Source organism: Hippopotamus amphibius, chromosome 15, assembly GCF_030028045.1.
Source record: "Hippopotamus amphibius kiboko isolate mHipAmp2 chromosome 15, mHipAmp2.hap2, whole genome shotgun sequence".
In the NCBI taxonomy this organism is placed as follows: domain Eukaryota; kingdom Metazoa; phylum Chordata; class Mammalia; order Artiodactyla; family Hippopotamidae; genus Hippopotamus; species Hippopotamus amphibius.
Window position 1 is genome coordinate 8,845,576 of NC_080200.1, and position 68,235 is coordinate 8,913,810.

General features: G+C 40.2%; 3 protein-coding genes across 3 annotated transcripts; 2 read left to right on the top strand and 1 right to left on the bottom strand.

The window, feature by feature from the left end:
* Positions 1 to 14,025: 14,025 nt before the first annotated feature.
* LOC130837433 (olfactory receptor 7D4-like) lies at positions 14,026 to 14,964 on the bottom strand. The gene has a single exon (XM_057710377.1). It carries the CDS (start codon positions 14,962 to 14,964, stop codon positions 14,026 to 14,028), a length of 939 nt encoding a protein of 312 aa, XP_057566360.1.
* A 6,820-nt stretch (positions 14,965 to 21,784) lies between these two features.
* On the top strand, positions 21,785 to 42,296 carry LOC130836185 (zinc finger protein 266-like). The gene is made up of 6 exons (XM_057708263.1): positions 21,785 to 21,889; positions 21,983 to 22,099; positions 36,649 to 36,775; positions 37,382 to 37,462; positions 37,971 to 38,053; positions 38,557 to 42,296. Exons 1-6 carry the CDS (start codon positions 21,785 to 21,787, stop codon positions 40,567 to 40,569), a joined length of 2,526 nt encoding a protein of 841 aa, XP_057564246.1. The 3' UTR covers positions 40,570 to 42,296.
* A 6,166-nt stretch (positions 42,297 to 48,462) lies between these two features.
* On the top strand, positions 48,463 to 59,615 carry LOC130837204 (olfactory receptor 7D4-like). The gene is made up of 2 exons (XM_057710021.1): positions 48,463 to 48,604; positions 58,356 to 59,615. Exon 2 carries the CDS (start codon positions 58,372 to 58,374, stop codon positions 59,017 to 59,019), a length of 648 nt encoding a protein of 215 aa, XP_057566004.1. The 5' UTR covers positions 48,463 to 48,604; positions 58,356 to 58,371; the 3' UTR covers positions 59,020 to 59,615.
* The last annotated feature ends 8,620 nt before the right edge of the window (positions 59,616 to 68,235 follow it).

Sequence of the window (68,235 nt, forward strand, 5' to 3'; positions counted from 1 at the left end):
CAATGCATAAGACAAATGCCAGCAACTATGAAAGAGGAAATGCAAGGCAGAAATAGAGACACAGATGTAGAGAACAAACATGTGGACACCAAGTGGGGAAAGTGAGGAGGGTTGGGGGCGAATGAATTGGGAGATTGGGATACCAAATTGTACACTCTAAATATATGCTGTTTAGTGTTAAAGAAAAAAAAATTATAGTTTTCTCTGGATATTTACCCAGAAGTGGGATTGCTGGATCATATGGCAACTTTATTTTTTTTTAAGCTCTTTATTGGAATATAATTGTTTTACACTCTTGTACCAGCTTATGAGGTCACCAAAGTGAATCAGCTGTATTTATACACATATCCCCTTATCCCCTCCCCCTGTGACTGTCCCCCACCCTCCCCATCCTGGCCCTCTAAGGCATCACCCATCATCGAGTTGATCTTCCTTTGTTATACAGCAACTTCCCACTGGCTATCTATTTTACAGTTGGTAGTATATATATGTCTATGCTACTCTCTCACTTCATCCCAGCTTCCCCTTCGCCCCCCGCCCTCCTCAGCCCCATATCTTCCAGTCCATTCTCTGCATCTGCATCCTTATTCTTGCCCTGTCACTGGGTTCATCAGTATCTTTGTTTTTTTTTTTTTTTAGATTCCGTATATATGAGTTAGCATAAAATATTTGTTTCTCTCTTTCTGGCTTACTTTACTCTGTATGATAGACTCTGGGTGTATCCACCTCATTACATATAGCTCCATTTCATTCCTTTTTATAGCTGAATAATATTCCATTGTATATATGTGCCACATTTTCTTTATCCATTCATCTGTTGATGGGCATTTAGGTTGCTTCCATGTCCTGGCTATTGCAAATAGTGCTACAATGAACATTATGGTACATGTTTCTTTTGGGATTATGGTTTTCTCTGGGTATATGCCCAGTAGTGGGATTGCTGGATCATATGGTAGTTCCATTTTTAGTTTTTTAAGGAACCTCCAAACTGTTTTCCATAGTGGCTGTACCAACTTACATTCCCAGCAACAGTGCAGGAGAGTTCCCTTTTCTCCACACCCTCTCCAACGCTTGTTGTTTCTAAATTTTTTGATAATGGCCATTCTGACTGGTGTGAGGTGATACCTCATTTTGGCTTTGACTTGCATTTCTCTGATGATCAGTGATGTTGAGCATCTTTTTATGTGTTTGTATGTCTTCTTTGGAGAAATGTCTATTTAGGTCTTCTGCCCATTTGTGGTTTGGGTTATGTGCTTTTTTGGTATTAAGCTGCATGAGCTGCTTGTATATTTTGTAGATTAATCCTTTGTCTGTTGCTTCTTTGGCAAGTATTTTCTCCCAGTCTGAGGGTTGTCTTCTTGTCTTGTTTATGGTTTCTTTCTCTGTGCAAAGGCTTTTAAGTTTCATGAGGTCCCATTTGTTTATTCTTGATTTTATTTCCATGATTCTAGAAGGTGGATCAAAAAGGATCTTGTTTTGATGTATGTCATAGAGTGTTCTGCCTATGTTTTCCTCTAGGAGTTTTATAATGTTTGGCCTTACATTTAGGTCTTCAATCCATTTTGAGTTTATTTTTGTGTATGGTGTTAGGAAGTGTTCTAATTTCATTCTTTTACATGTTGCTGTCCAATTTTCCCAGCACCACTTATTGAAGAGGCTGTCTTTTTTCCATTGTATATTCTTGGCAACTCTATTTTCAGTTTTTGAGGAACCTTGATACTATTTTCCATAATAGCTACACCAATTTACATTCCCACCAACAGTGTAAGAGGGTTACATTTTCTCCACACTGTCTCCAACATTCATTATTTATAGACTTTATAATGGTGGCCAGTGTGTGGTGGTTCCTCATGTTGCTTTGATTTGCATTTCTCTAATAATTGGTGATGATGAGCATCTTTTCATATGCCTATTGGCCATCTGTATGTCTGCTTTGGAGAAATGTCTATTTAGGTCTTCTGCCCATTTTTCAATTGGGTTGTTTGTTTTTTTGTTATTGAGTTGTATAAACTGTTTGTGTATTTTGGAAATTAAGCCTTTGTTGGTTGCATGATTTGCAAATTATATCTCCCAGTTCATATGTTGTCTTTTCATTTTGTTTATGGTTTCCTTTACTCTGCAAAAGCTTGTAAGTTTGATTATTTCCCATTTGTTTACTTTTGCTTTTATTTCTATTGCTTTGGGAGACTGACCTAAGAAAACATTGGTACGATTTATGTCAGAGAATGTTTTGCCTATGTTCTCTTTTAGAAGTTTTATGGTGTCATGTCTTATAGTTAAGTCCTCAAGCCATTTTGGGGTTACTTTTGTGTATAGTGTGAGGGTGTGTTCTAACTTCATTGATTTTATATGCAGCTGTCCAATCTTTCCAACACCACTTGCTGAGTAGATGGTCTTTTCTTCATTGTATATTCTTGCCTCCATGTCAAAGGTATGTACAGGTTTATTTCTTGGTCCTCTTTTCTGTTCCACTGATCTGTATGTCTATTTTGTGCCAGTACCATGGTGTTTTGATTACTGTAGCTTTTCAGTATTATCTGAAGTCTGGGAGGGTTATGCCTTATGCTTTGTTCGTTTTTCTCAAGTTTGCTTTGGCAATTCTGCGTCTTTTATGGTTCCAATTAAGTTTTAGGATTATTATTTTAATTTTATGAAAAATGTTATGGGTAATTTGATACGGAACACATTAAATCTGTAGATTGCTTTGGGTAGTATGGCCATTTAACAACATTAATTCTTCCAATCCAGGAGCATGGGATATCTTTCCATTTCTTTGAAGCATCTTCAGTTTCCTTTATTATTGTTTTGTAGTCTCAGCATTTAAGTTTTTCACCTCCTTGGTGAGGTTTATTCCTAAGTATTTTTTTTTTTGGTTGTGATTTTAGAAGGGATTGTTTGCTTACATTCCCTTTCTGATATTTCATTGTTACGGTTAGGGTTAGCATAAAGAAATGCTACCGATTTCCGTATGTTCAGTTTGTATCCTGCTACCTTGCTGAATTCGTTTATCAGTTCTTTCAGTTTTTGTGTGGAGTCTTTAGGGTTTTCTATATATAGTATCATGTCATCTGCATGTAATGGCAATTTTACCTCTTCCCTACCAATTTGAATATCTTTTATTCTTTTTTGTGTCTGATTGCTGTGGCTAGGACTTTCAATACTATGTTGAAGAGAAGTGGTGAGAATGGGTATCCTTGTCTTGTTTCACATTTTACTGGGAAGGCTTTCAACTTTTTATTATCCTGGCTGTGAGTTTGTCATAAAAAGGTTTTTATTATGGTGAAGATATGTTCCCTTTATACCCACTTTAGTGAGAGTTTTTGTCATGATTGGATGTTGAATTTTATCGAATGTTTTTTCTTCATCTATTGAGATGATCTTGTGGTTTCTGTCCTTTCTTTTGTTGATGTGATGTATCACATTGATTGATTTGTGTATGTCAAACCATCCTTGTGACCTTGGGATGAATCTGACTTAGTAGAGGTATATGATTGTTTTTTTGCATTGTTGGATTCAGTTTGCTAATATTTTATTGAGAATTTTCACATCTATATTTATAAAAGGTACTGGCCTGTAATTTTCTTTTCTGGTATGATTTTTGTCTGGTTTTGGTATCAGAGTGATAGAGGCTTCATAATATGTCTTTGGGAGTGTTCCTCCCTCTTCAATCTTTTGGAAGAGTTTGAGAAGGATCTGTATAAGTTCTTCCTTGTATGTTTGGTAGAATTTGCCTGCGAAGCCATTTGGCCCTGGGCTTTTGATTGTAGGGAGGGTTTTTTGTTTTTGTTTTAATTACAGATTCTGTTTCACTTCTAGTGATTGGTCTGTTCAAATTATATATTTCTTCTTGATTCAGTTATGGTGGACTGTTTGTTTCTAGAAAGTTGTTCATTTCTTCTAGGTTGTTGAATTTGGTGTCATATAATTGTTCACAGTATTCTCGTATGTATTTTTTTTTTCTTTCTGTGATATCAGTTGGGATTTCTCTATCATTTTCATTTTGTTTATTTGGGCCTTCTCTCTTTTCTTCTTGGTGAGCCTGGCCATAGGTTTGTCAATTTTGTTTACTCTTTCAAAGAACAAGTTCTGAGTTTTATTGATTTTTCCCATTGTTTTTAATCTGTTTTTGATGCATTTATTTCCTCTCTGATCTTTATTATTTCTTCCCTTCTGCTGATTTTAGGTTTTGTTTTTTCTTCTTTTTCTAATTCTTTAAGGTGGTGGATTAGGTTGTATTATATAAATACATAAATGCTTTCTTTCTCTTTCTTTCTTTCTTTCTTTCTTTCTTTCTTTCTTTCTTTCTTTCTTTCTTTCTGGCTGCATTGGGTCTTCATTGCTGTCACAGGCTTTCTCTAGTTGTGGTGAGTGGGGGCTTGTCTTGTTGCAGAGCATGGGCTCTAGATACACAGGCTTCAGTAGTTGTGGTGCATGGGCTCTGTAGCTGTGGCTCTCGGGCTCTAGAGTGCAGGCTCAGTAGTTGCAGCACATGGGCTTAATTGCTCCATGGCATGTGGGATCTTCCCGGAGCAGGGATCGAACTAGTGGCCTCTGCATTGGCAGGTGGATTCTTAACCACTGTGCCACCAGGGAAGTCCCTAAAGTTGTTTATTTGAGATTTTTCTTGTTTCTTAAAGAAGGCCTGTAGCACTATGAATTTACCTCTAAGAAGTGCTTTTCTGCATCCTATAGACATTGTATGGTGTTTGTTTTCATTGTCATTTACCTCAAGGTATTTTTAAATTTCTTCCTCGATTTCATCATTGACCCATTGGTTTTCAGTAGCCTGTTGTTTAGTTTCCATGTAGTTGGTTTTTTTTTTTCTTGCTTCTCTTTCTGTGGTTGTTTTCTAGGTTTATGCCTATGTCGTCAGAAAAGATTCTTGAAATAATTTCTATACTCTTAAACTTGTTGAGGCTCGTTTTCTGCCCTAGTATGTGGTAATGCTAGATAATGTTCCCCTGTGCAGTTGAAAAGAATGTGTATTCTGCCTTTTTTTGGATGTAATGTCCTGAAAATATCATTTAAATCTAACTGTTCTGTTGTCTCATTTGGCATCTCTGTTGCCTTACTGATCTTCCATCTTCAAGATCTGTCCATTGATGTGAGTGGGATGATAAGTCTCCTATTATTATTATACTTCCATCAGTTTCTCCCTTTATGTCTGTATTTGTTTTATGTATTTGGGTGCTCCTGTATTGGGTGGATATATGTTGATGAGTGTAATATCCTCTCCTTGTATTGATCCTTTTATCATTGTATAGTGTTCTTCTTTATCTTTTATTGTAGCCTTTGTTTTAAAGTATATTTTGTCTGATATGACTATTGTGACCCTCAGTTTCTTGTCATTTCCGTTTGCATGAAATATCTTTTTCCATCCCCTCACTTTTTTTTCTTTAAGAACTTTTATTGAGATACAATTGACATACAATAAACTGCATATATTTAAAGTGTACAGTTTGATATATATTTTTGTTATTAGTAATGTATATACGCCAATCCCAATCTCCCAATTCATCTCACCCCCCCCCCCCACTTTCCCCACTTGGTGTCCATATGTTTGTTCTCTACATCTGTATCTCTATTTCTGCCTTGAAAACTGGTTGATTTATACCATTTTTCTATATTCTGCATATATGTGTTAATATATGGCATTTGTTATTCTCTTTCTGACTAACTTCACTCTGTATGACAGTCTCTGGGTCCATCCATGGCTCTACACATGTCCCAATTTCATTCCTTTTTATGGCTAATATTCCATTGTATATATGTACCGCATATTCTTTATCCATTCATCTGTTGATGGACATTTAGGTTGCTTCCGTGTCCTGGCTATTGTAAATAGTGCTGCAGTGAACATTGGGTGCATGTGTCTTTTTGAATTATCATTTTCTCTGGATATATGCCCAGTAGTGGGATTGCTGGGTCATATGGTGACTCTATTTTTAGTTTTCAAGGAAACCTGCATACTGTTTTCCATAGTGGCTGTATCAATTTATATTCCCACCAACAGTGCAAGAGCATTCCCTTTTCTCCACACACTCTCCAGCATTTACTGTTTGTTGATTTTCTGATGATGCCCATTCTAACTGGTGTGAGGTGATACCTCCTTGTAGTTTTGATTTGTATTTCTCTAATAATTAGTGATGTTGAGCAGCTTTTCATGTGCCTCTTGGCCATCCATATGTATTCTTTGGAGACATGCCTATTTAGATCTTCTGTCCAATTTTTGATTGGTTTGTTTGTTTTTTTGATATTGAGCTGCCTGAACTGTTTGTATATTTTGGAGATTAATCCTTTGTCTATTGATTTGTTTGTAAATATTTTCTCCCATTTTAAGGGTTGTCTTTTCATCTTGCTTATAGTTTCCTTTACTGTGCAAAAGCTTTTAAGTTTCGCTAGGTCCCACTTATTTTTTTTTTTAATTAGTTAATTAAAAAAAAGCTGCACACAGGCTTTCTCTAGTTGCGGTGAGTGAGGGTTACTCTTCATTTTAGTGTGTCGGCTTCCCATTGTGGTGGCTTCTCTTGTTGCAGAGCACAGGCTCTAGGCACGTGGGCTTCAGTAATTGTGGCACAAGAGCTCAACAGTTCTGGCTCACAGGCTTTGTTGCTCTGTGGCATGTGGAATCTTCCCAGCCCAGGAATCAAACCCACGTCCCCTGCATTGGCAGATGGATTTGTAACCACTGCGCCACCAGGGAAGTCTGGTTCCACTTATTTATTTTTGGTTTTATTTCCATTACTTTAGGAGGTGGGTCAAAAAAGAACTTGTTGTGATTTATGTCAAAGAGTGTTCTTCCTATGTTTTCCTCTAGGAGTTTTATAGTGTCTGGTCTTACGTTTAGGTCTTTAATCCATTTTGAGTTTATTTTTGTATGTGGTGTTAGGGACTGTTCTAATTTCATTCTTTTACATGTAGCTGTCCAGTTTCCCCAGCACCACTTATTGAAGAGGCTGTCTTTTTTCCATTGTATATCCTTGCCTCCTTTGTCATAGATTAGTTGACCATAGTTTATCTCTGGGTTTTCTGTCCTGTTCCATTGATCTATATTTCTGTGTTTGTGCCAGTACCATATTATCTTGATTGTTGTAGCTTTGTAGTATAGTCTGAAGTCAAGGGGTCTGATTCCTCCAGCTCCATTTTTCTTTCTCAAGATTGCTTTAGTTATTTGGGGTCTTTTGTGTCTCCATACAAATTTTACATCCCCTCACTTTCAGTCTATGTGTATCCTTTGCCCAAAGTGGGTCTCTTGTAGGCAGCATATTGTAGGCTCTTTTTTTAAATCCAATCTGCCAGTGTGTCTTTTGATTGGAGCATTTAGTTCATTGACGTTTAATGTAATTATTGATAGATGTGTATTTATTACCATTTTAAGCCTTATTTTCTCATTGATTTTATATTTCTTTGTTCCTTTTTATTTTTCCTTTTGTGGTTTGGTGATTTCCTTTTGTATTATGCTTATATTCCCTTGTTTTTCATTTTTGTAAATCTAATGTATGTTTGTGATTCATAGTTACCCCGGTTTTCAAGTATGTTAACACTTTCCTTTATCTACATGCTTTAGAAAGGTTATCATATAAGCTCCAACATTCTAGAAAAAAAATCTACATTTCTTACTCTCCTCCCCTACATTTTATGATTTTGATGTCCTTTTTTGCACCTTCATGTTTATCCTTTTGCTGTGCATTGTGGATATCATCACTTTCACAGAAATTTTTTCCTTTTTTAAAAAATCTGTATACTGGTTTATTTAAATGATTTACTTTCCAATTGTGATTTTCTCTTTCCTATAGATTCTTACTTCTTTTCCATTTAGAGAAGACTTTTCAATATTTCCTTTAGTATAGATATAGTATTGCTGTATTTGTTTAGTTTTTGCATGTCTGAGAAATTCTTTATCTCTCCTTCTATTCTAAATGATAATCTTGCTGGATGGAGTATCCTAGGTTGCAGATTTTTCCCTTTCTGGATTTTGAATATATCTTGCCACTCCTTTCTGGCCTGCAACGTTTCTGTAGAGAAATCAGCTGGTAGCCTTATGGGGTTTCTCTTGTAATTAAGTCTTTATTTTTCTCTTGCTGCCTTTAGAATCCTCTCTTTAACTTTTGCCATTGTAAAAATTATAATATACGAGGGTGTGTCAAAAATTATCTGCACTCTGGCTGTAGAATTTATAGAAGTTTTGATATAACCAGAGTGTGGATAATTTTTGATTCACCCTCATATCTTGATGCGGGTCTGTTTGGGTTTATCTTCTTTGGGACCCTTTGTGCCTCCTGTGCCTGGATATCTGTCTCCTTTAGATTCGGGAAGTTTTCAGCCATAATGTCTTCAAATACATTTTCAACCCCCTTTATTTCTTTCTTCTCCTTCTGGGATCCCTATTATGCACAGATTGGCATGCTTTATATTATGCCACAGATCTCTTATAGCGTTTTCACTTTTTTTCTTTTAACATTTAGCTTTCTGCCTGCTGTTCTAATTGGGAGATTTCCATTATTCTACCTTCCAGATCACTTATTCATTCTCCTGCATTTTAAAAATAAATTTATTTATTTATTTATGTATTTGTTTATTTTTGGCTGCATTGAGTCTTTGTTGCTGCGTGCAGGCTTTCTCTAGTTGTGGCGAGCTACTCTTTGTTGCAGTTCACGGGCTTTTCATTGCAGTGGCTTTTCTTGTTGTTGAGCACAGGCTCTAGGCATTCAGGCTTCAGTAGTTGTGGCATGAGGGCTCAGTAGTTGTGGCTCACGGGCTCTAGAGCACAGGCTCAGTAGTTGTGGCGCACAGGCTTAGTTGCTCTGCAGTGTGGGATCTTCCCAGAGCAGGGCTGGAACCCACGTTCCCTGTATTGGTAGGTGGACTCTTAACCACTGTGCCCCCAGGTAAGTCCCCTTCTGCATTGTTAATTCTGCTTATTCATTGCCTTTAGCTTAGTTTTGTCTCAGTGAATGAATTTTCCAATTTTTTTGGCTCCTCCTTATAGTTTCTAGTTCCTTTTTTACAGTAATCTGCATTTCTATCAATAGTCCTTAATTCCTTCAATATTTTTATTATCTCTTTTTTAAACTCAGTGTCTATTAGACTGAAGAGGTCTGTTGCATTGTTTGTTCTTTTAGGGAAATTCTCTTGATCTTTTAATTGGGAGTGTTTCCTTTGCTTCATTTTACTTATACTTCTCTTGATCTATGAATTTTGGAGAAACAATTATCTTCTATGGTCTTGGAGAGCTATTTTTATGTAGGAGCATCCCTGTATAGCCTGTGTAGGTTTGTTTTCTATTTTATTTTATTTTATATTATTTTTGGCTGCATTGGGTCTTTGTTGCTGCACCCGGGCTTTCTCTAGTTGTAGCGAGCAGTGGCTACTCTTCATTGTGGTGCATGGGCTTCTCAGTGTGGTGGCTTCTCTTGTTGCGAAGCATGGGCTCTAGGTGCATGGGCTTCAGTAATTGTGGTGCATGGGCTCAGCATTTGTGGGTCACAGGCTCTAGAGTGCAGGCTCAGTAGTTGTGGTGCATGGACTTAGTTGCTGCATGGCATGTGGTATCTTTCTGGACCAGGGATCAAACCCATGTCCCCTACATTGGCAGGTGGATTCTTAACCACTGCACCACCAGGGGAGTCCTGATTTAATATTTTTTTATGTGAGGGCTGTTTTTGTTGTGGATGACTGCTGCCTCTTTCCTCAGTGTATGCTGGCCATTATTCCCTTCATAGGAGAAGTGACTGGTGTTGTGATGACCAGAGCCTGCACTGGATACTGAGTGGGGCCTCCTCTTTGCTCTGTGGTTGTCACTGCCATGTCGGGGGTCAGGTCTGTTCCCTAGTTGTTGAGTAGAAACCCCTAGATCCATTTCTGAGCTGCATTTCTGATCTGCAGTGTGAAGTAGATGGGATTGGAGTGCTCCCACTGGGAGAGAAGCCACTGAATATTCCTCTGCCAGAGCTATTCACTGGTGAGTGTGCTCTTTTGTGTCACCTGTTACCTGTTGTGCGGGCTCACAAAGTACCGTGTTGCTGGCACTGCCCTTGGCCCCATCTCAACCTTGGGAATGCTGGCAATTGGCCCTGGTGTCCTTCAGGCATTGTTTTCACAAGGCCACCAGCACAGATCCACTGAAGTCAAGTCCTAGGACTTCAGTAGTCATGCACCTGGACCCACTGTGGGAGACAGCTCTGACCCTGGCCCAGCCCATTCCCCACGTGCATGCACCCACAAAGCCCACAGCTGCTAAGGCCAGTCCTGTTCGAGCTGTAGCAGCACTCATACACTTGGATGTCCTACAGATGCTGAATTTACAAAGCCGGTGATAGAGGTGTAAATCTGCAGCTCACGCTGCAGAGAGGAGAGATTTCATCTCTGCTTCCTAAGTCTCATGGCCCCTGGGGCTCAGCTGTGGTTTCAGCCTCACCTCTGCAAGTAGGCAACCCACTAGTGGATCGGGAATGGGAGACCCCGAGGCAGTGGCTAGGGCATGCTCTACCGGAGCCCATGGAGGCAGGGGCTGGGATAGGAGAAACAGGCTGTAATGGCATCCCTGCCCCTCCCTTCATGTGAAATGAACCTGTTACTCTTTTCCTGATGGGCAGCTTGGCTCACCACCCCCCTTTTCCAGCTGCAGGAGAGACAAGGCTGCTCTCGCAGTTCACAGCAGTAGTGTGTATTTATGTGAGATTTCTTGAGTGTGTAGGGATATTAGGGGATTTCAAGCTAGAGTGGAATGACTTCCAGGCAGTGACTGTGGGAATTATGATTATCTCTGGGTGCTCATGCCTTCCTTCTTTTCTCTTAGGTGTTCTTTCTAAGGACACTTTCTGCCTTTCTGAGTAAAAGAAGGAGGCAGAAAGGATAATGGCTGAATGTTTGAGAAATTGTTCTTGGTTAAGAAGACAGTGTGGTTAAGAAGAAAGTGTATCCTTCTACAAAATGACCTACTTCATTCACCAGGTGGACACATTTGGTTTTGGTAGACCTGTGTCCAGAGCTTCTTAAAGAAATAAAGTCACTGCAAGACTGAGTCCCTGATGAATTCCCTGTGAAACTGGAGGCTCTTGCTGGGGACAGATTACCCTGGATAATCTCAGTATTTCAGTAATTACCTCCTAATATTGCCTCTCATGATGGTAACTGCATATTTTTAATTTTTCTTGGTGCTCTTATATAGGTAAGGAAGATGACTTCGTTTCTCAAAGCATATGTTCATTCATCAGCTTTTAGAATTGTCTTCAGTTGGCTTAGGTCTGTGCTGCAACAGGGAAATAAAGTGCTTTTAGGCTCACTGTATTGACATAAGTTCATGTGTTACATGTTCCATTAGAGCCAAAGCTAAAGGATATCAATCATGATGAGTGTAGATAGAAGAGAAACTAGGGCCAGTGTGTCCTGGGGGAGATGATGAGAGATCTTGAATCCCTCTGTTGCCATGTGTGTCTAAACATGTTTACTGACAGACTGGAAATATCCAGATGTCCAAATGGATAAACAAAACATGGTACACCCATACATTTGAATACTATTGTACGATTATAAGGAACAAAATACTGATCTGTGTTTTTCACATGGGTAACCCTGAAAAATCATTCTACTAAGTGAAAGGAGCCAGATACAAAAGATCATATATTGTATGATTTCATTTATATAAAATAGCTAGAAAAAAGTCAGTTTATAGAGACAGAAGCAGATAAATGGTTGCCTAGGACTGAGGTGGCAGTTGATATTACCTGCAAATTGGCAGAAGGGAACTTTCTAGGGTGATAGAAATGTTCTAAAACTAGATTGTAGTGATGATTGCATAAGTATAAACTTACCAAAACTATAGCCCTTGTGCTTTTTTCTTTTTTTAAAATCTTTATTGGAGTATAATTTGCTTTACAGTATTGTGTCAGTTTCTGCTGTACAACAAAGTGAATCAGCCACATGTATCCATATATCCCCATATGCCCTCCCTCTTGAGCCTCCCTCTTACCCCTTTAGGTCTTCAAAAAAGCATCAAGCTGATCTCCCTGTGCTCTGTAGTAGCTTCCCACTAGCCATCTATTCTACATTTGATAGTGTGTATATGTCAATGCTACTCTCTCACTACGTCCCAGCTTCCCCTCCCCCCGGTGTTCTCAAGTCTGTTCTCTAGGTCTGCATCTCTAGTCCTACCCTGCCACTAGGTTCATTAGTCTCACACCAGTCAGAATGGCCATCATCAAAAAATCTGGAAACAATAAATGCTGGAGAGGCTGTGGAGGAAAGGGAAACCTCCTGCACTGTTGGTGGGAATGTAAATTGATACAGCCACTATGGAAAACAGTATGGCGGTTCCTTAAAAAACTAAAAATAGAACTACCATATGATCCAGCAATCCCACTAGTGGGCATATACCCAGAGAAGACCATAATTCAGAAAGATGTATGTACCAAAATGTTCATTGCAGCATGATTTACAATAGCCAGGACATAGAAGCAACCTAAATGTCCATCAACAGATGAATGGATAAAGAATATGCGGTACATATATGCAATGGAATATTACTCAGCCATAAAAAGGAATGAAATTGAGCTATTCTTAGTGAGGTGGATGGACCTAGAGTCTGTCTTACAAAATGAAGTCAGCCAGAAAGAAAGAAAAAAACCATATGCTAGCCCTTATGCTTTCAATGACTGAATTTCGTGATATATAAATTCTCTTAATAAATCTATTAAATACATTTTGTAAAGTTTTTTTTCTGGAATCACTCAAGGTGAGTTCAAAAGTTTTACTTTTGTTTTCAGCATGCTTTAATACACACCAGTATTGTTATGGTTATCACTCTGTGTTGCTTACCCCTTTGGTCCCTAGTTTGGTTTGTATGAAGTAGGGAATAAATGTACTATGGATTAAACTTAATGGAATCAAATTGAATTAAAGACAAACTGAATACATTTTCCTCACTGACAAATTATGATTTTCCAGTGATATGAAGATCTTAGTACATACCCAATACTTGTTTTATTTTATTTTTGTTGTTTTTGCCCCCAAAGTTCTTAGTTCCATTCCCGGTATGTTTGGATACTCTTCACGGTCTTCATCATGTGTCTCAGCTTCGGTTCACCAGAAAGAGATGTTGAGACAAAGGTTCATGTGTAAGCACATTATTGGTAGGAGCAAGGACCATGGAACTTGGCTTAGGTTCCCTGACTTAGAGAAAAGGGAAGTGATACAGGGAAGAAAACACATCCAATAAGGCTTACCTTATATCAGCTCCCATAGGAGTGAGAGAGTAGGGAAATTCTGGAAATGGCACAAAATCCAACTTCAGAATGATCCCAGCTAAGGGGTGAAGAAGACGATATACCTCATACATCTTTATCAAGAACTGTCCCTCGTGGGGCATAATTCTCCAGCAGGTTTGCTGTCATGCATTGGGAAAAGTAGGTTCCACCTAGTGCTGACAGTGGCAGTCAGGCTGCTGTGCAGTGGGGATGGTGAAGGGATCCCAAGGAATGTAGGAGAAATGCTGACAGCTTCTGCCACTCCGTACTTCACTGCAGACTCAATTTTATCAATATTCTTCTCAAAAAGAGGACTAAGTTCTGAATACCTTCCACAAGTGTGTAACTACCGCTCCTGCTGGCACCTCCAGAGAGTGCCCTGTCCCCAAATAAACCACTAGAGAAAATAAGTTGTATTCTATTGCATTCATGATTAGATGCTTTAGGATCTTGGGGTGCATCTTAAAACTGCAATGGTGGGAAACAGAGGTTCAATAAAGCAAAAGAAAGAGGAAAGGAAGGGAGGGACAATGGAGGGAAGAAGGCAGAGAATGAAGCTATATCTCAGAGTTATCTTATGCAGTATATTAGCTATGAATCATGTGGAAAAACTAACTCTCAAAGCTAGGTTCCCACTCTTGGGGTTCCCTGGTGGCACAGTGGTTAAGAATCTGCCTGCCAATGCAGGGGACACTGGTTCAAGCTCTGATCTGGGAAGATCCCACATTCTGCTGAGCAACTAAGCCCATGACATCTACTTAGTTCTGAGGCCAGTGGCCCATCATGGACAAGGGGCAACTCGGCTGAGGAGCCTTCCCAGAGCCCCCTTCATATCCTTGTTCCTTAGGCTGTAAATGAAGGGGTTCAGCATGGGGGTGAACACAGTGTACAACACTGAGGCAGTGGAGCTTCTCTGGGGAGAATGGGTCACAGCAGAAGTGAGATAGACCCCCAGGCTGGTCCCATAGAACAAGGACACCACACAGAGGTGAGACCCACAGGTGGAAAATGCTTTATATTTTCCCATGGCAGAGGAGATTCTCATTAAAGAAAAGACAATTCGAGAATAAGAGAAGATGATTCCAGTGAGGGGAAACACACCCAGCAGCGCAGTTGCCACTAACAAGAAGATGTTATTGATGAAGGTGTCAGAGGAGGCCACCTTGAGGATCTGAGCCAGTTCACAGAAGAAATGTGGAATTTCAGTGCCAAGACGGAAGGTCAGCCTCATCATCAGTAGAATATGAAGCAGGGCAACCCAGAAAATGATGAACCAACATATCAGAACCAGGAGGCAACAGAGGCGTGGGTTCATGATGACCGTGTAGTGCAGAGGGTGGCAGATGGCCACAAACCGGTCATAGGCCATTACAGTTAGAATAAAACTATCCATTACAGCAAAAATCATAAAAAAATACAACTGAGTGAGGCATCCTATATAAGAGATGTCTTTACTCTGTGTTTCAATGTTCACAAGCGTCTTCGGGACAGTGGTAGAGACGAAACAGATGTCAACAAAAGACAGGTTGGTGAGGAAGAAGTACATGGGAGTGTGGAGATGGGAGTCAGAGCTGATGACCAGAATGATGAGAAGATTCCCAAAGACAGTGACAAGGTACATGGACAGTAACACTCCAAAGAGTAGGGGCTGCAGTTCAGGATCATCTGAGAGGCCCAGGAGGAGGAATTGTGATACTCCTGTATGGTTTTCTGCTCCCATGTAGCTGGTGTGTCTGCTGGGTAAGGAGACAAAGGCAGTGTTCAGCTAATAGCCAAGTAGCACCTTAGCTAGTCATCACTTTTATGATTCCACCTTTAGGTCGATATCCTTCATTCTCTATTAGTCCTTCCAATGACAGTGATTCACTTAGCCAAATGGTAGAAAATTTTCATTTTAAATGTATTTATTTAGGTGTTTTAAAATTCAGCAGAAAAAATTTTATTATCTCCTACTCACTGGTTCTAATTTTTTTGTTGTTACTGAAATATAGTTGATATATAATGTTGTGTTAATTTCTGCTGTACGGCAAAGTGAATCAGTTGTATACACACACACACGCATTTTAAATATTCTTTTCCATTATTATTTATCTCAGGATATTGAATATAGTTCCCATGGTATACAGTAGGACCTTGTTTTTTACTCACTGGTTCTAACTCTGTATGAAGTTGTGGACATAAGCTGATTTCTTTTATGATATAGCACTTGGAAAATAAATGAAGACATTTAATATCTTTTCTTTTTGATCTCATACTTGGAAAATGAATGAAGACATTTAATATCTTTTTGATCTCCATACTTCTTTCATTCAAGTAGTTAAATAATAGTTATTAAGACAGGGATTCCCAACTCAGGCAAAATTAATCCTATGACATGATGCTCCTTGTTGTTTTGATAGTTCTCTCTCAAGGGCCTTAAGTGCTTTATTATTTTGTTTTCTAAAAATGTACTTACTAGTATAGAAAAAAAAAGTTGAATTTCTAAAGATCCCAATTAAAATGGAGAGTAAAAAAAAAATAAAAAAATAAAAATGTACTTACTGCTGTTACCTTCCTTGTGAGGATTAAAAATGCCTTCATGCACAGTAGGATCCCAGTAAGTGATAGCTATTGTTATTAGTAATCTATTACTTTTATGACAATTCTTTTTGATACATAACTCTCCCAACTATGATATAAAGATGCCAATTCAGATAATGGGATCTTGACTTAGAATTCCTAGAAGAGAATTTTGGTAAAGCAACTTAAGTTCTGTTTGACCTCGACAAAGTTACGTAATCTCTCTCAGCTGCAGATACCTCACCTATACAATGGAAGTAAGAAATAGTCCCAGCATTGTAAAGTGCATTCATATATATTTTAATAGAATAATGTATCATGCACAAGTAATTCCTACTCTAGGAATAGATACCTGCTTAGATCTAGGATGTTCGCTAACATAATGCATCTCAAAAATAGGTCAGTGAAGAGGATTCATAGTCATAATTACAGTACAAACTGCTTTGAGAAAATATAAGAGCCATTACTGTGGTTAGCACCCAGGACAGTGCCTCTCACTAAATAAGGAAGCTAAGGACAATTTCTTAACCCAATAAAGAATAGGTATATTAAAACTGTGGCCAAAAATCTATTCTACATTAAAACACTAAATATTTGCATTAAATTCATGAAGAAAACAAGGCAGTCTACTCCAAATTCAATCACTCGACATTCTCTTAATGATTTAAAGAGAATGGGAAAGTGAGCAAATGACATTAGCCTAAGTACCAAATATCAGTAATAATTACATTGTTTGTAATTGATATTGTGGACACAGCAAGGTAGATAAGGGGAAACAACAACAACATCAATTCAGAGATATCAGGCCCTGTCAGAAATTCTACTTTGTCAGCAGAAATAGTTAGGGCATCTAGTAGAAAAATACAGTCAGGTGAGGAACAAAATACACAACACCTCATGCACAAAAAAACTCCTGTGAGTAGTTAATGAATAGGTGATTGGACACAGGAAACCTAAGAAGAGCCTAGAATTTTGGGAAAGACTGGAAAAGAGGTGGAGGATCTCTGGAAAATAACTCATTGGAGAGAGGGTCTAGATTCCCCCAAAAGCAAGAAACAAGACTGGGTTTAGTAGAAACTAAAGTACCCTCAAATTATAGACTTCCTGTCTAGACTAAATAACTATGGGACCGTCCCATTCTCACTATTCTAGAGGTGAAACCCAGTACCCACCTTCTCCCCTCTTTTCCTTCTTACTCCACCAGCCTTTACTGGGACATGGTCTCTGATGGTTATCAGTGAAGCTTTCTGTTCTTGGCAGTCTGTCCAGGGGAAACCCATTTGGGTTCTCACTGAGGCTGGGATCAGAGAATTATAGAAAAGGGGGCAACAGGGACATGTTATTATCATCTCAAGGGTTGAATTCTCAGGGCTCTTCATTAAATAAATTGTTCTAGTGATTTTCCTCTCTCCCAACACCTCCAGTTCTTTGAGGCACAAAGATAAGAGAATGGAAAATTTTCAGCCAACCTTGTGTATTTGTAGGCAACACTGGGGGAAGAAGGTATATTCTCCAAGGAGAAATTCTTCTTTGGTCTGACTTACAAGTGACAAGATATCTCTTAAGGAATGTTTAATTTCCACAAGAATCAAACATGGAAGCCTTTGTTGATATTCGGGAGGGCTCCATTTATTACCTCTAATTAGAGGGGAAGGAGCAGCAATTATCCAGGTAGATTGGGTTGAAGAGTGAGTATTAACTCTTAGAAGAAAACGTAGGCAGAACACTTTATGACATAAATCATAGCAAGATCCTTTTTGACCCACCTCCTAGAATGATGGAAATAAAATAAAAAATAAACAAATGGGGACTTCCTATGTGCCACACTGGTTAAGAATCCACCTGCCAATGCAGGGGACATGGGTTCGATCCCTGCCCCAGGAAGATACCACATGCTGCGGAGCAACTAAGCCCATGTGCAACAACTATTGAGTCTGCGCTCTAGAGCCCATGAGCCACAACTGTTGAGCCCATGTGCCGCAACTACTGAAGCCCATGCGCCTAGAGCCCGTGCTCTGCAACAGGAGAAGCCACAATGAGGAGTCCGCGCACCACAATGAAGAGTAGCCCCCACTTATTGCAACTAGAGAAAGCCCATGTGCAACAAAGAAGAACGAACACAGCCAATAAATAAATAAATTTATAAAAAGAAAATAAACAAATGGGACCTAATGAAACTTAAAAGCTTTTGCACGGCAAAAGAAACCATAAACAAGACAAGAAGACAACCCTCAGTATAGGAGAAAATATTTGCTAACAAAACAACTGACAAAGGGTTAATCTCCAAAATATACAAACAGCTCATGCAGCTTAATACCAAAAAAGCAAATAACCCAATCCACAAATGGGCGGAAGACCTAAGTAGACATTTCTCCAAAGAAGACTTGCAGATGGCTAAGAAACACATGAAAAGATGCTCAACATGACTAATCATTAGAGAAATGCAAGTCAAAGCCACAGTGAGGTATCACCTTACTCCAGTTAGAATGACCATCATCAAAAGATCTAGAAACAATAAATGCTGGAGAGGGTGCAGAGAAAAGGGAACTCTCCTGCACTGTTGGTGGGAATGTAAGTTGGTACAGCCACTATGGAAAACAGTTTGGAGGTTCCTTAAAAAACTAAAAACAGAACTACCATATGATCCAGCAATCCCACTACTGGGCATATACCCTTAGAAAACCATAATCCAAAGAGAAACATGTACCACAATGTTCATTGCAGCACTATTTACAACAGCCAGAACATGGAAGCAACCTAAATGCCCATCAACAGTTGAATGGATAAAGAAGATGTGGCACATATATGCAATGGAATATTATTCAGCTATAAAAAGGGATGAAATTGAGTTATTTGTTGTGAGGTGGATGAAACTAGAGTCTGTCATACAGCGTGAAGTAAGCCAGAAAGAGAAAAACAAATACCGTATGCTAACTCATGTATAGGAAATCTAAAAATATGGTACAGATAAACCGAGTGACAGGGCAAGAATAAGGATGCAGATGAAGAGAATGGACTTGAGGACATGGGGTGGGGGGCAAAGGGGAAGCTGGGACAAAGTGAGAGTAGCATAGACACATATATACCACCAAATCTAAAATAGCTAGCGGAAAGCTGCTGCATAACACAGGGAGATCAACTCGATGGTGGGTGATGGCTTAGAGAGCTGGGATAGGGAGGGTGAAAGGGAGTTGCAGGAGGGAGGGGATATGGTGATATATGTATGAATACAGCTGATTCACTTTGTTTTACAGCAAAAACTGGCACAACAGTGTAGAGCAATTTTATTCCAATAAAGAGCTTAAAAAAAAAAGGAAATAGATTAGTGGTTGCCACGTGTTGGTGGGAAGCGGGAATTGGGAGTGACTGCAATGGACATGGGATTTCTTTGGGGGGTAATGCAAATATTCTAAACTTAGTTTAAAGTGATGGGTATCCAAGTCTTTGAATATATTCAAGCCATTAAATTGTCTGCTTTTGTGAGAGGGGAGGCTGCACCACATGAATTGCAGGATCTTAACTCCCTGACCAGGGATTGAACCTGGGCCCTTGGCAGTGAAAGCACAGAGCCCTAACCACTGGACAACCAGGGAATTCCCAAATTCTCTATTTTAAATTTTATGAGGGAGTTTTATGGTGTGCAAATTATATCTCAGTAGAGCTGTTTTTTGTCTGGTGTTTAGCTGACATGTGATATTTATTTGTGAGTTTTCATTACCAAAATGTTTTCAGTGTTACATTATTTTCTTTTAATTCAATGATCAAAAAATTTATAAAGTAAGTTAAAATAATTTTGGGGGAAAAAGTGAGTATTGAGGAAATACATGTGCCAAATATAAATCATCTGTAAATTCTGTGAAGAAAGGGGAGGAAAGAGATAACACATAGCCTAGAGGGAGTATCTAATAAGAGAGGTTAAACCTAAGATTCAATGGAAGTTATGGAAACATTTAATTTCAAATTGAATGATGTATTTAGTGCAGGCATTTGAATACACAGGAACTTCTGGGTACATAACTCTCAGGATGCACTATGTACTCTAAACCAATGACAATCATAATGTGCTATATCTCTGTATATCCAGGTTATAGGACATGGTTCCAGAAATAAAGGGCTGGAAGCAGAAGTGAACCCGTGTAACATCACTCCCAGTAGGCATGTGGGGAGTTTGTGCTCCAGGTCTCCACACTTCTGGCCTCTGCAGATTTGGAGGCCTTGATGCCTAAAAAAGACGCTTCCAGAGATCCGGCAGAAAGTCCCTTTGAACCTTAAGCTATGCTACTGCCTGATATTTCAGATTCTTTATATCAATAACAGGAGTCACCCTTTAGGCAGGGGTAATTGACCCTGGTGATCAATGTCATTGTATGAACATGGCAGTGGGCACTGGTACCCAAGTGAGCTCAGTCAGTGGCTGGAAGCAGGAGCAACCTCAGGGCAAACACAGTGGTAGGATACAGATGGTGGTCAGTTATGCTCCCACAACAAGAGATCTGAGTGGTGTGACCTTGGGTGAGGCAGCTTCCTTTAGGGAAGGCTGTTCTTAAAGAGAACTGTCATAGGGCTGTCATATGGCTGCACTCCCTGCACCTGGAAAATAAGCTTTTAATTCTGAGGGGAGAAAAGGGCAACACAACACATGATTGGCTACAGTCCATCCCATCAGCTGTTTGGATTGTGATCTGCAACAGCATGGATAGTGCCCCATGAGCGTATCTGTGATACATGGGGGTCAGGAGTTTGGAAGGCCTTTCCTTAGGAAATGAGGGCCAAACCAAGAACAGAAGCATCATGAGTAAGGCTCAGCAAAGCATAATCTTGTCTTTCTTGTCTCTATAAAATTCCAGTTCTCTCCACCACTACTGCCATGAAGAGAGAACAGCAGACCAACACATGCCACTGCCACATGAAAAGTTATTAGTGGCGTGTTTCTCAGACATATTAAACTGAAGATCAAACTAATATTATTTTCCTTCCCCAAACAAATTTTACTGGAGATGTAATACCATAGTTGATGCGAACAGATGCACGTGTGGAATTGTGCTAGATGGTTAAGTATTATTTCTATTATGTTAAAATAGTTTTCCTAATTAGTCTTTACTTTTTTGTTGGCACTTATATCAAAGTCTAGTTTTACCATTTGATTATATGTTATTTTATTTTCTTTCTCCCAACCGAATGTATACGCTGTGAAATTTGGGTCTTCGTTTTGTACAAAACATCCTACCAGTACCTATAACATAACGGTTAATAAATATTTAAAGGCACAAGTCAGTCAATCACACCACTGCTATTACTAGAATTAGAAATAAAGTAGTTACAGCTTCTGGGTGGAAAAAAAGAAAAAGAAAAAAGAAGAAATGAACTTGGGAGCACAGAAATGTTTCAATTTTTCTCTTTGCTAGTCTTGCCTGATACTAAATATCACCTATACAAATTGAACATTTGTAGCTAATGTATGTAATTTGTAGTCAGAAATTTGACTAATGTATATAATCCATCTGTTAATTTCAAAATGTCTTGACATGTAAATTTTAGGTAATTTTTCTCTTTAAGGAAATGTTCTGGATCTAATAATAGTAGAAATAATGGAATATAAAGGGAAAGAAATGTATAATCAAGGCAGCATCAGATTCCTGTTTTTCAGCTTGCTTTCCATATGATTAACAAAAGGGAATAGTTACAGAAGGGTATATTACACATATTTGGGTACTATTATGGAGTGAATTGTGTTCACTCAAAATCCCCCCCCCGCCCCAAGGCCAATGCTCCTTCTGACCCCTAATCCCCGCGCTGGGCCTCCTGTGGCCTCCAGCACCGCTTCCGGTTATGGACCCGCTCTCTGCCCATAGCCACGCCCACAGGCCCGGTTCCATCCTCGACTTCTTCCGCTGGGCCTGTTTCTGCTCCCAACTCCCAGAGGGAAGCGACCCCATGACCCCTCAGTCGCCAAGTGGGGATAAAATATGTTTCCTCCTGCAATGGTTCAACTTGGGGGACAGCTCCGACCTCGGGCCCCGCCCCCCTCGGCCGAGGTAGGAAGCGGAAGTGGCGTCACTGGTCCCCGGAGGTCTTTGGTCTCGCCGGTCTGTGCCTGGAGGAGGGGCTCGCTTTGATCGTAGTGCGTTGCATAGTGTCTTTGGTGAGGCCCGCGTTAAGGGAGGGTTTCGGATGCACAGAGCGCATTAAAGGAAACGTTTGGCCCGGGCGTTGGAGCGGCCTCCTTGGATAGGCTTGGCCCGTCCTCTCACGTGCGCTGGGACCTAAGGCCCCGCCCTCAGCGAAGTCGTAGTGTGGTAAGGGGCGTCTGCTGGTTTTGTCATTCGCTTTGCTTACCTATTCGAAAACCTTTGTGACTTCAGTCCATGAGGACACGAATACCCACTGTTTCAGCCAGGTTGCTCAGGCCCCTTTGCCTTCTGGTTATCATGAACGTAGTGATTTTGCCGTGTTCCTGTGAGTATGAGGTTGTCTGCTTGAAAATGTAAGAGTTGTGAGTTGAGGTTAAGTGTCTTTACCAAGGACTGTTGCCCAGGAGTCAGCCTCTGAGATAGCTCTGAGAAATTATTCTGAAGAGGTAAGGGGGGATGTAAGTATATATGTGATTTTTAAGGGTATGTATAATTGTCCATGAAAAAGTAATCAGTCGATCTAAGAAAGAATTGGAAAATTTTATTTGAGCCAATTTGAGAATTATAACCCTGGAAGAGCTTCTCAGAAAGGTCTGAGAGCTGGTTCAGCTGTTGGAAGTCAAGACTCAGTTTGTATAAGTTTTTCGAGACAGAGGGCTGTACATAAAATGATGTTTTTTATTTTCCCTCGCCGCATCTTGCAGCCTGTGGGATTTTAGTTACATAACCAGGTATGGAACCTGCATCCCCTGCAGTGGAAGCATGGGAGTCTTAACCCCTGAGTGCCAGGGAACTCCCTAAATGATGTATTATTGACACTTTACATAATCCAGATTGAAGAGCCGTCATGGTAGGTCTTGTGATTGTTTACAAGCTCAAGAAGTCTTGAGTTGTCTTTTAAGTTGTCTTGATGCTAGGAGAATGTTGCTGTTTATGGTTGAGCAGGTATTCCTGTGGATGGGGGAGGTTTGGTCAATGCATAATGGGGGTACACAATACACAGTGGGGGAAGAGGAGAGGCCAAAGGGCAGGCAAGAGTTTTTTATATCTAAATTTTTCTTGTCTTGCCAAAAATATGAATTTTATTTCATGTAATCAAGCATTTTGGCACAAGGTATTTTAGTTAATGGCTTTAGTGTGTTTCTAAGTATAGGAAGATGCAAGAATTGGGGTTCATAAAATTTTCATCTGAAAATAACTATCTGAAGGCATGTTCTGCCAGTTTTCCCATAGCACAGAGTACCCCATTTCTGACCTGTGTTGTGAATTCCTTCCAGGATAAGCGAAGGTCAGCCACTGCAGTGGTCCATGAGTCAGTCCTTGTAGAACCAGATGGTTAGCAACATTCTTAGTCTGGCAAGGGAAAGTTCGTTCATAGGGCCTCCTCTTTCCTTATGTAAAGTTTCATTTGAGAATTTGTCTTCATCTTTGCATGTTCTTTATTTTTGAACTATACATACAGGTAGAAAGATGACATGCTTTCTTGGATATCAGTGGGGTGCTAATTTCTGTATATAAATATGAAGGTGTGTAGACTGTGTTTCATTTCAAGAAAAGCAAGTATACTTAACCGTCTTGTTATCTGAATTTTAGACTGGTACATGCCCACAGAGTTAAAACAGGGTCCTCAAGGAGAAAAAGATGGGAGGATTTAGTACACTGGTTCTAGAATAATTGAGATTACCATTAACAGGATGTTTGGACTACCTGTGTTCCCCACCCCCCATTGTTTTTTGTAAAATCTTTAACCTAAAGGAGATGTGAACATCTAGTACAATGAATGTTCACTACAGTAGATTCACTTACTTTTACTTAGCATTTTGAATGTTTGCTCTCTCAGATAAATAAATGCCTTGTATGGTGAACTGTTTGAGAGTCACTGAGTTGAAAATAAATTGCATACATGATACTTGAGCTTTAAATACTTGGTAATGCATCTTTTAAAGATAAGGATTTTGTCCTACTAAAGCCACAGTACTATTTTGTCTACAAAAATGAAAGATAACAATCTGTTGTCTACTCTGTAAAAACTAAACTTTTCCGTGTTGTTCCAAAATATGATTTTGATTGTTTTTGGATCTAAGACCCAGTCAATGTTTACATGCAGTGATTATTTTTGTTTTTTAGTCTTTTTTATACTAAATAATGTTTGTCCAATATTGTTCATATTGTTAGATAGGTCATATTGGGTATCCAATATATTGACTTTTTGAAGAGTCACACCCATTGTTTTAGAAAGTGACACATTTTTGATAGCTCAGATTTTATTTCCAGGCTGTGTTTAAATGTTTCCTCCATATCTTGTATCAGTTTTTCCTGTGAAATGACAGTTGGATCCAGAGCAGTGGTTGGCAAACCTTTTGTCTGAAAAGGTCCAGATAGGTGTGGAATTACTCATCTTTGCCTTTGTACTGGGTCAGCCGCCATGCACAACATTGTGTTCCAGAGAAACTTTACTGACAAAAACAGGCCTGTGACCAAACTGTGCCAACTCCTAGTGTACAGGCTTCAAAATATGTTCAGCATATATTGAGGATGATGTGTTCATCAAATTGCATTCTGTCAGGAAGATATAAATGTACGCCTTCCTTTGATTTGTGATGCCAAGTTTGATTGCTTGCTTAAGGTAATGATCACTAGAGCAGTCTGCTTGAAAAATGGAGTTTTCTATTTGAGGGGAAAAATCGATAATGGGATGATACTTTGATGCTCAGAATATATTTTCCTCAACAACCTTTCTAACAATTGACTTAGCATCTGTTAATAACTTGTAGTCAGTAAACTTGTATATATATTGTTTCACATTTGTAGGGGTGTATTTTCAGGGTGAGCTTCTCAGGTTGTTTTTCTTGGTCAAAGGTCAAATATACTTTTGCTGGATATCATCAGTTCCCTTCCATAGGTCTTTTGCCATTTTTCAGTTGCTGATCAACTTTTTAAAAGCATGCATAAAATTTATTATGGCGAAGCTTAAGGAAGAAATTTAACTTTTAACTTCAAGGCATTTGTTTTCAAAAGAATATCATATCCACTTTCATCTTGAATAAAAATAACACAAATCCTTTTCCAGAAGTACAGTGTTTTGGTTTCTATTATACTGTGCCCAGACATTTTATGTGAGCCTGATTTGATTTTTATGTTGCAATTCTGTTTTTGTGTTCCTCTTTTTGTGTGTGCTGTACTGGAACATTTTTGTAGGGAAGGGCAAATTTTCTGGCAATCCACAAATGGTCACTGAATTCCTTTATTGAATTAGGCTGTGTGCCAGGGACAGGAAAACAATGGCCATCAAAAGAGTTATAGGGACTTCCCTGGTGGCACAGTGGTTAAGAATCCACCTGCCAATGCAGGGGACACGGGTTCAATCTCTGGTCCAGGAAGATCCCACGTGCCTCAGAGCAACTGAGTCCATGCGCCACAACTACTGAGCCTGCAGGCCACAACTCCCAAACCCCATGTGTCTAGAGCCCATGCTCCACAGCAAAAGAAGCCACCAAAATGAGAAGCCCACACACCACAACGAAGAGTAGCCCCTGCTCACAGCAACTAGAGAAAGCTCACACACAGCAAAAAAGACCCAAGACAGCCAATAAATAAATTAATTAATTTTTAAAAAAAAGAGCTATATAGTGCTGCCACCATGGGGCTTACTATGTCTATCTAGGAACTCAGATTGAAAATGAAAACTGGCAGTTTTGTAATATGGACATAACAGTGTCTTACTATGAGGTGTTACTATGTACTGGGAGGGATTGATATTTAGGTTGTGAAATAAAGCATGAGTAGGATTTATGTAGCCAGGTCATTGAGCTAGGGTGAGGATTTGTAGATTGGGGAGAAAATTATAGGCGATGGGCATTTCAGGACCAAAATACTGCTTAGTTGGGAGCTTATTGTTTTTATTTTTTATCTGAGAAAGACAGTTGGCAGAAGAAGGGGGAGTGTGTGGGGCTGGGACAGGACTGGGAAGGAGATATTCTGGAAAATATTCAAAGGTCAAAGAAACTTCTGAAACATTTTAAGCAGGAAAGTGAGTTGACGTTGTTTACAACTGAAATAGAACCCAGTAACTCCTGCTTTCGGAAAGGGCTTTTGGAAAGATGAGAGTGAAGGCATGGAGTCAAGATAGACACTTTTAAATTAATTAATTAGTTAATTAATTAATTGTCTCTGTTGGGTCTTCGTTGCAGTGCACAGGCTTCTCATCGCAGTGGCTCCTCTTGTTGTGGAGCACAGGCTCTAGGCACATGGGCTTCAGTAGTTGTGGCACATGGGCTCAGTAGTTGTGGCTTGTGGGCTCTAGAGCGTAGGCTCAGTAGTTGTGGCGCATGGACCCAGTTGCTCTGCAGCATGTGGGATCTTCCCAGATCAGGGATTGAACCCGTGTCTCCTGCATTGGCAGGCGGATTCTTAAAACACTGCGCCACTGGGGAAGTCCCAAGATAGAATCTTATGCTACATAAGTTTTAAAACACAATCATTGTAATATAGATGTCACAATTGTTACAGAAACAAAATGATGAAATGATTTGAGTGTTTGTTAAGAAGGAGAAAGTGAAAGAACAGATATTTCCTTCATCTGTTTATTTCCTACAGGATATATGCCCCCAATTAATGCATGCTTGATTAGTACTTAATGAAAATATTCAACCCAGGGCTGTTCTTAGGAAACTTGTAAACTATTGGATGAGGCAACCATCTCTCTAAGAAAATAAACGTATTATTAAAATTTATTAGGGTTCTGGAGCTAAAGTAGAGGACCATATTATTTTCTTTATGTGGGAGTAGCTTAAGATAAGACAAGAGTGGTATTTAAAGTCATAAAGAGACAAGGCATAGGAAGCAGCCATTTGGACATAAGAGGAGTAAGAGGTAGGGAAAGAATTCTATATTTGGTTGATTACATTTCTAGGGTAAGAGAGGGGAGTGCATCAAGGGTTACTCCCAGATTTGACAGTAGAACCTAACTGGGAAAAATGCTGAGGGAGGAATCTAATCTTCAGTGTATAACTTAGAGAAAAAACAAGTAGTATCTTTTTAAAAAATATTTATTTATTTATTGGCTGCATTTGGTCTTTGTTGCTGCACACAGTCTTTCTCTCATTCGGATAAGCCGGGGCTACTCTTCATTGTGGTGCCCAGGCTCCTCATTGTGGTGGCTTCTTTTGTTGTGGAGCATGTGGCTCTAGGCAAGCGGGCTTCAGTAGTTGTGGGCTCTAGAGCGCAGGCTCAGTAGTTGTGGTGCATGGGCTTAGTTGCCCCGCGGCGTGTAGGATCTTCCTGGAGCAGGGATCAAACCTGTATCCCCTGCACTGACAGGCGGATTCTTAACCACTGTGCCACCTAGGAAGTCCCCACATAGTATCATTTTAAATGCTGTGAATCAAGAGAAAATAAGAGAAAATATGAATGTGGTTTAATTTTATGAACAACAAATTCTTTCAGCAGTTTAATCAGAATCAGTGGCTGAGCACTGAAAAATAACTTCTCCATGAAAATTCACTTTGTTATTGTAATCTGAGGAATTGCTTGTCTTCATAAACATATAGTGATTTTGAGATAATTTTTTGTACTCAAAAGAGGTTTCTGATTCCCTAAAGGTTCATCCAGAGTAACCAGTCCTGGTTGACTCCTTACAGACACTGATGTATCTAGGTGACTAGGATCACTCCATAGGTAAATGATGAGCAGATTCCCCTGGCAGTGTGGATTGCCAGAAAGCACTGAAATGTCCATGTGATTTTGTGACTTCCATATTACCCTGCGTATTTGCCCCTTCTTGGTCACAGTGAACTAGCTGTGACATAGTTAAGTAGTTGATGAAAGTTCTGAAGATAAAGTTGGAAAGGATGTGCAAATACTGTTGGTTGGGGAGTTCATTGGAAAAGAATTTAAAATTTGCGTATGTGCCTGCACATGTGTATCAAGATAAAAGTAAAAACTTTTCATTCCAGCATTATGTGAAAGAATCCTAAGTTGGAAACAGTTCAAATGTGGATTAACAGAAGAATGGAGAAATTGTGGTATACTATAGTATTGGAAAACTCTGCAGCAAGTGGAAGGAATAAATCAAATATAGAATGCAACAATGTGGCTAAACTTCACAAACATAATGTTGAGTGAAAGAAGTCAGACATAAAAGAGAGCATGGCCCTAATAGGGACATGAAAAGATGCTCAACATCGCTAATTATTAGCAAAAGGCAAATCAAAACTACAGTGAGGTACCACCTCAGACAAGTCAGGATGGGCATCATTAAAAAGTCTACAAATAACAAATGCTGGAGAGGGTGTGGAGAAAAGGGAACCTTCCTATGCTGTTGGTGGGAATGTAAATTGATGTAGCCACTATGTAAAACAGTATATAGGTTCCTCAGAAAACTAAAAATAGTTTTATTTTCATGATCCAGCATTCCCACTCCTGGACGTATACCCAGATAAAACTATAATTTGAAAACAGACATGCACCCCTATGTTCATAGCAGCACTATTTACAATAGCCAGGACATGGAAATAACCTAAATGGCCATTGATAGATGAATGGTTAAACAAGATGTGAGACAGGTAGATAGATATATAATTTGAGACACACACACACACACACACACACACACACACACGTTTCTCAGCTATAAAAAAGAACAAAATAGTGCCATTTGCAACAATGTGGATACACCTATATATTATCATACCAAGTGAAGTAATTCAGAGAGACAAATATCATGATATCACTTATATGTGGTATCTATAATATGACACAAATGAGTTTGTTTAAGAAATAGAAACAGAATCATAGACATGGAGAACAGACTTGTTACCAAGAGGCAGAGTGAGAGCACGAGGGATGGATTGGGAGTTCGGGATTAGCAGATGCAAGCTATTATATGTAGAATGGATAAACAACAGGGTCGTACTGTATACTACAAGGAACTATATTCAGTATCCTGGAATAAAGCATAGTGGAAAAGAGAAAAGAACATGGCTGTCTGATACAGACCTCATTAGGGAAGGTGTATGTATTAGTTATCTATTGCTGCCTAACATGTTAAAACAAATTTGGAGCCTTAAAACAACACACATTTATTATCTTACAGTTTCTTTGGGTCAGGAGTCCAGATATAACTTAGGGAGGTAATCTCAGGATCTCTCTCCACACTACCATGTATTTGTTGAGTTGCTTTTTCATCATGCTTAATTAGGGAAACTTCACTAGAGCTTAACCAGGGAAGATACTTGTTCTACAGTCACTTGGGTAACTTGCAAATTTCATTTCCTTACAGCTGTTGAATAACTTTCTGGTGCCAGCTTGAGGCTACCCTTGGTTCCTAGAGGCCACAAAAAGTTTCTTCCCACATGGTCCCATACTTCATTAAGCCAGTTAGCAGAGGATCTGAACTCAAAGAGGGCCTGGATCCTCTCTAGAAGACTTCTGCCTGGGGAAGCCAGCCCTCTAGTACAGTTTCTATATTGCTGACTGGTATCAACCTCATTAAATGTAGGTTACCACTGAGTGCAAATTTCAGCCATCCAACAAAGCAAGCTGTTAGAACCATCTCCGAGTCCTTGAGCTAATATATTAAATCCAGACTAACAAGTGCACCATGTCAGTCAATTGGCTTGTTTAGATTACATTCCAATCTTCTTGGTCTAACATCCTTAGAATCCATTCCTATACATGTTGCCTCGTTTCTTTTGATACATATTTGTGGGGTGGATTTCTTTTGTATGTAAGCTATTTTCTCCTGCCGTATGGTACATATCTGTCCCTTTGGGTTTTGCACTACTTGTGAGTCTAGAGAGAACAGCAGTTGATTGTGGTGGGTCTTGAGAATGATCATTCCTTCCAAGGCATCTGCTCCAAGTAAGATTATCAAGTAGAGGAAGGCTAGTCTCCTCAGAAACCTAAAGGCTAGCTACTTCCCTCATAATGGAGGCTCAGAATGTTCAGGATTTTGTGTTTCATCTGGGTCTATGTAGATGTCCCTGTGCCAAGTTTCCTGTCTCATTCTTTCCTGATCAGTGCCCTCATTTTCACATGAAAAGGTACGAGACAGTGGCTTTAACTATGCTGAATAATTGAAGTTTGCATATGACTTTTAGCAATATCTTCCTTGTGTTACCACATGAAATGAGTTTTTAACCTGTCATGGAATCTCTCTGGTCTCAGAATTTGACCTGAGCTCCAAGATAGCAGATCTGAACTTGTCATTTCCTGGGCAACTATACTTAAAAGCATCAGTCTCTCACAACATCCGTTATAAGCATCACTATTGTTGTACCATTAAGTGTAACATTTGCTTAGTCTCCCAAGGTAAGAGTTGTACCATAATCACCACAGGGGATAGCTTGACAATTATAATTCTGTGAATGTCTTTTCCATTGGCAAGGTGCTGAACTCTATGCTTGAGTCCAAAAGCTTTACCAAATATATCCCAAATCTTATCTTTACTACTTTGTCTCCAGGGATCAGTGTACTCCATTCTGTATGAGTCTGCATGAAATTAGAAGGCAGAAATCACACTTAAACTAGGGAATTGTGGTATAAAGATGTAAAGAGAATTCTAATGCCTATCCTAGAGTTCATGGAGAATACCTAAGGAAGGCCAAACTCATAGGGGTGTTGTTTCCATAGAATGGATTTCAGACCTTGCTTTAGAAGGGGGCATGGCAGGCTGTTTAGTGGTGAAGAAGTTTTCTAGGTTGCCAGGGCCAGAGCTAGTGAACAGTCACTGGGCAAGGAGGAAGCATCCCTTTGGGATGCAGAAGAGCCATGACTGATGGGAAGATGTAGAGAGGGAATTGGGGTACCACTGCCAGTGCAAGACCTAGAGCACTAGTTGTCTATACAAGGAGACCATGGGAAATAAGTTAAAGGTGTGCAGATAAGTTGAGGCTGGTGTGAGTGCTCAGAAGGTGATGTTCTTCACACCTTTGCATTCCCCCCCACTCCTCCGTCCCACCCCCAGGATCTTAGTTTCCAGACCAGAGATTGAACCCAGGCCTCAGTAGTGAAAGTGCTGAGTCCTAACCACTGGACTGCCAGGGGACTCCCCAGGCATACATTCTTAGAGTAATTAAATACATTTTTGAAGACTGAAATATATGTTGTGTTATGTACAGTTATTTTTTTTTTTTTATTTTTTTGGCACACGGGCTTAGTTGCTCCGAGGCATGTGGGATCTTCCTGGAGCAGGGATCGAACCCGTGTCCCCCGCATTGGCAGGCGGATTCTCAACCACTGCGCCACCTAGGAAGCCCTATGTACAGTTATTTAGCTGTAATCTAGCAGTGCTTGAAGAGTGATGTGAAGGATCTCTGGTGTTTGTCGATCACCAATCACTGAATGACTTCAGTGGGCCTGACTCTGTGCTCTTCTTTGTACTGGCAGATGTTGACATTCAAAACAGACACAGTGTTACCCATGATGTGCAAAACCCCAAAAAGAGACAAACAAAAACTCTCCAAGCAAAAGCTGATCCTAATGTCAGGCAACATTGTCAAAGAGCATTGCTGCAAATACTGAGGTCATTGTATAAGAGATTCTTTTTCTCCAAAAGTTCAAAAATAAAATATATATCCCCTTAATAGTATTGTTGCAAATATCTCACATACTGATTGACCGAAAGAAAAGTAGATGAATCCACAGTTCTACTTGGAGATTTTAATATATCTCACACATATTGTTTCACTAAACATTAGAGGATAATCAACTAGTATACACATTTGAAGATAATGTGGAAACTGCCTAATATACAGATATTGCATTGTGTATCTAGTAACTGAGTGAAATCAGAAAGTGTTTGTCTGGGATTGAGGGGGAAGAAATGGACTGGAAGGGGCAAGAAAGCTTTTCAGGTAGATAACTATATTCAGTATCTTGTATAGAAAGATAATCACATGAGTATATGCAATTGTCAAAACTTATCCACTAAATACTTAAGATCTGTGTATTTGATTGGACATTAATTATATCCAATTATAATAAACAGAAAGTGCCGTATTTTATTAGAAACCACCTGACCAAAGATATTTTGGGCTCCTTTAGGCCAAAGCTTTGTAGTTTGAGACCCCTAGTTGTAAGTACATTTATATTAGGAATCTAAACACACATTTTTAAGTGACCATTATGTTTTGAGTTTTAGTCTTTTCAAGTTTACAATAAGGACTGTGGAGGTAGTGAGGACGAATTTGTTTCATTGATAGTTATATCTGTGGAACTTTCATCGTTTGCCATCATTTGAATACCATTTTGTACATTAGCATTTGGTCTGTTGGTCCTTGTTTGATGTATTAAAGGTTATTGATATTTAACAAAAAGAAATTAACCCTATATACAGAATGTTAGAAGAGAAAGCATGAAGGAAGTCTGTGGATAAAATGAATAAACATAAAAAGGAATTTGGTAGGAAATGGAACTGAGAAAATCTGAAAAGGCAGTTGTTTGAAAAGATTCATAAAATAGACAGATGTTGGACAATGTATGATAGGGCATTGCTCCTTTCCCAAGGCAAGGGTAGAGCACAAACCTGTTTGTTTCCAACTGAGACCTATGGGGGCTTTTCAGTTCTTTAATGTATTCTGAGTTCTTTTATAAAAGCTTTGAAATTCTTTTTTATTTTTGAGTCAGATGTGGAAGAACCAATGATTATTTTCCTTTTGTTTCATTATTTTGCCTAGGAATCAACAGAATATATATGTGCTTTCTTTCTCCCTGTCCCTCTGTGTATGTGCGTGTGTGTTTTCTTACCTGCTTGTTTTCCCAGATCATTGATGTCTTGATACATCAGTTATTATTGTCTATATTCTCCAGTAGGAATGTTGAATCATAATGCCTAGACGTTTCCTTTGTATAGTACTGTTAATAACTTCCTAGTTATTTACTAAAAGAATAAAGGAATAAGCCTGTGATAACATCCTGACAGGATGTCCAGAGCTTCAAACTTCAGCATCTATCAAGGGAAGCTTAAGTGTATTTTCTGAATAAAATACTTCATTTTTCAGGGATTCACTGGTGGCCCAGTGATTAAGACTCCACGTTTCCAACGTAGGGAGCTTGGGTTTGATCTTTGGTCGGGGAACTGAGATCCCACATGCCGTGCAGTGCAGCCAAAAAAAAAAAAGTATTAAATCTTTCTTATATCTTTGGCAGAATTCCCCTGTGAAGATGTCTGGCCTTGACTTTTGGTTTGGGGGCATTTTTTATTCAATTTCAGTACTAATAATTGGTTTGTTTAGATTATTTATTCCTGATTCAGTTTTGGAAGGTTGGATGATTCTAGGAATATATTTGTTGTAGGTTGTCTAATTTTTTGGCATATAACTGTTCATAGTGTTCTCTCTTTTTTTCCCCACAGTATTCTCTTATGATTAATTGTATCTCTTTGATATTAGTTGTAATTTCTCCTCTTTCATCTTTTATTTTGTTTATTTGGGTCCTCTTTTTTTCTTAATGAACTGGACTAAAGCCTTATCAACATTTTTTTTCTTTTCAGAAGACTTACTCTTGGTTTCACTGATCTTTTCTAGTTTGGTTGGGGGGGAGGCTCTCTTTTACTTTGTGTGCTGTAAGTATTGCTACTTCACATTTTTTTGTTTGTTTATTTGCATTTGCATGGAATATCTTTATCCTTCCTTTCACTTGCAGTTTGTGTGTGTCTTTAGCTTTACTAATTTGTAGTTACCATGGGGTTCATATGCTGACCTGGGGTTCATATGCTGACCTGTAACTAGATCTACTTGTTTTAAGCCAATCGTGTTTTAATTTCAAGCACATTCTAAAAGGTCTACATTATTTACTCCAATCTTTGCCAATTTTTGTTTTGATGTTCTATTTCATGTTTATCCCTTAACTGATTGTTGTAATTTTTAGTTTCTTTTAATATTTGAACTAACTTACTTATATGGTTGGTCCACAGACTTTACCATATATTTACCTAGTGGGACTTTTCTTTCCTGTACATTCTTTCTTCTTCTTGTAGCCTTTTCTTTTCCACTTAGAGAAGACCCCTTAACATTTCTCTTAGGGTTGTTTTAGTATTGATGAACTCTTACTTAGTTTTTGCTTGCTTGGGAAGTTCTTTATCTCTCCTTCAGTTTTGAATGATAACCTTGCTAGGTAGGCTATCTTAAGTTGTAGGTTTTTGATTGGATGATTCCTGTTATTCTATCTTCCAGATCACTTACACATTCTCCTATATCACCTAGTTTGCTGTGAATCTTTTGTAGTGTGTTTTTCATTTCAGGTATTGTATTCTTCGTTTGTGACTTGTTCTTTTTTTATATTTTCTTGTTCCTTGTTACAATTCTCACTATGTTCTTTCATTCTTTTCTGAAGTTCAGTTAGCATTCTTACTAGTAATGCTTTAAATTCCTTATTTGCTATATTATTTATCTCTGTTTAATTAATTGTTTCATCAGAGGTTTTTTTCTCATTCTTTTGTTTGAAACAAACAAGTTCCTCTGTCTTCTCATTCTGTTTACCTTTCTTTGACTCTATGAAATTAAGTGAAACAGTTTGTGCCCAGTAGCTTTGTTGAGAGAGCTGGATCTGAAGTGAGCACGGGTTATGTCTTTCCTCAGGGTTTGCTGGCAGGTATCACCTTTTTGGGAAGTGGGGCTGGAGATAGAGGGGCTAGAGCCAGAGCCATGTGTGAGCTTCTTCTATGCTCAGTGGCTATCAGTGCTCTGTTGGCGGGGTCAGGGTCAGGTACCAAGGTTCTGGAAGCAGAACTCCTGAGTATTGGGTTTGAGTTGGTTCCATTCTCTGCGACTGTGCACTCTCCCTCCTCCCAGCAATGGTATTTCTGCCCCAGAGGGAGCAGTGCAGGAGCAGGAGGGCTGTTGTGGGCCAGGCACACACTGAGACTGTCTAGCAAGCCAGTCAGAGTTCCAGACTGCTCTCCATCCACTGCCTCCATGAGTGCCAGCAGTGGCCTCCCTCACCCCATTCAGATGCAGTGCTCGGTACAATTTTGCTACGTGCCCTCGGTGTGCACTCTCCTTGGCAATGCAGATTTTCTCTAGTGGGAAACTGGCCAGAGCTCCGGGCAGTTTCAACCTGCTTCCTCAACCATGTTCCTGGGAGTAAGCAAGCTGTGCACACTCATCACAAGTGGAGTCTTAGATTCTTACAGCCCTCCTGTTAGTCCCACTTGTTTTCAAACCAACTAAGGGGACTTATCTTTTGGTATCCAATTTGTGGTTCAAACTTCAGAGCCCATGATATTCCCCCTCTTCTTCTGTGTCCCCTTGCGGGGGTAGATTCCCAACCCGATCGCTTCCTCTCCCTTCCTATCTGACTCTGTGTGGATCTTTTTTTTCACAGCCTTGATTGTGAAAGAGTCTTTCTGCCAGTCTCCAGTTTGTTTTCAGTGAGAGGTGATTCACATGTAGAGGTTTTTTCTTTTTTTTTTCTTGGCCACTCCATGCAACATGTGGGATCTTAGTTCCCAGACCAGGGATTGAACCCACACCCCTAGAGTAGAAGTGTTGAATCCTAACCACTGGACGGCCAGGGAAGTCCCCACATGTAGATGTATTTTTGATGTTTTCCTGAGGGGAAGGTGAGCTCACCGTCCTACTACATCACCAATGTTCCTCTCTGTGTGAGATTTCTTGAGTGCAAAGGGATATTTGGGAATTTTGAGCTAGAGTGGAATAACTTCCAGGCAGTGAATGTGGGAATTATGGTCATCTCTGGGTTCTCATGCCTTCTTTATTTTCTCCTAGGTGTTTTTTCTAAGGACGCTTTTTGCCTTCCTGAGGAAAAGATAGAGGTATAAAGAATGGTAATTGAGTGTTTAAGGAATTGTTCTCAGGTAAGAAGAAAGTGTATCCTTCTACAAAATGACATACCGCATCCACCAGATGGACACATTTCTTTCTAGGTAGACCTGTCTCCAGAGCTTCTTAAATCAAGTGGTCTGAGTCCCTGTTGAATTTCTTCCCAGATTGGAAGCTCTCATATTGATGAGGGATTACCCTGATTAATCTCAATATTTCAATACTTACCTCCAGATTTTGTCTCATGATTGAGACTGCATGTTTCTTTTTGTTTTGTTTTGTTTCATTTGTTTGTTTGCTTTTTCCTAGCTGCGTTGAGTCTTAGTTTCAGCACATGGGATCTTTGTTGAGGCATGCGGGATCTTTCATTGCAGCGCATGGGCTCTTTGCTGCAGCATGTGGGCTTCTCTCTAGTTTCTCTACTTTAGTTGTGGTGCACTGGCTCCAGTGCATGTGAGCTCTGTAGTTTTCAGTATGTGGGCTCTCTAGTTGAGGTGTGCGGGCTTAGTACTTGTGGCACGCAGGCTTAGTTGCCCCCGCCTGTGGGATCTTACTTCCCTGACCAGGGATCGAACCTGCATACCCTGCATTGCAGGACAGATTCTTTACCACTGGACCACCGGGGAAGTCCCATGACTGCATGTTTTTTATTTTGCTTGTTGTTTCTGACATGGTAAGGAATGAGAGTGTGTATTTCTCAGTGAATTTATTTATTCATCAGCTTGTACAAGGATCTGTAATTTCTGTTATTGGTTCCATATCGATCATGAGTGAGTGTAGATAGGAGGAAGAGAACCTAACACCATTGTGTCCTGGGGAGATGATGAGAGACCTTGAAGCCCTCTGTTAATATTGGGTCTCCCGTCCTCATTCCCCATGGAACATTGATGGAGGTCTTACTTTACTGAAACTACTATGTGTGTAATGGTTTAGGACTTAGTTACCTTCGCTGATGTGGCTGTGGACTTCACCCAGGAAGAGTGGACTTTACTGGACCCCTTTCAGAGAAAGTTATACAGAGATGTGATGCTGGAGAACTACAGCAACCTGACCACAGCAGGTACAGCTGCCATGCTTCCTGTAGCCTCTTAGGGAACAGATATATGTGCTGTACCTTTTGTGTTCCAGGATGAGTGATGTCAATCTGAACACAATGGAAACAAACAGACACTAGTCTCTCTACGAACGAGTTCTAATCCAGTGTGGTTTCTGTAACAATGTGGTTTTAGAACTAGTAGCATTACCATCACTCTGTTAGAAATGTGCATTCTCAAGAGTTCACCTTTGGCATAGTGAACAAAATCTGGAATTTGGACTCAGTCATCAGAGTTTTAACAAATGCTGGATGTGAGTCTCATGACACCACAATTTGGCAACCAGTAGTTCAGTGGCTTCTTTATGAGAACGAACATTTTATTTAGCACTTACGTTATTTTGCATTTTAATAAAAGTTGAAGTGCTTTGTAAATGTACATACTGGTTTGAACATGTGTTTCACAGTGTCTTTGAAGCACAGAGAGAGGGGATACTTGCCTTTTTAATCTCTTTTAAAATAATTTTACCACATGCATTCTAATGACCTGATTAGGTATAGGACCTGATTCATGGGAAGGTTTGTTATGTTTGGCGGGGCCTTTTCCATTACTATATCTTTCCTCATCAACAGGATATCAGGCTTTGAAACCCTCTCTGATCTCTTGGTTGGAACAAGAAGAGTTGAGGACTGTGGAGAGAGGAGTCTTCCAAGGTGAGTGATTGTAAAGAACTTCCCATGTCAATAAAATGTCAGTGTGTTTTGAATTTATAAGTAGGAAACTTGTTAAATGTGCTTTCCCTCAGAAGGCTGAGGTCATTGGTTTCTAATGCTCTGTGACATCTTCAGCTTCTCATATGTACTTACTTTCCATTTACTCAGAATTTCCTATAATCTCACAAAATAACCTTTTGTTTCTTTTTTAGTGTTTATCATTTTGATGTATGCTATTTGTCCAGAAGTTTCCCTGATAATATTCTGTCTCTTTTCCTCATATTTAATTTTTATAGGTTTGTCTTTTAAATCAAGTACTGAAGTTTGACCATATATGTATATATATTTGCTTAATTTTTGACCTACTCAAACTCCTCAAATCTGTCTTGCCTTGTTAAAAGATATGTTTCATTTGGATATACATACAAATGAGTCTTATTGTTTGTAACTCCTTTAACATATTCTTCTTTTTGAAAGGTCTTAAATTTGTTATTCTCTTTTACTTTAGAATGGGAAATGCAACTTAAAACCAAAGACTCAGCAATTCAGCGGGATATTTTTTTGGAAAAAACATCAAATAGGATAGAAATGGTAAGATCAGGAAGTCTCCAAAGAAATATTTCTTACTTTTCACATTCAGATAATATTGGGATTTTCATTAGAACATGAGCACAAGTGATAGATATCTGACATAAGTAGCATTCACGCTGGAAAGAGTAATGTCTGTCGGAGAATTCCGATTATGATAAATTTGGGGATATCCTATCCCTACTTTGAAACTAAACTTGTTGCTTCAAAATTTCCTTAAGGCCTCATTTGCACTTATATAATTAGGTATTGAGTTTTCAAAACAATTCAATGAAACTGTATAGAACTCTTCTAAGATTAGAATATATGGCACATGATTCTGGCAGAAGGATTTCATCATTTCACTTGAAAGGAATCAATCAAATACATAATCAATGAAAATATATGAATGTAATGGTGATGGTAAAAATCATCATTCTCATTGTAATGATGTTTCTGTTTTGAGATGGGTAGGATCAGTTGAGTCTGAGAAATCTTTGAATCATCATCCATCCATTTCTCCACAGGTAAGAAGTGACAGTGGATGGGAACTCTATGACTGTGAGCAACGTCGGAAAGGCTTCAGTGACCACTCATGCCTTAGGACACACAGGAGAACTCAAAATGGAGGGCAGACTTTTGAAGATAACCAGTATGGAGAAAGCCTCCTTACCCTGCACAGTAAATCCTTTACTAGAGAAAAATGTTCCATGTTTAATCAGTGTGGAAAAGCCTTCAAGGTGACTGCAGATATTGTGTACCAGAAATCTGGCATACAAGAGAAAGCCTTAGAATACAGAGACAGTGAGAGAGCCTTTGTTAATGAGTCTTACCTTCAGGCACAAATGAGAACTCAAAATAAAGAAAAACCCTATGAACGGGAGGAGTATGGGAGAGCTTCTGTTTACTCAACAAGCCTTCATGCACATGTGCCAACTCTCACTGCTGATAAATGTTACAGATATGAGGAATCTGGAAAAGTCTCTGCTGCCTCCCTAAGCCTTAGTAGACATATAAAAATGCACACTGGAGAGAAGCCTTTTAAATGTGACACATGTGGGAAAGCCTTTCGTTTGTCCTCATACCTACTTGTTCACAGTCGAATTCACAGTGGAATAAAACCATACAAATGTAAGGAATGTGGGAAAGCCTTTAGATGGTCCTCATATCTTCGTGTTCACAGTCTAATTCACTCTGGAATAAAACCCTACAAATGTAAGGAATGTGGGAAAGCCTTTAGATGGTTCTCATACCTTGGTGTTCACAATCGAATTCACACTGGAATAAAACCCTACAAATGTAAGGAATGTGGGAAAGAATTCAGTGGTTCTCTGCCCTTTAATGTTCATATGCTAACGCACACTGGAGAGCGACCCTATGAATGTAAGGAATGTGGGAAAACCTTCACTGGATCCTCAGGCCTTTCTCGACATATGAGAACGCACACTGGAGAGAAGCCTTTTAAGTGTGACACATGCGGGAAAACCTTCACTCGATCCTCAGGCCTTAATCGACATAGGAAAACTCACACTGGAGAGAAGCCTTTTAAGTGTGACACATGTGGGAAAACCTACACTCGATCCTCAGGCCTTACTGAACATAGGAAAACTCACACTGGAGAGAAGCCTTTTAAGTGTGACACATGTGGGAAAACCTTCACTCAATCCTCAGGCCTTAGTCAACATATGAAAACTCACACTACAGAGAAGCCTTTTAAATGTGACACGTGTGGGAAAACCTTCACTGAATCCTCAGGCCTTACTCGACATATAATAACTCACACTGGAGAGAAGCCTTTTAAGTGTGACACATGCGGGAAAACCTTCAGTCAATCCTCAAGCCTTACTCAACATATTAAAATTCATACTGGAGAGAAGCCTTTTAAGTGTGACACATGTGGGAAAACGTTCACTCGATCCTCAGGCCTTAATCGACATAGGAAAACTCACACTGGAGAGAAGCCTTTTAAATGTGACACATGTGGAAAAACCTTCAGTCAGTCCTCAGCCCTTACTGAACATATGAAAACTCACACTGGAGAGAAGCCTTTTAAATGTGACACATGTGGAAAAACCTTCAGTCGATCCTCAGGCCTTATTGAGCATATGAAAACTCACACTGGAGAGAAGCCTTTTAAGTGTGACACATGTGGGAAAGCCTTTGTTTCTTTGTGCCATCTTATTAGACATTTCCAGTCTCATACTGGGCAGAAGACTATTAAATGTGACACATGTGGGAAAGGCTTTGCAAATTCCTCATATCTTCCTAGACATTTTAGCATTCACACTAGAGAGAAGCTTTTTAAGTGTGACACATGTGGAAAAACCTTCACTCAATCCTCCAGCCTTACTCGACATATGAAAACTCACACTGGAGAGAAGCCTTTTGAGTGTAATACATGTGGGGAAACATTTCCCACTTTGTCCTATGTTATCATCCACAAGCAAACCCACACTGGGGAGATACCGCATGAATGTAAGGAAGGTGGGAATACCTTCTCTCACTCCTCTAGCCTTTCTTACCATATAAATCAACATTGAAGAGAAGCCATTGCTGCTTTCTCATATCTAAGTGATGTTTAAAAAATTTTTTGCCGCACACAATGGCATGTGGAACCTTAGTTCTCCGACCAGGGATGGAACCCGCACTGTCTGCATTGGAAGGAGGAGTCTTAACCACTAGTTCACCGGGGAGGTCCCTTACAAAACATTTTTAAATCACACAGGAGAGAAGCCTTTTGAGCATAATATATATGGGAAAACATTTGCCAATTCTTCACCCTTTGTCGTTCAGAAGTGTATTCACACTGTAGAGAAACCCCATAAATGTAAAGAATGTGGGAAAGCATATGCTTCTTCCTCAAATCTTTCTAAGCATTTAAAAACATGTTATTTATTTATTTTGGCCACACTGTGTAGCTTGTGGAATATTAGTTCCCTGATCAGAGATTGAACCCAGGCCCTCAGTGTGAAGAGCATGGAGCGCTAACCTCTGGACAACCAGGGGATTCCCTTTCTAAGCATTTTATTTTATTTTTTATATGTCTTTATTGGAGTATAATTGCTTTACAATGTTGTATTAGTTTCTGCTGTACAACAAAGTGAATCAGCTATATGTATATATATACCCCCATATCCCCTCCCTCTTGATCCTCCCTCCCACCCTCCCTACCCCACCACTCTACATCATCACAAAGCACCGAGCTGATCTCCCTGTGCTATGCAGCAGCTTCCCACTAGCCATCTACTTTATATTTGGTAGTATATATATATATATGTCAATGCAACTCTCTTACTGCGTTCCAGCCTCCCCTCCCCTTGCTGTGTCTACAAGTCCATTCTCTACATCTGTGTCTTTCTTCCTGCCATGCCACTAGGTTCATCAGTACCATTTTTCTAGATTCCATATATATATGCGTTAGCATATGCTACTTGTTTTTCTCTTTCTGACTTACTTCACTCCGTATGACAGACTGTAGGTCCATCCACCCACCTCACTACAAATAACTCAATTTTTTTCCTTTTTATGCTGAGTAGTATTTCATTATATATATATCTTTATCCATTCATCTTTCAGTGGACATTTAGGTTACTCACATGTCCTGGCTATTGTAAATAGTGCTGCAGTGAACATTGTGACACATGTATCTTTTTGTATTATGGTTTTCTCAGGGTATATGCCTAGTAGTGGGATTGCTGGGTCATATGGTAGTTCTATTTTTAGTTTTTTAAGGAATCTCCATAGTGTTCTCCATAATGGCTCTATCAATCTACATTCTGACCAACAGTGCAGAAGGCTTCCCTTTTCCTCACACCCTCTCCAGCACATTGTTTCTAGATCTTTTGATGAGGGTCATTCTAACTGGTTTGAGGTGATATATTGTGGTTTTGATTTGCATTTCTCCAATGATTAGTGATGTTGAGCATATTTTCATATGTTTGTTGGTATCTAAGCATTTTAGAACTGATAATTGGGAGAAGCCTTTTGAGTGTAGTATATCTGGGAAAACATGTACCAGTTCTTCATCCATTATCACGCACAGGCCTATTCACACTGGAGAGAAACCCTATCAGTGTAAGGAATGTGGGAAAGCTTTTTGTCTTTCTGATTCACTTGGCCATCCACTGAAATACACAGCAAATGTGATTACCTGAGAAACTTTAAAGCCTTTCCTGTGTGAGTGAAGAATGCCTGGTTTCAGTGCTATTTCACAATGTAGTATGGGAGTCCCTGGATTGTATGGTAAAATCAGAAAAATTACTTACTTACTTGAAGAAGAAAAAAAAAGGATTTACAGCAAAAATGTCATTCAAAATGCAGAGGAATCAATGATTAGTTTAGCATGGTGTCCAATGTAAAAAATCGAGGGACATAAAGACCTAAAGATGAGATTGAACTAAAGAAAGACCATTCCTCAGAAATAGAGACAGATATAGAGAACAAACATATGGACACCAAGTGGGGAAATTGGGGGGGGGGGGGTTGGAGGGGAATGAATTGGGAGATTGGGATTGCTATATGTACATTATCAATAAGAAAAATATCAAATTGTACACTTTAAGTATATGTAGTTTATTGTATGTCAGTTGTATCTCAATAAAAGTTGTTTTAAAAAAAAGGCAGTTCTTCGTTTGTCAGTATTACCATTTGGGATGAGGCTGAAAAGTTTCTTCTTCTCCTCCTTCTCCTCCCCCTCCCCCTCACCTTCCCCCTTCTTCTCCCTCCTCCTCTTCCTCTTCTTCTTCTGCCATACGGAGCACAGCAGCATGTGGGGTCTTAGTTCCCCAACCAGGAATAAAAACTGTGTCCCCTGTAGTGGAAGCACAGCGTCCCAACCACTGGACCACCAGGGAATTCCCAGAAAAGCTGTTGATAAGTATCCCACTTCCAACCATGACCTTGTGGTTCTAGCTTGGCTGAGGCCTTGATCCTGTCTCCTGGACCTCTTTCTGCCTCCAGCCTGGGGCGCTTAGTTTACCACAGGCCCCATCCTCACCTATGAGAGAACTAAGTAGAATTTCTCCTTTTGTGGTCAAACTTGGCTGACAGCCCCAGCCCTGAAGGCCCTGCTCCTTCTGACTCCAGGTAAGCAGTGGAAGTGTTGTCCCTTGTTGGCCACAATTATTTTTGGCCGCTGCCTCACGAATCTCAGGGAGTTTAACATTGGTCGTGGGCCCGACCAGTTCCATTTGATTGAGGCCGGTGCTAAGAGGAAGATGCGGGGTTGAAGGAGGGAGTCAAAGGGCAGGTTTGGTCTGGGCCGGCCAGGGGCAGCTTAAAGAGGCCTGGTTTATGCCTCTAGCGTCCATTGCAGCTCATGGGGTAGTTGGACTCCACGACAGTTAAGGTTGGAAAGTGGTATAAGGAGCATCTCCGCGATTTTTTCAGCTACTCTGCTCCCCTCTTCAAAATCCTCAAAAGCAACCCTTATGACTTTTCTCTAGATGGAAAAGAATTTCGACCATTGGAGTGATGTTGATTCAGCCCCCAATTCCTCACGTCCTCCTGACCTTGGCAATTCTGGCCTATTCAGTTGAGCACTGGGTCAAAGTTGGTTCAAGACTGGCCACTGTTTCCTTTTCTTACACAAAAGAGCATTTTGTCTAAGAGTTTGGCTTTGTCTTTGCATGGCTTTCATTTATTTATTTATTTACTGGCCATGCATGTGAGTTCCCCAACCAGGAGCTGAAGACACACCACCTACAGGGGAAGCCTGGAGTCTTAACTACTAGAATACCAGGGAAATACCAGCTTTCACATATTTTTGAGACAATACCTTCCAGTACAAAGATACTTACCAAAAAAAAAAAAAAAGTAAAAGAAAGATACCTTGTTTGTCAAATTTTTCTGTGAAAGAAAAACAAGAACACACCTCTCTCTTCATCTGAATTTCCTAGGCCTGTACATCACCACAGAGCCCTGAAACGGGCCTTCAGGAGAAAAGAATGGAGACTTTAGTATCCTAGCTCTAGAGTAATTGAATTTATCATTCACAGGATGTTTGGACTAAGTGTATTTTCCCCACATATTTCTTTCAAAAAGAAAAGAAAAAAACCAAAGGAAAATTGACTATCCAGTACATACATGGTCTGATGTATACACTTAATATGAGTAATAAAACCCTGAACACTTTGAGGTTTTTCTATTTATGGGCATGTTTTTATGATAGGGGCTCAGACAGAGGCACTGCCAGCCTATCTGGATTTGAATTCCTTTTACCCCAGATCTCCGGTCTCAGAGGCTCCATTAAATAAAACTATTAAATAAGTTTCCCATTCACTTTTTTTAAATTGTAGAATAAACTTAGTGTACAAATTGCCATTTTTAAGTTTACCTTTCAATGGGATGTGCACTTTATTACATAGTTGTGCAATCATCATGACCATCAACCCCCAGAACTACTTTATCTTCCCAAATTGGAACTCTACCCATTAAATCTAATTTTCCTTTTGCTACTCCTCTTTTTTTTTTTAAGAACTTTTATTGTGATACAATTGCAATTGACATGCAATAAACTGCATATATTTAAAGCGTACAAGTTGATTTTTTTTCTTATTAGTAATGTGTATATGGCAATCCCAGTCTCCCAGTTCATCCCCCGCCCCCCCCGCCCCCACCACTTTCTGCACTTGGTGTCCATATGTTTATTCTCTACATCTGTGTGTCTGTTTCTGTCTTGTAAACCAGTTGACTTGTACCATTTTTCTATATTCCACATATACGTGTTAATATATGATATTTGTTTTTCTCTTTTTGACTCACTTCACTCTGTATGACATCTCTAGGTCCATCCATGTCTCTACAAATGTCCCAATTTCACCCCTTTTCACAGCTAAGTAATTTTCCATTGTGTATATGCACCACATCTTCTTTATCCATTCTTCTGTTGATGGACATTTAGGTTGCTTCCATATCCTGGCTATTGTAAATAGTGTTGTGATGAACATTGGGGTGCATGTGTCTTTTTGAATTATGGTGTCCTCTGGATATATGCCCAGTAGTGGGATTGCTGGGTCATATGGTAACTCCATTTTTAGTTTTTCAAGGAACCTCCATACTGTTCTCCATAGTGGCTGTATCAATTTACATTCCCACCAACAGTGCAAGAGAGTTCCCTTTTCTCCACACCCTCTCCAGCATTTGCTTTTTGTAGATTTTCTGATGATGCCCATTCTAACCTGTGTGAGGTGATACCTCCTTGTAGTTTTGATTTGCATTTCTCTGATAATTAGTGATGTTGACCATCTTTTCATGTGCCTCTTAGCCATCCATACGTCTTCTTTGGAGAAATGCCTATTTACCTATTTAGGCCTTCTGCCCATTTTCTTATTGGATTGTTTGGGCTTTTTTTGATATGGAGCTGCATGAACTATTTATATATTTTGGAGATTAATCCCTTGCCTGTTAATTCGTTTGCAAATATTTTCTCCCATTCTGAGGGTTGTCTTTTCATCTTGCTTACAGTTTCCTTTGCTGTGCAGAAGATTGTTTCATTAGTTCCCACTTATTTATTTTTGTTTTTATTTCCATTACTCTAGGAGGTGGATCAAAAAAGATCTTGCTGTGATTTACGTCAAAGAGTGTTCTTCCTATGTTTTCCTCTAAGAGTTTTATAGTGTCTGCTCTTAAGTTTAGGTCTTTAATCTATTTTGAGTTTATTTTTGTGTATGGTGTTAGGGAGTGTTCTAATTTCATTCTTTTCCATGTAGCTGTCCAGTTTTCCCAGCACCTCCCACCACTTATTGAAGAGGATGTCTTCTCCATTGTATATCCTTGCCTCCTTTGTCATAGATTAGTTGACCATAGTTTATCTCTGGGCTTTCTATCCTGTTCCATTGATCTATATTTCTGTGTTTGTGTCAATACCATATTGTCTTTATTATTGTAGCTTTGTAGTATAATCTGAAGTCAGGGAATTTGATTCCTCTAGCTCCATTTTTTTCCCCTCAAGATTGCTTTGGCTATTTGGAGTCTTTTTTGTCTCCATACAAATTTTAGGACTTTTTTGTTCTAGTTCTGTAAAAAATGCCATTGGTAACTTGATAGGGATTGAAATGAATCTGTAGATTGTTTTAGGTAGGATAGCCATTTTCACAATGTTGATTCTTCCAATCCAAGAACATAGTATATCTCTCCATTTGTTTGTGTCATCTTTGATTTCTTTCATTAATGTCTTATAGTTTTCTGAGTACAGGTCTTTTACCTCCTTAGTTAGGTTTATTCGTAGGTATTTTATTCTTTTTGTTGCAATGGTGAATGGGATTGTTTCCTTAATTTGTCTTTCTAATCTTTCATTGTTAGTGTATAGAAATGCAAGAGCTTTCTGTGTGTTAATTTTGTATCCTGCAACTTTACAACTTTACAATGAATTTAGTCAAATTCATCGATTAGCTCAAGTAGTTTTCTGGTGGCATCTTTATGATTGTCTATGTATAGTATCATGTCATCTGCAAACAGTGACACTTTTACTTCTTTTCCAATTTGGATTCCTTTTATTTGTTTTTCTTCTTTGATTACTGTGGCAAGGACTTCCAAAACTATGTTGAATAGTAGTGGAGAGAGTGGACATCCTTGTCTTGTTCTTAGAGGGAATGCTTTGAGAATGATGCTGTGGGTTTGTCGTATATGGCCTTTATTATATTGAGGTAGGTTCCCTCTATGCCCACCTTCTGGAGAGTTTTCATCATAAATGGGTGTTGAATTTTCTCAAAAGCTTTCTCTGCATCTATGGAGATGATCATGTGGTTTTCATCATTTAATTTGTTAATATGGTGTATCACATTGATTAATTTGCATATATTGAAGAATCCTTGCATTCCAGGGATAAACCCCACTTGATCATGGTGTATGATCCTTTTAATGTCTCCACTCCTCTTAATCTTTATGACGAACATTCTAATTGTCTGGCTCTAGGAACCTCATATAAGCAGAAACACACAGCCCCTGTCTTTTTTGTTTCTGGCTTATTTCAATTCAGCGTAGTGTCTTCAAAGTTCATCCATGTTGCAGCATGTGTCAGAACTTCCTTCTTTTTAAGACTGAATAATAATATATAGTGCCAGTATACTACATTTGTATGTCAATATGTTACTGTGCCCAAGATCATTCTGCTCACCATGACATACCAATAAATCGAGAGACAAGTTATTGGGGCAAGGAATAACAACTTTAACCAGAAAACTAGGAGACCAAGAAGATGTCCAACTGGTGTCTCAGAAAACCTTTTCTCAGTCAGAATTCCAGGCTCCTTTTATACAGAGGAAGGGAGGGAGAGGGGCCCACTGCGAGTGACCGTGACCAATGGCTGAGTGGGACTGCTATAGGTCTCACCTGCCCCACCCCATTATGAGTAGATACACGGGTTGTCTCCACCTTTTGGCTGTTGTGAATAATGATGCTATGAATACAGGTGTACATATGTCAATCCCTGCTTTCAGTTCTTTTGGGTATATGTCCAGAAGTGAAATTGCTGGATCTTATGGTAATTTTGTCTATATCCCCATTCACTTATAAATCCTAATATCTTGTCAGGTGTTTTATTCCTAGATATTTTTGAAAATTCACCAAATAATTTATTTTAAACTGTAGTAAAGAACACATAAGTTACTTGTGTTCTGAGTGTATAATTCAGTAGTATCGAGTGGTCCATTGTGCAAAAGCTCTTCAAAATTTTTTCAGTTTTCAAAAGTGAAAGTCTACCATGAGAAAACCATAATTCAAAAAGATACATGTACCACAATGTTCACTGCAGCACTATTTACAATAGCCAAGACATGGAAGCAACCTAAATGCTCATCAACAGATGAATGGATAAAGAAGATGTGGCACATATATACAATGGAATATTAGTCATAAAAAGAATGAAACTGAGTTATTTGTAATGAGGTGGATGGACCTAGAATCTGTCACACAGAGTGAAGTAAGTCAGAGAAAAACAAATAGTGTATGCTAACACATATATATGGAATATAAAAAAAAATGGTACTGATGAATCCAGTGGCAGGGCAAGAATAAAGATGCAGATGTAGAGAATGGACTTCAGGACACAGGTGGAGGTGGGGGTGAAGGTGAAGCTGGGATGAAGTGCAGGAGTACAATTGACATATACACTACGTAACATAAAATAGGTAGCGGCAAGGTGTTGTGTAACACAGGGAGATCAACTGGATGATGGGTGATGACTTAGAAGGGTGGGATAGGGAGGGTGGGAAGGAGTCCTGGGAGGGAGGGGATATGGAGATATATGTATAAATATAGCTGATTCACTTTGTTGTACAGCAAAAAAAAAAAAGTGAAACTATATACATGAAACCATATATATCCTTATTCGGTGTTCTTTACAAGCCTTGGTAACCACCATTTTACTTTTTGTCTCTATGAATTTAATTTCTCTAGGGACCTTTGCCGAGACCAGCTCGGCGACTCGAGGTGAGTGACGGGTGCCGCAAGCTTGAAGAAAACACAGACACAGACTGAAGAGAAAGATGGGACCGGGGGACTCAAGACCTCTAGGATCAAGAGCCCTGCTGACTCATCCCACGTTGCTTTTATTGGTTTCTCGGCTAACATTCTCAGGTTACTCCCATAAACAATCAAAGGCCTCACATGACTGGGGCAATTATCTTTGTTTGCTTCCTGGGTCCCGAGTTGAGCAGGTGTGGATTTGAGCTGGGGGTGGAGAGCAAAACAGCCCTGGGGGCAGGAGACCTCTCTCAGATATTAGGGGTCTGTGCCCCACCCCTGTTGGCCCCTCTGCGACTGTGCCTGTCTTAGGTTGTTCCTCCCTTGAGGAATCTTACCCGTCTCTGGCTAACCAGTCATCCTCCAGGGCCAAACAGGGTGATATAAGGAAGGCTCTATGCACCACCCCTGTTGGCCCCTCTGCGGCTGTGCCTGTCTTAGGTTGTTCCTCCTCTGAGGAATCTTACCCGTCTTTGGCTAACCAGCCATCCTTCAGGGCCAAACAGGGTGATATGAGGTGTGCAGTGAGAAAGGGGCTGCGCCCCTAGAGACGGCCAACCCTCTGCCTATGCCCCCATAGTCTCCACGCCCCACACCCTCAGCTCCTCCACTGCTCAAGCAGGACATTCTGAATCCCATCGCTCGGCCCACATACTTTAAGATTTTCAAGGTTTCAGAAAGGCTCCTGAATGTCTTCCCACAGACCTTATTTAAGTGAAATGGTGCAGTATTTGTGTTTTTGTTTTTAGATGTAAAAAGTCTCTGGTTTCAGTGTCTAAATGTAGTAATAGCAATCACAGCACCCACGTAGTTTAAACTCCTTTTCTTTTTATCCCTCTTTGCCCCTAAATATTTATATAGAGATGCCCTCTGGAGTGTGGTGTAAAACAGCGGTCCCCAACCATTTTGGCAGCAGGGACTGGTTTTGTGGAATATAAGTTTTATCCAGGGGTGTTGCCATAATAATGGCTACTCTGTGCACTGAGGCCGAATGGAAACACAGAGGCAGAGATTTTGGAGGAAGAGAGGGGTGGCTTTATCTTTCTGCCAGGCAGAAGGGAAGACACAGCAGGCCAGTACCTCAAGGACTGTGCCCCCCCACCCTCCAGAATCGGGGAAGATATTATACCTGGGTCTCACAGTCCGGGTAAGTGATAAGGATCCAGATGGTGAAGGCCTTGCATTCTTTTTTCCTTAGCATTATTTCAAAATAGTCATAGCGGGTGTCAGGTCACCCATAATTGGGGTCTGGAAGGCTGTTGTCTGTTTGCCTCTGGGGCTGGAGACCCTTTTTCTGAAATGCAAAGCAAAACAAAAACTAACAAACAAAAAAACCCCAAACTACAGGGGTGATTTGTTACAAGGAATGCAGCTGCCGGGATGTAATGTTAGGGAGTGAGAGGCAGGATGTAACTCACATAGAGTTAAGGGTGACAGGTGCCAAGTGTAATTTACATAGTTTAGCTTTGTGAGGTTAGTTTTCTGAAGTGAGGTTAGCTCTGTGAAGTACGAAGCTAGTTACTACAAATCAGTGACAGTTAAAGTAAAACATGGAGTGATTAACACATTCAGGCCAGGTTATGTTTCTCCTCTAGCCTCATTGCTGTTCTCTTTGCTTTCATTGCTCTCAAGAGAAAAAAGTACTCTCACCTTTATTTCCAGTGCAACAATTTCTCCCACTGCTAGTTCATTCCTTCCATATCAATGGAGAAAAAGAACTCTCACTTTTATTTGCATTGCAACAGGGGTGGGGGTGGGGTGGGGGTGATGGTTCAGGGGTAATGCCAGCGATGGTTCAGGCTGTCAGGCAGGCAATGGGAAGCCCCAGATGAAGCTTTCTTCAATCCTCAGCCACTCACGTCCTGATGTGCAGCCCAGTTAGGCGCAGAGTTGGGGACCTCAGCTGTAGAGGGTGCAGCGACCTAGGATTTAGCTCCTGTGGACTTTTTTTTTTTTTTCCCCCAATTCATTTGGTGAACATGGGCACTTAGTTGACCCATCTGTGCCAGTTTCCTCATACACAAAAAGGAAAAAATAAAAGAGTCCTTTCCTCTGGTGGGAGGCGGAGCCCTCCCCAGCACTTTTATCTCCGGAACCCCTGTATGATCCTGTCTCCGCCCTCCCCTCCACAAGTCTCTGCCCTCTGGGCAGTTCCACCTACTGGCACTTCCACCCGCAGGAAATGCTACCCGCAGGCAATTCCACCTTTCACGTTTCCTTTCGATGTAGCAAGGTCAGGGTACCCCTTCTACTCGCCCTTCCTACGCTCTCTACCCCGGAGCTGGAATCCGCCCCTCGCCTCTCAGAGACCGGAAAGGGAAGTGTGCGCTGTCTTCCTACCTAGCGGCTTCCGTGTGCCATCCGGCGGGCCCGCCCTCTGGTGAACCTCGCGAGAGAGGGAGGTCAGGCGGGGTCAAAGGGCGGCCGTCCTCGTTTTCCGTGGGCGCGGGGCCGCACCATCGCTATACCATCTGCGGGTCGTACTTAGGGCCTCACTCTTTGGGATTTCTTCTGGGCTACCCGCTCCGCGCCGCCCAGGACTTTCTTCCTCAGCCGTGTTTGCTCTGAGATTCCCAGTGGCTCTGCCAGCTTGGGCCGTGGCCTCTCTTCAGGGCGCTTGTTCTAGAGGGAGGCCAGTCGCGAGGTGCGTTCAAGGAGCCTCCTCTGGGGCTTGTCAGCCACAGCTCTCGCGCTTTCAGCCTAAGCAATCTTGAAACCTTTCTCTAGAGGGAAAAGCAACTTTGTCGTTTCCGTCACGGGGACTCAGGCAGTTTGAGCGCTGGGTGAATTTGTTCCCGTTGTGGGCGTCAGTTATGTTTGGTAAGCTATATTCAGGTGGAAAAATAAGAAACATCCTTAGATTATTAGGGGGAACGTGTATCTGATATCATTAAATGCGTGATTGACTGAGTGCCTATAAATACAAAATTGACGAGCACGGAAAAGCCGGACTACTCAGCTCCACGTCAGAATCCTTTAAATTTAGAGCTTCAACAGAAAGGCGTCTGTAAGAAAAAAGACTATGGAAACTTATTGTTGTTAGTACCAGAAAGGGAACTGAATTTATTATAATTTAGGAAGAGCTCCTGACAAGTGGGGTTCCCTTAAATTACTCATTTGAAAATATTCAAACCCAAAGACAATTTGAAAGTCCAGTACACTGAATCCTTATTAAGCTAGATTTGCCAATTATTAAAATTCTGCAACATTTCTGTCTCCACACGTATAGAGGGTTATACATTGGAATTAAGCTGTAGACATTAGGACACTTTATACCTGAATATTCAGAATAAGTACATTGTCTTACAAAAGCAACAATCCTTTATCCCACCTAAGAAAATAAGTATTACTTCAGTAGGATTATATAATAGGTAGTCTGTATTCAAATCGAATTTCTTCAACTATTTCAAACATGATTGATCCTATTACAGTTTACATGTTGCATTAGATTGTTAGATCCCTTTAGTCTTTTAATCTAGAACAATCTGCCCATATTTCTTTTCATACTCTTTTTGATGAGTCTAGGGTCTTTGTTTTAAAGAAAACCCAATTTTCTGGTGTTTCTGATTCTATTTTCAGGGTGTTGTTACTGTGCTCACCCCCTCTGCCCCCAATTCCTGCAAAGTAGACATTGTTTTAGAGCCTAGTTACTTATGATATGTTTTGTAGATGACGTTGTGTCCTTCCTACTGCTTCTCATCAGGATGCAAGTGCATGTTGATTATTCCATTATTAGAGCTATGGTATGTTTGATCATTAAGTTTACAAGATGACCACCAGAACTCCTCATTCCTAAAGTTTTTTCCTTGGTAATTAGTCAGCAGGGGGTGAGGGGTGGCACCATGCAAGTGTGCTGTTTCCTAATATTCTCTGATCTTTTCCTGGATCATGTATTGGGACTTATAAAACGGTGATTTTCTGGTTCATTGTTTTGTTTGCCATTCTTTAGCTAGTAGTTTCTTCTCTTTTATCCTTTCTCCCCCTATGTTTTGATGACTATTGTGTACTCATGGATTCTCTCTCAAGGTACTGCAATCAATAGATTATCATTCTTCTTGAAAAGGTTCAGGTTTATCTAAGGGGTCAGCTCCTTTAAGCTGTCTCCATTTGACGTGATACTGTTGATATTTGAATACTTTATTGATGTCTGACTCAACAAGGTCTTGCGGGTTCATTTGTACATTCCTGCCCCACATCTAGATTCAGACATTCTCCCAAAGAGCTTGGTTCTTTTTAGAAATAAAGATCTGTTTGCTCCCTGTACTAAATTCTATCAAAGTATCATTGCTTTAAGGTCCTTCTAGAACTAGAAAACATATTTTAAAATGATGTTTGTTTTCATATTTCCAATTCAAAGTTAATATTTTTTTCTCTTACCGCCTCTTTTTTAAATAAATTTATTTATTTATTTATTTATTTATTTATTGGCTGTGTTGGGTCTTCGATGCTGTGCATGGGCTTCCTCTAGGTGTTGCAGTTGGGGGCTAGTGTTCATCGAGGTGCATGGGCTTCTCGTGGTGGCTTCTAGGTGCGTGGGCTTAGTAGTTCTGGCTCTCAGGCTCTAGAGCGCAGGCTCAATAGTTATGGCCCATGGGCTTAATTGCTCCGAGGCATTTGGGACCAGGCCTTGAACCCGTGTTGCCTGCATTGGCAGGCGGAATCTTAACCATTGCACCACCAGGGCAGCCCTCTTACCTCCTCTTAATTTGTATTTTTCTCTAGATTTTGGTTGCTGCTAACATTGGTGTATTTATTTGCTGTATCCATGACATACTCAAAAAATGCAGTATTACAATACTAAAGTTACCATAGTTTCATGTTTCTTAGCAGTCTTCTTTTACTTTTGAATATAATCTTTTCGGAATTCCCTGGCAGTCCAGGGGTTATGACTACATGCTTTCACTGCCTAGGGCACGGTTTTAATCCCAGGTCAGGGAACTAAGATTGCGCATGCCGCACAGCACAGCCAAAAAAAAAAAAAAAAAATCTTGGGACTTTGTAGGTGGTACAGTGGTTAAGAATCTGCCTGCCAATGCAGGGAACATGGGTTCGATCCCTGCTCCAGGAGGATCCCACATGCCATGGAGCAACTAAGCCTGTGTGCCACAACTATTGAGCCTGCGCTTTTGAGCCCGTGAGCCACAACTACTGAGCCCACACACCACAACTACTGAAGCCCATGCACCTAGAGCCTGTGCTCCACAAGAGAAGACACCACAATGAAGAGTAGCCCTCGTTCTCCACGAGAGAAAAGCCCATGTGCAGCAACAAAGACACAACGCAAGCAATAAATTTCTTGCTTCCAGTTTTGAATTAGTTTTACTTCTTGAGCAAATGAAAGTTTATATAAAACTATATAAGTTCCAAAGTCAAAACAATATAATATACTCAGAAATTTTTATCCTTGTCTCTTGCATCTCATTAACATCTTTCCAGTGTTTTTTTTCCTTGCAATATGCGTTCTCATGCGTGGTTTTGCGTACTCATTTCCTTACAGTCTTATGCAAACATACAATGTGCTGCACTTCATAGTTTCACTTAATATGTGAGTTGGAAATCACCTCACTTCATAGAGCTCTGTTTTTTATTATTATTAGTTTCCTATTAATAGGTGTAACATTTAATTAATTAATTAATTGGCTGAGTTGGGTCTTCATGGCTGCATGCTGGCTTTTTCTAGTTGTGGTGAGTGGGGGGCTACTCTTCGTTGTGGTGCACTGGCTTCTCATTGTGGTTGCTTCTCTTGTTGCAGAGCACAGGCTGTAGGCACACAGGCTTCAGTAGTTGTAGCACGTTGGCTCAATAGTTGTGGCTTAAGGGCTCTAGAGCCAGGCTCAGTTGTTGTGGTTCATGGGCTTTGTTGCTCTGAGGCATGTGAGATCTTCCCAGACCGGGGATTGAAACTATGTCCCCTGCATTGGCAAGTGGATTCTTAACCACTGCACCACCAGGGAAGTCCAGGTGTACCATATTTAATCAGTTACCTATGGATAGCACTTGAGTTGTTTCCTATTTTTGATCATTAGGGATCTTGCTAAATACCTTCCACTTGATTTGTATCATTTTGCAATTTCAGAGTGAAATTTTTTTAAAGGAAAGTTAAAAGTAATTGTGCAGAAAAATATGCAACATTTTTGTTTTAACTGCACAGTACTTGTTTCTCCCACCATCCTTCTCCCAAATCCTCTGAGTCTTGCATTCTTAGGGTAATTAAATACATTTCCTGAAAACTCTTCTCCAATCTTTCCCACAATTGTAGGTTCCTCTTAGATTTCCTGTGTCCAATGATTTAGTCATTAACTAGTCACTGGAGATTTATTATGCACAAGTATTATCAGTTTTGTCCCTCATGTGCTTGGAATTTTCTTTTTCTTTTTTTTCTTTTTTTTTTTTTGGGGGGGGTACACCAAGTTCAATCATCTGTTTTTATACACATATCCCCGTATTCCCTCCCTTCCTTGACTCCCCCACCCTCGAGTCCCCCCACCCTCCCCGCCCCAGTCCTCTAAGGCATCTTCCATCCTCGAGTTGGACTCCCTTTGTTATACAGCAACTTCCCACTGACTGTTTTACAGCTGGTAGTATATATATGTCTGTGCTACTCTCTCGCTTCATCTGAGTTTCCCCTTCACCCCCCGGAATTTTCTATTAGATTCCCTATTTCTGCTGGCAGATTTGACTTCCTGATAGGACCTGATATCTCTCTCTTGATGTTGCTGTTTCACCACAATATTATCTATGGACAATGTGATTATTACTGACATTTCGTACTCAGGCTAATTTCATTTTCTCTTTTTACCATTCTCTTTAAATCGTTCAGAGAATATCGAGTGATTGAATTTGGAGTAGATTGCCTTATCCTCTTCATGAATTTAACATAAATATTTAGTGTTTTAATGTAGATTATCCTGTTGGCTGCAGTTTTAAAATATCTGTTCTTTATTATCTTAAGAAATTGTCCTACTTTTCCTTATTTAGCAAGAGGCACTGTCCTGGCTGCTAACCACAGTAACGGCCGTTACATTTTCTCCAGTTCATTTTCTACTGTAATTATGGTTGTGATTCATCTTCCTTGACCTATTTTTGAGATGAACTATGTGAGCAAACATCCTAGATCTACCCCGATATCCTTTCCTAGAGTAGGAATTACTTGTCCATGATATATTATACTTTTAAAGTGCATATAAATGCAATTTATTTAATTTTACTCTTCTTTTTTTGCGTCTATATTTAGGCATATGGTGAACTTGGAAGATTCTTTCTTTGTGTTACAACAAAGCTTTTGGTCTCAGTCTTTATTTTATATCTAACCTTTGCATGTGTTCAGTACCAAGTAAGTCCCTGAAAAGACGATGAGCAAGAATGACCTCTGACCCACAAATGATTATAAAATTACCTACAGAGGCACATCAAGAATAGTACAGGATGCGCCTCATACTCTTTCCTCCTGACCCTCACTCTGTTCTCCATCTCACTGGCCTCTCACATTCCTTCCGTTACCAAGCTCACCAACCACCAGGGCAACTGTAAATTCTGTTGTCTCAGCCCCAAATGCATGCCCTTTCCTTATTTCCTTTGATTCACAATTACCCACCCTTCCTCTCACAGCTCAATATTTTTATTTCAGAGAGGCTGTCTCTGCCCACCTTCCAAGGCTAAATTGGTCCCCAGTTATTTTTTCTCTTAACTAAATGCATTCTTGGCTGCTGCTCACCTGAGTCTGCCGACTTCCCTTCTCGAGAGTGTTCTATCACTTAATAAGTCCTCACTTTGCTTATATAAAAGAATATTAATTGCATTGTCTAGGCTTAGTAATGCTGGACTTTTTTCTATCATACAGAATGTCATCATTTATGTTCATCTTAAATCTGCCTTTTATCTTTTTTAAGGATCATTTTTTGTTTTAGAGAAGCTTTGAATTTTTTTGTTTTGTTTTTTTTTAGATGTATTTTATTATTTTGTTTTTGACTACATTGGGTCTTCGTTGCTGCACATGGGCTCTCTCTAGTTTTGGTGAGTGGGGGCTACTCTTTGTTGTGGTGCGTGGGTTTCTCATTTTGGTGGCTTCTCTTTTTGTGGAGCATGGGCTCTAGGTGCTCAGGCTTCAGTAGTTGCAGTGCATGGGCTCAGTAGTTGTGGTTTGTGGGCTCTAGAGCTCAGGCTCAGTAATTGTTGCTCATGGGCTTAGTTGCTCAGCAGCATGTGGAATCTTCCCAGATAATTGATCGAACCCGAGTTCCTCACATTGGCAGGCGGATTCTGAACCACTGCACCACCAGGGAAGTCCTTTACTGATTTTTAATACGACCCATTTCCACTCAAGAACATTACATATGAACTTACACTCTCACATGTGCATTCCATTTTATATTCTGATCTTGTGATTTCATCTACCCCTCTTATGTGTATACTTCACATACTTTTCCCTTTTTTTGGAAGAATCCACCTAACAGACAGTATCTGAAAGAGGGAGCCAAAGGGATCATCATTAACTAGAAGTACTGCATTGTGGTCCAAAGAGGTAACAGATGAGATGTGTTTGTAATGGTCAGAATGCCATCGTTGACGGCTGCCCCTGTTTAAGGGTAATAATGATAGTCACATAAGACAGATTTGTTGTTTGGTTAAGAAGCTCACATTTATCATGTGTCTGCTGTGTGTCACAAGAACCACACTAGAAAAATTACATGCATCATCTTATTTAATTCACTCATCAGTCTTATAATGCAGAAATATTTATAACTCCAATTGTAGAGGCGAGGTATCTGCAGCTAAGAAAGATTAAATAACTTTGTAAAGACACAGACCTTGGTGGATCAAAATTTCTATTCTATGAATTCTAACTCAAGATCCCATTTTCTAAATGACAACTCTATATCATACTTTGGAATAGTTATGTATCAAAAATAATTGTCATAAGAGTAATAGATTACTACTAATAATAGCTATCAGTTACTGGGATCCTACTGTGCAGAAAGGCATCTTTAATCTTCACAAAGAAGTGAACAACAGTAACCCTATTTTTAGAAATAAAAAATAAAGCACTTAAGACACTTGAGAGTTAACTATCACAATAGGAAGCATCAGGTCATAGAATTATTTGGGTTGAGAATCCATGTCTTAGTAACTATTACTGAGTTACTAGAATGAAGAAAGGATGGAGATCAAAACAAAAGGATATTAAATGTCTTCATTTTGCAAGGGTCATGTCATAGAAGAAACTGAATAATGTCCATAGCTTCATATAGCAGTATAACCAGTGAGTAAACAAGAAGTTTCTACTGCATTGCACAGGGAACTGAATTCAATATCCTGAGATGAATCATATGGAAAAGAATTTTTTAAAAAATTTATAGGGAATTCCCTGGTGGTCCAATGGTTGGGACACCATAGTTTTCACTGCTGTGGGCCCGGGTTCAATCTCTGATCAGGAAACTAGGATCCCAAAGTCAGCATGAGGCTGCCAAAAAAAAAAAAAAAGAAAGAAAAGAAGAAGAAGAGGGAGGAGAAGAAGAAGAATATGTATAAATATATATATGTGTATATGTATATACATATACATATTTGTGTGTGTGTGTGTGTCTCACTGAATCATTTGGCTGTACAGCAGAAATTAACACAACATTGTGTATAAACTATACTTCAATAACAAAATTAGAACCAGTGAGTAGGAGATAAATTTTAAAACAGCTAAATAAATACATTTAAAATGAAAATGGTCTGCCATTTAGCTGAGGGCATCACTGTCATTGGAAGGACTAATAGAGGGCAAAGGATATGGACCTAAATGTGGAATCGTAAAAGTGATGACTAGCTGAGGTGCCATTTGACTGTCATTGAATGTTGCTTTTGCCTCCTTCCCCAGCAGACACACCAGCTACATGGGAGCAGGAAACCATATGGGAGCATCACAATTCCTCCTCCTGGGCCTCTCGGACAATCCTGAAGTGCAGCTCCTCTTTGGAGTGTTACTGTCCACGTACCTGATCACTGTGCTCAAGAACCTTCTCATCATCCTGGCGATCAGCTCTGACTCCCACCTACACACCCCCATGTACTTCTTCCTCACCAACCTGTCCTTTGTTGACATCTCTTTCATCTCCACCACTGTCCCAAAGACTCTAGTGAATATCCAGGCACAGGGCAAAGACATCTACATAGGATGCCTCACTCAGTTGTATTTTTTAATGATTTTTGCTGCAACGGATGGTTTTCTCCTGACTCTGATGGTCTGTGAGGGATTTGTGGCCTTCTGCCACCCCCTGTACTACATGGTCATCGTGAACCCCCATCTCTGTTGCCTCCTGGTTCTGATATGTTGGTTCATCATTTTCTGGGTTGCCCTGATTCATATTCTACTCTTGAGGTGGCTGACCTTCTGTATTGGCACTGAAATTCCACATTTCTTCTGTGAACTGGCTCAGATTCTCAAGGTGGCCTGTTTTGACACCCTCATCAAGAACATCTTCTTGTTTGTGGCAACTGCCCTGCTGTGTGTGTTTCCCCTCACTGGAATCATTTTCTCTTAGCCTCGAATCACCTTTTTTTTTAGTGAGAATCTCCTCTGCCGTGAGAAAATATAAAGCATTTTCCACCTGTGGGTCTCACCTCTGTGTGGCTCCTTGTACTATGGGACAAGCCTGAGGGTCTATCTCAGTTCTGATATGACCCATTCTTCCCAGAGAAGATCTGTGGTTTCCATAATGTACACAGTGTTAACCCCCATGCTGAACCCCTTCATCATCAGCCTGAAAAACAAGGATGTGAAGGGGGCCTTGGGAATGTTCCTCAGCTGAGCTGCCCCTTTTCTGTGATAGGCCAGTCACCTCAGAACTAAGAGGACATTGTGAGGCTCAAAGACAAAAGTTGCAAATTTAAATGTCTTGATTCTTTTTTGACCCTAAAAGACATGCTACATTTTTTCTATTCTCAAAGCACCTGTGACTTTTCTTTGTTTTTGTGTTAGTTTCTCCTCAACACCCTCCTCAGTAATTTCTTTTTAACTTTTGTTTTCTATTTTCAGACCCTACATTTCTATCTTGGGCCAGCTTTTTCATAACCATTCCTGCAATTTCCATTACACTTGAAGCACTTATATCAAGTGTGGCATGGTTTCCCATCACAGTTATCCACCCAAATGTTGATATGTTTCACCCAATTTGTGTTTGTTTTTGTCTGGAAGAAATGGAAAGAAAATCATACAGTAGCCATAACTAAACCGATTCACATACCAAGACTGTTCTTATTTACTTATGTATTTTATGTATTATTGACAACATTTTTAAAGGTATTTCTCTCATTTATCACGTTTCAAAAAGATTGAAATTGGGGCTTCCCTGGTGGCATAGTGGTTAAGAATCTGCCTACCAGTGCAGGGGATGCGGTTTGATCCCTGGGCGGGAGGATCCCACATGCTGCGGAGCAAGTAACATGCCCATGTGCCACAACTACTGAGCCTGCACTTTAGAGCCTGTGACCCACAACTAGTGGGCCTGTGTGCCACAACTAATGAAACCCTTGTGCCTAGAGCTGGTGCTTTGTAGCAAGAGAAGCCACTGCAATGAGAAGCCTGTGCACCACAGTGAAGAGCAGCCCCCGCTCACCACAAGAGAAAGCCCGTGCACAGCAATGAAGACCCATTGCAGCCAATAAATAAGTAAGTAAGTAAGTAAGTAAATGTATATAAAAAGATTGAGATTGGAATGAACTCTAACTTGGAAACCTGACATTGAGCCCACATTCCTAACTTTGCTATCATACTTTTCCTGAAAACAGTGATGTGATTTTTAACTTCAAGAGTGGGAATCTAGGTTTGAAAGCTAGTTTGTTCAGGTGATTCATAATATATTGCATCGGATAGCTCTGAGATATTGCTTCATTCTTTGCCTTTCTTCCTCCTTCTTTCCTTCCATTCCTCTTTCCTTTGCTTGTTTTATGGGACATTGATTTCCCATCACTGCAGTTTTAACATATACCCCAAGATCCTAAAACATCTATAATGAATACAAAAGAATAAAACCTGTTCGCTCACATGGATTATTTTGTGGGCAGGGCACTCCTTGGAGGTGCCAGCAGGAGTGGTAGTTACACACTTGTGGAATGTGTTCAGAACTTAGTCCACTTTTTGAGAAGAATATTGATAGAATTGAGTCTGTAGTGAAGGGTAGAGTGGTAGAAGCTGTCAGCATTTCTCCTACATTCTCTGGGATCCCTTCACCATCCCCACTGCACACCAGCCTGACTGACACTGTCAGCACCAGGTGGAACCTACTTTTCCCAACATGTGATGGCAGACCTGCTGGAGAATTATGCCCCATGAGGGATAGTTCTTGATGGACAGGTGTGGGGTATACCATCTTTTTCACGCCTTAGCTGGGATCATTCTTAAGTTTGGATTTTGTGCCATTTTCCAGTTTCCCTAAAGGATGAAAACTCTGCTCACTCCTGTGGGACCTGACTTAAGTTTTATTGGATGTACTTTCAGCCTGTATCACTTCACCTCTCTCTAACTCACGTTCCATGGTCCCTGTTCCTTCAAATAATAGAGCTTCCACATGAACCTTTGGCTTGGCATCTGCTTTTGGGGAACCAAAGCTGAGACATGTGATAAAGACTGTGATGATTATACAAACAATACCATGAATGGAAAGGTATTTATTTAGCTGTTATAAAATTTAGCAGAGAAAAAGTCATCTCCTACTTACTGGTTCTAATTTTTTGTTGTTGTTATTGAAGTACAGTTGATATTGAATGTTTTGTTGATTTCTGCTGTATAGCAAAGTGAATCAGATATATATATATGTATGTATGTGTGTATTTTTATATTCTTTCCCACTATTTCAAGATATTGAATATAGTTCTCATAGTATGCAGTAGGACCTTGTTTACTCACTGTTCTAATTCTTTATGAAGCTACGGATGTAAACTGATTTATATTATGATATGACACAAAATGATTGAAGATGTTTAATATCATTTCTTTTGGATCTCCATATTTCCTTCATTCAAATAGTTCAATAATAGTTATTAAATCTGGGATTCCCAACTCAGATGAACTTAATTCTATCACCTGATGCACCTTGCTGTTTTGATAGTTATCGCTCAAGTGCATTAAGTTCCTTATTATTTTTTTTATGTCTAAAAATGTAGTTACTAAGATGGCGGGACAGGTTCTTCCAGCTGTGGGAAGGGAAGGGAAGCCTGGACTTCCCAGGAACTACGGAAAGTGATAGAAGCCCAGCAGAGAAGAGCCCTTGGCAACCCCCCATTCTACTTCCTGTCTCTGTGAATCTGGCTGCTCCAGGAACCTCAGGATAAAAGCCTCAGCCCTCCCTTCCATCCCCATCCGAGCACAGAAGTGAAGACGAATGAAGGGATAATCTCACTGGAGGCCAGCAGCCTCCACAGTGGACAAAGGAGAGGAGCTGGGGAGAGAGCCCTGCCACCGGGCTACTTCCCCAGGCTCCCAGCAGTGTGTCTTGGGGCCAGGGCTCACGTGCAGCCACCTACCTGGGAGTTGTCAGTAGCCGGGCTCCTTCTGATGTGAGGCTCCGCCGTATCAGCCACACCAGCATATATATCCTCTCCCCACACGCACAGCCCTCCCCTTCCCTGTCCACCTCGATGACACGCTGACCCCCTTAATCAAGCGAGCAGCAGAACCTACAATCCTTCCTGGTTGTTCCCCGCCCCCCCGGCTCTGTGCTCAGACCTGTGACATCCCAACTTCTCCATCAGTCCATCCTCGAGCCTGATTTACCTGGACTCTGCTCAGCCAGGATCCCACAGCTGCCTTCCCTTTGCTTCCAGAGGTGCTGCGAGGACTGATGGGGAGCTCTGGCAAGTCAGGAAGCCAAAAAGCCTCCTGGTGACACTGACAAGGCAGACCCCAGTCCTGGAGTCTCCTTGAGCAACCTTTGTGCCTGAGGAATAAAGAACAGGGAGTGGGTAGAAGAGGGGGAGCTCCCACCAGCACAGAGAAGCCCAGAGCTGAGCTCAGATGAGCCCCCTCCTGCTGTCACCACCCCACAGGCAGCAACAACTAGGCCACTCAAGGGAGTGGCTCCACCTGCCACAGGCCGGGGCCAGAGAAGCTTCACAGGTGCCCACCGCGCAGCACAACGGAAGATGCTGAGGTTTTAGACTCAGCGTGAAGTGTCTGAAATTCTGGCTAGAGCATGTTCTTTTTGTGAACCTCAGGTCCTCCTTCTGTAAAGGGGTAAAATACCTCCCAGGATGGTTGTGGGTAGAAAAATGAGATTCTGTTTGTATTTGGAACCTAGGAGACCTTTAATAAATGCAAGTTCTGCATCCCCTCCAAAAAAAAAAAATGTAGTTACTGCTATTACCCTCTTTGTGAGGACTGAAAATGCCTTTGTGCACAGTAGGATCCCAGTAAGTGATAACTATTATTATTACTAATGTATTACTTTTATGAAAGTTATTTTGATACATAACTCTCCCAAAGTATGATAAAAAGATGCCATTCAGATCATGGGATCTTGTCTCAGAGTTCCTAGAACAGAATTTTGATCCACCAGCTTCGGTCTGTGTGACCTAATCTCTCTTAGCTGCATATACCTCACCTGTACAATGGAAATACTAAATATTCCCAGCATTGTAAGATTGATGAGTAAGTTATGAGATGATATATGTAATTTTTCTAGTGTGGTTCTTGTGACATACAGCAGACACATGATAAATGTGAGCTTCTTAACCAAACAACAAATCTGTCTTTAGTGACTATCATTGATCATTACTCCCCTTAAACAGAAGGCAGCCAGTCTGTTACCTCTTTGGACCACAATGCAGCACTTCTAGTTAAAGATGATCCCTATGGCTCCCTCTTTCAGATACTGCCTGCCAGGTGGGTTGTTCCAAGAAGATGGAAATCCATGTGGACTACACACTTAAGAGGGGTAAAGAAAATCACAAAACAAAAAAATAAAATGCAACGGAAGTATCATAGTGTGTTGTATTAAAGATTAGCACAGGGACGTCTCTGGTGGTGCAGTGGTTAAGAATCTGCATGTGAATGCAGGGGCCATGGGCTTGATCCTGACCCAGGAAGATCCCACATGCCGCGGAGCAACAAAGCCCACGTGCAACAACTACTGAACCTCTGCTCTAGGGCCCACAGGCCACAACTACTGAGCCCACGTGCTGCAACTACAGAAGCCCACGTGCCTAGAGTCTGTACTCCACAAGAGAAGCCACTGCAATGAGAAGCCCTTGCACCACAATGAAGAGTAGCCCCAACTTGCCACAACTAGAGAAAGCTCATATGCAGCAACAAAAAACCAATGCAGCCAAAAAAAAAAAAAAAAAAAAAAAAAAAATCAGCACAGAGATGTGCAAAAAAAAAGCAACCACTGATATATTTGATTTAAAATATTCAGTTTCCATAAAAAAGTCTAACAAATAATTCCTTAAAAAATAAAAGGCAAATTTAAGATACTTTTAAATATTTACATTCTCCATGATAGAAATAAGATCAGCATTATTATTCCTAGATAATGCAGTCAATAGTTTTTTTAATAAGCAAAGCAAAGTTTTATTAAGTGATAGCACACTCTCAGTAGGGGGAGAAGGTAGGCACAAGTGAGCAGATGCTAAGAATGCAATTAATTAAAGAGAGAGAAATAATTGAGGGCCAGTTTAATCTGGAGAGGTGGGTAGAAAGGGCCTCTCTGAAATAAGAACATTGAGCTGTGAGAGGAATGATAGGTAATTGTTAACCAGAGGAAATAAGGAAAGGACAAGCATTTTGGGCTGAGAGAATTGAATTCATGGTTGCTCTGGGGTTGGTGAGCTTGGTAATGGAAGAGATACGAGAGGCTAGTGAGATGGAGAACAAAGTGAGGGTCAGGAGGCCCACAAGTTGAGCTTCCTGTACTCCTCTTGATGTGTCTCTCATGTTGGTACTTTTATGTTTATTTTTGTGCCAGAGGTCATGACCGTTTTTGCTCATTATTTTTCCATGGTCTTACATGGTGCCTGGCACATAGTGGGTGCTCAACACATGCACATGCAAATGTTGGATATGTAATAAAGAATGAGCCCGTAAATATCAGCTGAAACACACAAAAAAACCCATCTAAGATCATCATATGCCTGAATATAGACACAAAATAGAATAGTAAAATTAATAAAGTGCGTTCATATATATTTTAATAGAATAATGTATCATGCACAAGTAATTCCTACTCAAGGAATGGATATCTGCTTAGACCTAGGATATTTACTAACATAATTCACCTCAAAAATAGGTCAACGAAAAGGAATCATAACCATAATTACAGTAGAAAAATGCATTTAAGAAAATGTAAGAGCCATTACCGTGATTAGCAGACAGGACAGAGCCTCTTGCTAAATAAGAAATCTAAAGACAGGACTTCCTAGGTGGCTCAGTGGTAAAGAGTCCGCCTGCCAATGCAGGGGACACAGGTTCGAGCCCTGCCCCGGGAAGATTCCACATGCCACGGAGGAACTAAGCCCGTGCACCACAGCTATTGAGCCTGTGCTCTAGAGCCACAGGCTGAGCCACAACTACTGAGCCCATGTACTGCAACTATTGAAGCTAACACGCCTAGGGCCTGTGCTCCACAACAAGAGAAGCCACTGCAATAAGGAGCCTGCGCACCACAATGAAGGGTAGCCCCTGCTCGCAGCAACTAGAGAAAGCCTGTGTGCAGCAATGAAGACCCAATGCAGCCAATAAATAAATAAAATAAATAAATTAATTTAAAAAAAAAGAAATCTAAGGACACTTTCATAATCCAGTAAAGGACAGGTATTTTAAAACTGCAGACAAAAGTCTATTCTATATTAAAACACAAAATACTCGCATTAAATTCCCTAAGAAGACAAGGCAATCTATTCTAAATCGAATCACTTGATATTTTCTTAATGATTTAAAGAGAATGGCAAAATGAGCAAATGAAATTAGCCTGAGTACCGAACATCGGTAATAATTATATTGTTTGTAGATGATATTGTGGACACAAGGGGGATAAGGTGAAACAACACCAATACAGAGATATCAGGTCCTATCAGGAAGTTTAATTTGCTAGCAGAAATAGTTAGGGAATCTAGCAGAAAAATGCATCACATGAGGAACATAACACACAGCACCTCATGCATAACAAATCTCCAGTGAGTAGTTGATGAATAAGTGATTGGAAACAGGAAATCTACGAAGAGCCTAGACTTGTGGCAAAGATTGGAGAAGAGGTGGAGGATCTCTGGAAAATAACTCTTATTGGAGAGAGGGTCTAGATTCAGAGAGAGAGAGAAAATAGGACTGGGTTCAGTAGAAACTAAAGTACCTGCAAACCAGAGACCTCCCCATCATAGATTAAATAACTATGGGACTGTCCCAGTCTCACTATTCTAGAGGCAAAGGCCAGTACCCTCCTTCACTCCTGTTTTTGTTCTTACTCCACCAGCCTTTACTGGGACATGGTCTCTGATGGTTATCAGTGAAGCTTTCTGTTCTCAGTGGTCTGTCCAGGGGAATCCCATTTCAGTCTTCTCTGAGGCTGGGAGCAGAGAATTATAGGAAAGGGGCAACAGGGACATGTTATTATCATCTCAAAGGCTGAATTCTTGGAGCTCTTCGTTCTCCCAAAACGTCGGGTCCCTTGAGGTACAAAGAGAATGGAAAATTTTCAGGCAACCTTGTCCATATGTAGGCAACAGTGGGGGAAGATAGTATATTCTCCAAGGAGAAATTCTTTCTTTGGTTTGACTTACAAGTGACAAGATATCCTCTAAGGAATGTTTAATTTCTACAAGAACCAAACATGGAAGCCTTTGTAGATATTATGGAGGGCTCCATTTATTACCTCTAAATAGAGGGGAACTGGAAGCATTTATCCAGGTAGATTCACTTGAAGAATATTGAGGAAATATATGTGGCAAATATAAATGATATGTAAAGTTTGTCAAGGAAGGGGAGGACGGAGATAAAATGTAGCCTAAAGGGAGTAACTAATATGAGAGTGTTAAACCTAAGATTCGATGTAAGCTATGGGGACACACTGAATTTCAAATTGAATGATGAATTTAGTGCAGGCATTTAATACACAAGAATTTCTAGGTGCATAATTTACAGGATGTATTACACACTCTAAACCACCAACAATCATAATGCACTGTATCTCCAGTTTACAGGACATGGTTCCAGAAATCAAGGGTTGGAAGCAGAAGTGAACCTGTGTAACATCACTCCCAGTAGCCATGTGGGGAGTTTGTGCTCCAGGTCTCCACACTTCTGGCCTCTGCAGGTTTGGAGGCCTTGACACCTAAGAAGACAACACTTCCAGAGACATGGCAAAAGTCCCTTTGAACTTCAAGCTATGCTACTGCCTGACATTTCAGATTCTTCATGTCAATAACAGGAGCCACCTTCCAGGCAGGGGTAATTGACCCTGGTGATCAATGTCACTGTATGACCAGGGCAGTGGGCACTGGTACCCAACTGAGCTCTGTCTGTGGCTGCAAGCAGGAGCAACCTCAGGACAAACACAGTGGTGGATACAGATGGTGGTCAGTTATGCTCCCACAACAAGAGTTCTGAGTGGTGTGACCTCGGGTGAGGTGCCCTCCTTTAGATGAGGGCAGTTCTCATAGAGAAGGCTCAGGGCTGTCATATGGCTGCACTCCGTATGTTTGGAAAAATAAGCCTTTAATTCTGAGGGGAGAAGAGAGCATCACAGTACAGGATTGGCTACAGTAAGTCCTATCAGCAGTTTGGATTGTGATCTGCAACAGCATCGACAGTGTCCCATGGGAGCTCCTTTGTGATGCGTGGGGGTCAGGAGTTTGGAAGGCCTTTCCTTAGGAAGTAAGGGCCAAACCAAGAACTGAAGCATCATGAGTAAGGCTTAGCCAAGCATAATCTTGTCTTTCTGACCTTCTTCTCTATAAAAATCCAGTTCTCTCTACCACTACTGCCATTAGAGAGAACAGCAGACCAACACACGCAACTGCCATGTGAAAGTTATTAGTGGCTTGTTTCTCAGACATGTTAAACTGAAGGTCAAACTAACATTTTTTTTCCTTCCGCAAACAAGTTGTACGAGAGATGTAATACTATAGGTGACATGAGCAGATGCACATGTGGAATTGTTATAGATGGTTAAGTATTATTTCCATTATGTTAAAATAGTTTTCGTAATTAGTCTTCAGTTTTTTATTGTCACTTATCTCAAAATCTAGTTTTACCATTTGTTTATACATTTTTATTTCCTTTCTCCCAACAGAATGTATGCTCTATGAAATTTTGGCCTTCATTTTGTACAAAACATCATACCAGTACTTATAAGAGTTAATAAATATTTAAAGGCACAAGTCAGTCAGTCACACCATTGCTATTACTATAATTAGAAATAAACTAGTTCCAGCTTCTAGGGGTAAAAGTTAAAACAAGAAGAAAAAAGAAGAAATGATCTTGGGAGCACAGAAATGTTTCCATTTTTCTCATTCACAGTCTTTGCCTGATACTAAACATCACCTACACAAATTGAACATTTTTAACTATCAGAAATTTGAATAATGTATGTAATCCATCTGTTAACTTCAGAATGTCTTCTTTTCCACATACCTTTTTTATTAAAGAATTTTGAGATATAATTGACATACAATAAACTGCATATATTTAAAGTGTACAATTTGATATAATTTTTATAAGTAATGTATATATGGCAATCCCAATCTCCCCCCACACCAAGTGGAAGAAGTTA

Bases quoted from the DNA above. Each gene is read 5' to 3' on its own strand.
- LOC130837433 (XM_057710377.1), bottom strand. From the start codon at position 14,964: ATGGGAGCAGAAAACCATACAGGAGTATCACAATTCCTCCTCCTGGGC.
- LOC130836185 (XM_057708263.1), top strand. From the start codon at position 21,785: ATGGTTCAACTTGGGGGACAGCTCCGACCTCGGGCCCCGCCCCCCTCG. The intron at 36,776-37,381 runs GTACAGCTGCCA...CCTCATCAACAG, and splicing joins CAGCAACCTGACCACAGCAG to GATATCAGGCTTTGAAACCC. The intron at 38,054-38,556 runs GTAAGATCAGGA...ATTTCTCCACAG, and splicing joins CATCAAATAGGATAGAAATG to GTAAGAAGTGACAGTGGATG.
- LOC130837204 (XM_057710021.1), top strand. From the start codon at position 58,372: ATGGGAGCAGGAAACCATATGGGAGCATCACAATTCCTCCTCCTGGGC.